This window comes from Arachis ipaensis, chromosome B10 (assembly GCF_059453495.1).
Source record: "Arachis ipaensis isolate K30076 ecotype BB chromosome B10, ASM5945349v1, whole genome shotgun sequence".
Taxonomy (NCBI): Eukaryota; Viridiplantae; Streptophyta; class Magnoliopsida; order Fabales; family Fabaceae; genus Arachis; species Arachis ipaensis.
Window position 1 is genome coordinate 135,124,835 of NC_142435.1, and position 72,089 is coordinate 135,196,923.

General features: G+C 30.8%; 3 protein-coding genes and 1 non-coding gene across 8 annotated transcripts; 2 read left to right on the forward strand and 2 right to left on the reverse strand.

Annotated features, from left to right (window-relative positions):
- The first annotated feature begins 28,270 nt into the window (after positions 1–28,270).
- On the forward strand, positions 28,271–33,169 carry LOC107622954 (protein LONGIFOLIA 1). Of its 2 annotated transcripts, none has more exons than XM_088483578.1 (5): positions 28,271–29,303; positions 29,494–29,564; positions 29,766–31,865; positions 31,964–32,078; positions 32,153–33,169. In XM_088483578.1, the coding sequence occupies exons 1-5, from the start codon at positions 29,168–29,170 to the stop codon at positions 32,944–32,946; spliced, it is 3,216 nt and encodes a 1,071-aa protein (XP_088339704.1). In that variant the 5' UTR covers positions 28,271–29,167; the 3' UTR covers positions 32,947–33,169. The 2 variants fall into 2 exon arrangements, with proteins under 2 accessions (XP_088339704.1, XP_088339708.1); XM_088483582.1 differs by having other exon boundaries at positions 32,156–33,169.
- Positions 33,170–33,545: 376 nt separating this feature from the next.
- On the forward strand, positions 33,546–33,617 carry TRNAT-CGU (transfer RNA threonine (anticodon CGU)). The gene has a single exon. It is a non-coding gene; the product is annotated as a tRNA-Thr (tRNA).
- A 10,934-nt stretch (positions 33,618–44,551) lies between these two features.
- On the reverse strand, positions 44,552–51,744 carry LOC107621125 (uncharacterized). 4 transcript variants are annotated; one of them, XR_015892419.1, is made up of 3 exons: positions 51,574–51,743; positions 49,899–51,423; positions 44,552–44,818 (listed from the first exon to the last, which is right to left on the reverse strand). XR_015892419.1 is itself a non-coding variant. In XM_021114672.2 (2 exons), exon 2 carries the CDS (start codon positions 51,368–51,370, stop codon positions 50,027–50,029), a length of 1,344 nt encoding a protein of 447 aa, XP_020970331.2. In that variant the 5' UTR covers positions 51,371–51,395; positions 51,574–51,744; the 3' UTR covers positions 49,755–50,026. The 4 variants fall into 4 exon arrangements, 2 of the variants coding, with proteins under 2 accessions (XP_020970331.2, XP_088350700.1); XR_015892418.1 differs by lacking the exon at positions 44,552–44,818 and adding an exon at positions 49,342–49,463; XM_021114672.2 differs by lacking the exon at positions 44,552–44,818 and having other exon boundaries at positions 49,755–51,395; positions 51,574–51,744.
- Positions 51,745–70,032: 18,288 nt separating this feature from the next.
- LOC107624188 (wiskott-aldrich syndrome family protein, putative (DUF1118)) lies at positions 70,033–71,769 on the reverse strand. Its single transcript, XM_016326668.3, has 2 exons — positions 71,474–71,769; positions 70,033–70,532 (listed from the first exon to the last, which is right to left on the reverse strand). Exons 1-2 carry the CDS (start codon positions 71,741–71,743, stop codon positions 70,110–70,112), a joined length of 693 nt encoding a protein of 230 aa, XP_016182154.1. The 5' UTR covers positions 71,744–71,769; the 3' UTR covers positions 70,033–70,109.
- Between the last annotated feature and the right edge of the window lie 320 nt (positions 71,770–72,089).

Consider the following 72,089-nt stretch of genomic DNA (forward strand, 5'->3'; position numbering starts at 1 on the left):
TGAATCACTCCATCTTCCATGACTCGGAGGTGGAAGCTTTTGCCTTTCCTTTCCTCTTTCTAGAGGTTTCTCCGGCCTTAGGTGCCATTAATGGTTATGGAAAAATAAAAATTAATGCTTTTACCACACCAAACTTAAAAGGTTTGCTCGTCCTCGAGCAAAAGAAGAAAGAAAGTAGTAGAAGAAGAAGAAGAAGAAAATGGAGGAGATGGAGGGAGATATGTGGTTCGACCAAGGGGTAGAAGTAGTTGTTGTAATGTGTGAAAATGAAGGAGTGGTGAGGGGTTTATATAGGGGTGGGGGGAGGGTTAGGTTTCGTGTATTAGGGTTGGGTTTGGGAGGGAAAGGATTTTGAATTTGGAGGTAGTGGGGTTTTTGGAAAAGAGTGGATGGATGTGATTGGTGAAGAGGTGATGGGTAAGGGTGATGGAGGTGATTGGTGAAGGGTATTTGGGAAAGAGTGTTATAAAAAGGTGGAAGAGAGAGAGAGAGAGGTGGGGTATGTGGAGATCTTGTGGGGTCCACAGATCCTGAGGGGTCAAGGACTTATCATCCCTGCTCAATTTAGGCGTGTAAATGCCCTTAGAGTGCAATCCTGGCGTTTAATGCCAGACTGCTGCTTGTTTCTGGCGTTAAACTCCAAGCTGTAGCCTGTTTCTGGCGTTAAACGCCAGTAAGCTTATCCTCCAGGGTGTGCTGTTTTTAATGCTGTTTTTCATTCTGTTTTTGATTTTTCAGTTGTTTTTGTGACTTCACATGATCATCAACCTACAGAAAACATAAAATAACAATGGAAAATAAATAGATATAATTAAATAACATTGGGTTGCCTCCCAATAAGCGCTTCTTTAATGTCAATAGCTTGACAGTGAGCTCTCATGGAGCCTCACAGATAATCAGAGCAGGGTTGGGGCCTCTCAATACCAAACTTAGAGTTTGGTTGTGGCCTCCCAACACCAAACTTAGAGTTTGAATGTGGGGGTTTTGTTTGAATCTGTATTGAGAGAAGCTTTTCATGCTTCCTCTCCATGGTTACAGAAGGAGAACCTTGAGTCGTCTTGAATACAAGGTAGTCCTCATTCAACTGAAGGACCAACTCTCCTCTGTCAACATCAATCACAGCTTTTGCTGTGGCTAGGAAGGGTCTGCCAAGGATGATGGATTCATCTTCATTCTTCCCAGTGTCTAGGATTATAAAATCAGCAGGGATGTAAAGGCCTTCAACCTTTACTAGGACGTCCTCTACTAGTCCATAAGCCTATTTCATTGATTTGTCTGCCATCTCTAGTGAGATTCTTGCAGCTTGTACCTCAAAGATTCCCAGTTTCACCATTGCAAAGAGTGACATGAGGTTTATCCCTGATCCCAGGTCACATAGAGCCTTCTCAAAGGTCATGGTGCCTATGGTACAAGGTATGAAGAATTTTTTGGGATCCAGTTTCTTCTGAGGTAATGTCTGCCTCATTAATGCATTCAGTTCATTGGTGAACAAGGGGTTCATCCTCCCAAGTCTTATTACCAAATAACTTGGCATTTAGCTTCATGATTGCTCCAAGATACTTAGCAACTTGCTCTTCAGTGATGTCTTCATCCTCTTCAGAGGAAGAATATTCATCAGAGCTCATGAATGGCAGAAGGAAGTTCAATGTGATCTCTATGGTCTCTGTATGAGCCTTAGATTCCTTTGGTTCCTCAAAGGGAAACTCCTTTCTGTTCAGAGGACGTCCCATGAGGCTTTTCTCACTGGGACTCACATCCTCCTCACTCTCTCCATGTTCGGCCATGTTGGTCATGGTTATGGCCTTGCACTCTCTCTTGGGATTTTCTTCTATATTGCTTGGGAGAGTACTGGGAGGAGTTTCAGTAATCTTCTTACTCAGCTGACCCACCCGTTCCTCCAAATTTCTAATGGAGGACCTTGTTTTATTCATGAAACTTAGTGTGGTCTTGGATAGATCAGAGACTATGGTTGCCAGGCCAAAATGGCTCTGTTCAGAATTCTCTGTCTGTTGCTGAGAAGATGATGGAAAAGACTTGCTATTGCTAAACCTATTTCTTCCACCATTATTATTGAAGCCTTGTTGAGGCTTCTGTTGGTCCTTCCATGAGAAATTTGGATGATTTCTCCATGAAGGATTATAGGTGTTTTCATAGGGTTCTCCCATGTAATTCACCTCTGCCATTGCAGGGTTCTCAGGATCATAAGCTTCTTCTTTAGAAGATGTTTCTTTAGTACTGTTGGATGCAGCTTGCAATCCATTCAGACTCTGAGAAATCATATTGACTTGCTGAGTCAATATTTTATTCTGAGCCAATATGGCATTCAGAGTATCAATTTCAAGAACTCCCTTTTTCTGAGGCGTCCCATTGTTCACAGGATTCCTCTCAGAGGTGTACATGAACTGGTTATTTGCAACCATTTCAATGAGTTTTTAAGCTTCTGCAGGGGTTTTCAGATGAAAAGATCCTCCTGCAGAATGGTCCAATGACATTTTTGACAACTTAGACAGACCATCATAGAATATACATATGATGCTCCATTCTGGAAGCATGTCACCTTTTGATCAATTGCTTATATCTTTCCCAAGCTTCATAGAGGGACTCACCTTCCTTCTGTCTGAAGGTTTGGATTTCCACTCTAAGCTTGCTCATTTTTTGAGGTGGAAAGAATTTGACCAAGAAAGCACTGACCAGCTTTTCCCAAGAGTTCAGGCTTTTCTTAGGTTGTGAATTTAACCATGTTCTAGCTCTGTCTCTTACAGCAAAAGGGAAAAGCATAAGCATGTAGACCTCGGGATCAACTCCATTGGTCTTAATAGTGTCACAGATTTGCAAGAATTCAGCTAAGAACTGATGAGGATCTTCCAATGGAAGTCCATGAAACTTGCAATTCTGTTGCATTAGAGAAACTAATTGAGGCTTAAGCTCAAAGTTGTTTGCTCCAATGGCAGGAATTGAGATGCTTCTTCCATAGAAATTGGAAGTTGGTGTAGTGAAATCACCAAGCACCTTCTTTGCATTGTTGTTGTTGGGTTCGGCCATAGCTGTTTTCTCTGTTTCGAAAATTTCAGTTAGGTCCTCTTCAGAGTATTGTGCTTTAGCTTCTCTTAGCTTTCTCTTCAGAGTCCTTTCAGGTTCAGGATCAGCTTCAACAAGAATGCCTTTATCCTTGTTCCTGCTCATATGAAAGAGAAGATTACAAAGAAAATATGGAATCCTCTATGTCACAGTATAGAGATTCCTTTATGTGAGTAGAAGAAGAGAAGAATAGAAGAAGGAGAAGAGAAAAATTCAAACACAGAGAAGAAGAGGGGGTTCGAATTATGAGTAGAAGAGAATTGTTAGTAGATAAATAAATAAACAGAAAGAGATGAGAGGGGGAAGAATTCAAAAATTAAATAAAATTAAATAAAAATATTTTTATTTTTATTTTAAAATTAGTTATAATTCGGAATTTAAAAAGAGAAATAAAATTAAATTAAATTAAAATTTAAAACAATTAGTTAATTTGAAAGGAATTTTGAAAAAGTGGTAAGAGATTTTCAAAGTTAGAGAGAGAAAAGTAGTTAGGTGGTTTTGAAAAAGATATGATTGAAATAGAAAACTTTTTAAAATCAAACAAAAAAGTCAAGTAGTTAATTGAAAAAGATTTGAAAATCAATTTTGAAAAGATAAGAAGTTAGAAAAGATTTTGAAAATTGATTTTTGAAAAAGATATGATTGAAAATCATTTTGAAAAAGATTTGAGAAAGAAATTTAAAAAGATTTTATTTTTAAAATTAAAGTTAATTACTTGACTAACAAGAAACAAAAAGATATGTTTTTAAAATTTAAAGATTGAAACTTTTCTTAATAGGCAAGTAACAACTTGAAATTTTTGAATCTAAAAATTGAATGCTAGCAATAAATCCGAAAATATGAAACAAAAATAAGAAAAAGATTTTGAAAATCAATTTTTTTAAAATTTTCGAAAAATATGAAAGAAAAATGAAAAAGATTTGATTTTTGAAAAAGATTTGAAAAAGATAGAATTTTTAAATTGAAAATTTGACTTGACTAATAAGAAACAACTGAATTTTAAAAAAAAATTTGACTAAGTCAATCCAAATTTTCAAAATTTATGAGAAGAATAAGGGAAAGATATTTTTTATTTTTGAATTTTCAATGAAGAAAGAGAAAAACAACAAAATGACTCAAAACATGAAAATTATGAATCACAACAAGAAAAATATGCAAGAACACTTTGAATGTCAAAATGAACACCAAGAACACCTTGAATGTCAAAATGAACATCAAGAACATGTTTTTGAAAATTTTTAAGAAAAGAAACACATGCAAGACACCAAACTTAGAAATTTTCAAACTTTAGATACTAATAATTCAAAAATGCATATGGAAAACAAGAAAAGACGCAAAACATGAAAATGCAAAGATCAAACAAAGAAGATCATCAAGAACAATTTGAAGATCATGAAGAACACCATGCATGAGTTTTCGAAAATTTTTAGGAAATTAAAAAGATGCAATTGACACCAAACTTACAATTTGACACTAGACTCAAACAAGAAACACAAAATTATTTTTGGTTTTATGATTTTATTTAAAAAAATTTGGATTTTTCGAAATTTATTTGGAAAAAGAGAAATAAGGATTTCAAAATTTTTAATAAGAATTCTAGAAATCATGCAATGTTAGTCTAAAGTTTCGGTCCAGGAATTAGACATGGCTTACTAGCCAGCCAAGCTTTCAGTGAAAGCTTCGGTCCAAAACACTAGACATGGCCAATGGCCAGCCAAGCTTCAGTTGAACATTACATACAACAACTAAATTGATGAGAAAGACAAAGAAGCTCTTCTAAGGATAAGTGAAACCTCGGTCCAAAAGATTAGACATGGCTTAACAGCCAGCCAGGATTCAACATATCTCATGAAACTCTAGAATTCATTCTTAAAAATTCTGAAGAACAAAATAAAATTATAAATTATTTTTTTGAAAATTTTTCGAAAATGAAAAGAATAAAAACAAAAACTTAAAATTAAAATAAAATTACCTAATCTGAGCAACAAGATGAAACGTCAGTTGTCCAAACTCGAACAATCCCCAGCAACGGCGCCAAAAACTTGGTGCACGAAATTGTGATCTCAAATGCGCCAACAACTTGGTACGCACGATCATAATCTCAATTCTTTTTCACAACTCCGCACAACTAACCAGTAAGTGCACTGGGTCGTCCAAGTAATAAACCTTACGTGAGTAAGGGTCGATCCCACGGAGATTGTCGGCTTAAAGCAAGCTATGGTCATCTTGTAAATCTCAGTCAGGCAGATTCAAATGGTTATGAGGTTTTGATAATTAAAATATAATATAAAATAAAGATAGAAATACTTATGAAATTCATTGGTGGGATTTCAGATAAGCGTATGGAGATGCTTGTTGTTTCTGAATCTCTGATTTCTTACTGTCTTCATTCAATCATTCATACTCCTTTCTATGGCAAGCTGTATGTTGGGGGATCACCGTTGTCAATGGCTACCGTCCATCCTCTCAGTGAAAATGGTCCAAATGCGCTGTCACCGCACGGCTAATCATCTGTCGGTTCTCACTCATCTTGGAATAGGATCCATTGATCCTTTTGCATCTGTCACTACACCCAACACTCGCGAGTTTGAAGCTCATCACAGTCATCCCATTCCAGATCCTACTCGGAATACCACAGACAAGGTTTAGACTTTCCGAATCTCAAGAATGCTGCCAATTGATTCTAGCTTATACCACGAAGACTCTGATCTCACGATCAGGAGGCTAAGAGATACACATTCAAGCTCTTTTTCATGTAGAACGGAAGTGGTTGTCAGGCACGCGTTCATAGGTGAGAATGGTGATGAATGTCACATAATCATCACATTCATCATGTTCTTGGGTGCGAATGAATATCTTAGAATAAGAATAAGCTTGAATTGAATAGAAAAACAATAGTACTTTGCATTAATTCATGAGAAACAATAGAGCTCCACACCTTAATCTATGAGGTGTAGAAACTCCACCGTTGAAAATACATAAGTGATGAAGGTCCAGGCATGGCCGTGAGGCCAGCTTCCAAATGTGTACAATATGATCTAAAGATGATCAAAAGATATAAAATAAATCACTAAAAGTAGTTTTATACTAAACTAGTAGCTAGGGTTACAGAAAATAAGTAACTAAGTGCAGATAGTGCAGAAATCCGCTTCCGGAGCCCACTTGGTGTGTGCTTGGACTGAGCATTGAAGCTTTCACGTATAGAGACTCTTTTTGGAGTTAAACGCCAGCTTTGGTGCCAGCTTTGGTGCAAGTTTGGGCGTTTAACTCCAGCTTGTAACTCAATTCTGGCGTTTAACGCCAGAATAGGGCAGGAAGTTGGCGTTTAAACGCCAGTTTGCATCGTCAAAAATCAGGCAAAGTATGAACTATTATATATTGCTAGAAAGCCCAGGATGTCTACTTTCCAACGCAATTGAGAGCGCATTAATTGGGTTTCTGTAGCTCCAGAAAATCTATTTCGAGTGCAGGGAGGTCAGAATCCAACAGCATCTGCAGTTCTTTTTCAGCCTCTGAATCAGATTTTTACTCAGGTCCCTCAATTTCAGCCAGAAAATACCTGAAATTACAGAAAAATACACAAACTCATAGTAAAGTCCAGAAATGTAAATTTTGCTTAAAAACTAATAAAAACATAGTAAAAACTAACTAAATCATACTAAAAACTACCTAAAAACAATGCCAAAAAGCGTATAAATTATCCGCTCATCACATGTCTATTTCCAACTGGTCCAACTTTAAAACTTTATTGAGATCAAACACAATACAAATATTTCAAAATGAAAATTTCACATAACATGAAATACACCATCAACTTAATTCTGCAGAAAAATAATTCAATATCTGTCATAGAACATATAGCATAAAATAAACTCCCACTAAACCAAGGCATCACAAATATTGACACCCATCAGAGCAGTGTGCTAATGAAAAAACTTTAGGAATCAATTCCTTGGTTATTGAGTCTGCTAGCATATACTCTGTTCCTATATGTCCTATGGAAATTTGTTTTTCTTAACCTTTCTCCTTGACAACTAAGAACTTGATGTCTATATGTTTCGATTTTGTCAAACTCTTATTGTTGTTGGAGTATAATACTGTTGACATATTGTCACAAAGTATCTTTAATGGCCTTTCAATGTCATTTACTATATGAATCTCAATGACAAAGTTTCGCAACCATATGCCATTAAATTGGAATCAGAGTACCTAATGATCTCCAAATTTTCTGATCTCCGATAAATAAGCATATAATCCTTTGTTCTCTTTAAATAACGCATTACGCATTTAACAGCTATCAAATTATCCATGTCCGGATTGCTCAAGTATCTACCCAATACTCCCACTATAAATGATATATCAGAATGTGTGCAGACTTGAGCATACATTAAATTCCCTAGTGCTGATGCATAAGGTTTCTCATGCATTGCTGTCTTCTCAAGATCATTTTGGGGAATTGCTTGAGACTAAACTTGTCTCCTTTAACTACGGGTGTATCCATTGGTCTGCAACTTTCCATGACATATCTACTTAAACTCTTTTCGATATATAGTTCTTTTGTGATAATCCAAGAATACCTTGAGAGCGATCTCTTAGTATCTCGATTCCTAATACAAAAGAGGCATCACCTAGATCTTTCATTTCGAATTTATTCGATAGAAATTTCTTAGTTTCATGCGACAAGCCTATATCGTTACTGTCAAGTAGAATGTCATCAACATATAAGACCAAAATATGTATTTACTCCCACTAAACTTGCGGTATACATATTTATCTATAATATTTACCTCAAAACCATAAGGTAATAACTTGATGAACTTGTGATACCATTGATGGGAAGCTTGTTTGAGACCATAGATGAATTTTCTCTTTTCTCTATTGGATCTCCTTAATGACACTTCTTGAGGTTGTTGAACTTGTTGTATGGGTTGGGATTGAGGAGGATTCTCATTATGCTCTTATACTATAACTGTATTTTGAACAATAATAGGCACAAAGACCTGATCATTGTCAGTTGTAGAATCTTCATCAAAAGCAACATTCCTAATATTTCCTCCCCCCCTCCCCCCCAAACTCAACATCCTCAAGAAATCTCGCATTTCCCGTTTCAAAATAGACCTTGATGCAGGATTGTAAAACTTGTACCCCCGTGAATGCTCAGCATAACCAACAAAGTAGCAACTAATTGTCCTTGAGTCCAATTTTCTTTCATGCGGCCTATAAGGTCGCGCCTCAGTTGGACATCCCCAAATATGCAAATGCTTTACACTGGGCCCTTTTCCAGTCCAAATTTCATATGGGATTTTGTTAACTGCTTTGCTTGGCACCCTATTTAAGGATGTACACTGCGGTCTTTAAGGCTTCTCCCTAAAGTGATTCAGGCAAGGAAGAATGACTAATCATACTTCTCACCATATCCCTAAGAGTTCGGTTCCTTCGCTCTGCAACACCATTCATGCTAGGTTTGCCTGGCATGGTGTATTGTGGAACAATACCACACTCCTCTAGGAAAAGAGCAAAAGGCCTGGGACGTTGCTCACCTGAACCGTCATATCTTCTGTAGTATTCACCACCACAATCAGATTTGACAGCTTTAATTTTCTTTCCAAGTTGAAGTTCACGTGAACCGTCATATCTTCTGTAGTATTCACCACCACAATCAGATTTGACAGCTTTAATTTTCTTTCCAAGTTGAAGTTCAACTTCAGCTTTGAAAGACTTGAAAACATCCAAGGCTTGGGACTTTTCATGAATTAAATATAGATACCCGTAACAAGAGTAATCATCTATGGACGTAATAAAGTACCGTTGTCCATTCCAAGAGACAGTAGGGAATGGGCCACATATATCGGTATGTATCAATTCTAAGACATCTTTAGCTCTCTCGGCACCTAATTTCCTTTTGTTTGTCCTTTTCCCCTTTATGCACTCAATGCAGACTTCAAAGTCCGCCAAATTTAGGGGTCCAAGAATTCCATCCGACACGAGCCTCTGAATTCTCTGTTTAGAGATGTGACCTAGGAGCTTGTGCCATAATGATGCCGAATTCTTATTTAGTTTTCGTTTTGTACCTATTTGCAGTATTTCATTATTATAGGAATTTAATTCAAGTCTATATAGATTATCCACCAAATGACCAGAGCAAATATTATTTGAATTATAGAAGAGACTGACTTCATTGTCTCCGAACGAACAAAAATAACCTGATTTGTCCAAACGAAAAACAGAAACCAAATTTCGTCTAAATGACGGTACATAAAATATCTCTAATAAATCCAAGTAAAATCCACTCGTGGAACATAATCTAAAGGTTCCTATAGATTTGACTGCAACTATATTGCCGTTTACCACATAGATGTATCTTTCAGCATCACTTGGCGGTCGGCTCCACAGGCAACCCTGCATAGTAACACTTACATGAGTAGTAGCAGTAGAATCTACCCACCAAGTATCAACAGGTGCATAACTTAAACTAGCCTCAGAATAAATGAAAGTAAGAATTATACCCTTCTTCACACGCCAAGTGGCATATTTGGTACAATCCTTCTTCATGTGTCCCACCTTCTTACAGAAGAAACAGGTTGAAACTTGATCCTGTTTCTTAGCCTTTTTCTGCTGAGAAGGCACATCCGCAGTGGTATTACGCTTTCTTTTATACTGAGAAGATGAAGCCATGTGAGTACTTTCAGTCTTATCTTGCTGTAGCCTCTCTTCTTCTTGCGCACAGTGAGATATAAGCTCATTTAAGGACCAAGTGTCCTTCAGAGTGTTATAACTCACTTTGAATTGCCCAAAGTGTGCAGGAAGGGAAATCAAAATAAAATGCACGAGTAAATCTTCAGACAACTCTAACTTTAATGCTTTCAATTTTGAAGCAAGATGAGACATTTCCATAATGTACTCCCTTATGTTCCCTTTACCTTTATACCTCATGGAGACAAGTTTGCTCAAAAGACTACTTGCCTCTGTCTTTTCATTCTTAGTAAATAATTTTTTAACATCTTTTAGAAACTGTTTGGCATCTTTATCTTTAGTAATTGAGCCTCGAAACGCCTCAAGAATTGAGCGTTTCATGATCATAATGCTCATTCGATTGGATCTCTCTCACTTCTCTATTTTAATCTCATTGAGGTTTTCCAGAGTGGAAGTGGGTTTCTCCTCTCGAAGAGCTATATCTAGATCCATACAACCGAGGACAATTTCCACGGTATCCTTCCAAACTTTAAAGTTTGAACCATTCAGCATAGGAATACTGCTAATTTATGCAGAAATATTGGTAGCTAAAGTCATAGTTTTTTTTTTTGTTGAATTAGAACAAAAAACATGCAGTAAATATTAGTTAATTAATGAAAAAAAATTCATGTTGAGATATCTAGCACAACATTAATTTTCAATCTTTGGATAGAAAAATTAACTGTAAGTGATCCTCTCATTGCAGTAATTAAATATTGTCACAATTCATGTCACACATTAAGCCTTTTTTTGGACCGACTTAATGTGCACATGGAAACTTAAACTTCGCAACCTATTTATTACCGCATATATTTTCTATTAATTGGCCAAACAATAACCTTCCTTTGGGCCGATTATTGACCGCATAATTAATAGAAAATAAATAAAAGTGTGCAATGCTTATTATTTGGCCAAATAATAAACTTCCTTTGGGCCGATTATTATTCGCATAAATAATAAGTATTACTTTATTCTTAATCAGTTACCCAAATATTTATTTACCATTAATATGTGTATGTAATTCGGCCAAATATAGGCATTCTTTTGGCCGACCAATATTCACATGAATTACATATCATCATATTCCTAATGTTTTAAATAAATCAATTTTCACAAAAGAGGCTACTTTGACAACATAATGTTCAATCAATTTATTCCAAAACTAAATCTTTATAAAATAGATGGGTATACTAATCCAAATTGTTACTAGTTTTCTTTATGTAACAATAAAAAATTCTTTAAATTGCATAAGAAATTAAATTTTAATAGTGTCTTTTTAAACCTTAAAAAAAATAACTATAACAGTGAAATAAAATTCATGTACCAAAAATTTTTGATCCGTTAAGATTAAAATTAATTATTATAATTCAATAATACTCTATTAATGTTTTAAAATAAACATTCATTTATTATATAAATTAAATGCCAATTCGGTTTCATATATATATATACCTTAAACAATGATAATATATATATAAACAATCATACATGATAAGACACGTTCATATACAAGGAATTGCAATATCACCGCACTAGCATTAACAAAAGAAAATTAATCTGTGTGTTTGTCTAAGAGTACCAGTATATAACGCACACACATCATACACGTTTCTTTATACGTAATACCGTCAAGTAAGGAACACAAAATATATATCAATCTAAATATTGATTCACCGAAATAAAATTGAATATTTTCGATGATTAAATTATGGATGGCTCTGATATTACTTGTTGGAATAAATTAATTTCAATAATTCAGATTATCCATATTGAATCACAAAAAATATAACATAATGCGGAAACGTACCTTTACTCGTAAAAGTCAAAAATTGATGGAAAAATTTGGATCTTGTGGTTCTTTCGATTTTCCTCAACCAAAGCCTTCTGTATTTCTAGGAGGCTGAATCGTAACTCTTTTGACGGGGAAAGAGTAACAAAGGCGGCTTTGGTATATTAGGGACCAAGACCCTGAAGGCCTATTTATATTTGAGCATGGCACCCATTAAACCCTAAAACCCAAATAAAATAGTATCTAAAGTCCAAAAGATAATATATCTAAAATCCAAAAGATAATTATCTAAAGAACAAAAGATAATATCTGATTTTATTCTCATTTAATTACAAATCAAAAGTAATAATGACTTATTCAATTTAGTATTTATAACAATAAATGAGATCATCATTATATAAGTAATTTAATTTGAAATAACATAATTTGTGATTATAATTAATACATGTATTACCCACAAACAAATTAGGAATTAAAATAATTTTCTAACACTTGGAACATTAAAGAAATGTTTGAGAGTTAGATTGGCATGCACAATAGACAACAAGGACACAAGATATAGATGACAGCATTTTTTGCAGTGATTTGAAACATCTTGTTGGAATGGAATGCACGAATCTTCAATAATAAAAGAGCAATTATGGAGGTAATTCACATAAGGACGGTGTTGAGCTACACAAAATAGCGTGGATATAATCTTGCGGGTGACTAATGGCAGTACTGAAGATAATAGATGATTGATTTATTTTGTTTGTAGTTCCTTTATGTTTTTTCTTTTTTTTTTTTTGTATGCTCCACTTTAGTGTGTTGAGCTTTTTTTGTTTCAAAAAAAAATTAAATATGATATTAAAATATAATAATTTAATTTTATATATTTTATATTAAATATAATACAAAAATTTAATTTAATTTTATTTCTCATCTCTTAGTATTTATTTTTTAGTCTCAATCTAATTTTTAAATACAGTCTTAAAATTTGTTTGAACTTTTACGAAATATTTGATCAAAAGGTCAAATTTTATGTGTATGTATATCTCTCCCGTATCGAGTAAAAAATTAAACAAATATTTTTTTAAATAAAAAATGTACCATCTTAACAAGTAATTACCTACTCGTGTTACATGATTTTAGAGCATCATTGATTTTAGTTTAATTTTATTTTGATTTTTATAAAATGTCATAAATATTTATATAGAACTATATATCTCATTAAAATTAATTTAAAATTTCATATAAAATTTATTATTCTAATATTTAATTTTAATTTAATTTAAATTTAATATTATTCTGATATTTAATTTTAATTCAATTTAAATTATATATTATTTTTAATTATTTCATTTAATGAGTTATACAAATAATAATATTTAATTAGTCTTTTTTTTAAATAATATGATATTTTTTATTGATATCGGTCTCATTTTAAATATTATCTCAATACATATTTTAATTTTAAAATAATTTAGTTATTATAAATATCAGAATTGATATCCAAAAAATATTTTATTGAAATTAGTCTTAGACACCCAACTATATATAATTTTTTGCTTAATTATATTTTTAATCCAAATAAATATGGGAAGAAAGAGGGACCAAAAATTAAAATAAAATATATTGGAGACACTAGAACCCAAAAAATGACAATCTATCTTAAAGTTCTTAATTGAAAAATCATTATTGCTGACGTGACCTTAAATTTATTTAAACCCTCTAAATGGTAAAATAATTGTCTTGCGCCTTTTACATTTCTTTCTTTAATATTTCCACATTTTGATGTAGTTAAACTAAATTGAAGAATACATCATTATAAAAAAAATTGTGAAGTGAAACATACAATTTTCATTTTATAAAAGATACTCAATTACAACGTTGGAAAAAATCAATAAAAGAATTTTGTTAAATGCACACTAAAATTAATTATTAAAATTAGTTATCACAATAAAATATATATTAAAAATAAATTAAATTATATATATATTTATATATAAATATATAGTACCTAATTTTAATTTTGACGTATAAATAGTATTTTTGATAAAAAAAAATTATTATTAATTACTAGCAGCTGACTCGTGTGATAAATTAAAAATAAAAATTAAATAATTTTGTAAAGAAGATAGATAAACGGGCGAAATAAAATAACTCAAGAAGTGATGTGCAGATAACTCTGCCAAGCATTATATGTTGCGTTGATTAGTGAAAAAATCATATATACACATAATTTTCTTCAAATCTAAGCATGCACATGTAACTAAAATAATATGCCAATTTAATTAATTTTTTCGTCATCACATGAACGCATTTGATTTTAAGAAAAGGATAAGATAAAATAATAAAATATAACAAAAAAATATAAAAATTAGTATTTTTATATAAAATGTAATTATAAAAAACTAATAGTGACAACAAAAAAAAATTATATTTTCGTCCAATATTTTTAAAAAAATATAAAATATATTAATTTAATATTTTAAAAATATTTTAATTCATATTTTATTTATCAAATATAATTTTATATCTCTATATCCATATATTATAATATCCTATATTTATAAACAAACACAAAGTCATGCGTATCCTTAAAATAAAAGAGAGGATAAAGTAAGTTGCATCTTGCGTTAAGACAAGCATGCACACCTGAATAGGTCTTCAAGAATATTATGGAATTTGCTTTTTGGAAAACTATTGGTGTCATGATGACAAATTTTCACACTCTAAATTGGTTATATATATAAACTAATTAGTAATTATTATTCATATACAGGGGATTAGATCTCCACCTTATATTTGATTGAGGTGAATCTATTAATCTCAACAGATGATATGATTATGATGAGTGAACGGAATGCTCTCTTCCAAAAAGGTGGGGCATATAATAATCATGTTCCAATAATCAAAAGGGGTTTATGACTTGTGAGAGTAATGTTTTAATATATGTATGAGTATAAAAGTTGAGTTAGGTTAGGTACTTAGGTTAGTTGGTGCTGCCCAAAAGAAGAGGGCACAATCCATGTGACTTTCATTTTGCTCTGTGGCCTGTGGGGTAACACAATAATTTATAGTTATTTAATTTTATATTTTCATTTATTATTATTAGTTATGTAAATAAATTTTAAAATAGTACAAACTTTTATATTTTCTTGTTTATTTGTGTTATTATTATAGACTAGTTTCTCGTCAATTAGATCTAATACAGCTCACTGACCTAATAACATCGATCAAGATTTAAAAAAAAAAATTAAGAATTTGTATATAAATTTAAATAAAATATAAGTAGTTATATAATGAAACAAAAATTAACACTTTATTATTTTTTTCTACTAAAAATAAATATTTTCTAATATTTCTCTCATATAATTTTTCGTATTAAATGTATTGCTAGCTAGGCCTAAACAATCTGTGTCCCCATATATCGCTATCACTTTCAGTTTGTAGCAGATAACTAGATAAGAGTGTGTGACATTAATCATACACAATTACACATACATACATACATATATACATAACATGAAATAGTCCAAATTAAACTATCTTATTTAATATTTATTAATTCTAACAATAATTAATAAATATTAAATAAATCAAATTCTGTCTTCTTTTTTTTTTTATGGCTCTAACCTTTTTGTTTTTATCTTTATTACAATTCTTTAAAGGGAGGAAAAGAAAGCTAGAGTACTTGTCCTTAACATTAATATCAACGACCTTTAGGAACATTGATTACAGGGTTGTTGAATGAACTTTATTCCTAATTTCCTACAATATTCATTATATTGTGTGTGGCACATCACTATATCAGAAGACGAATTAGATTAAGAAAATAATTCAGGAATAAAAATCAAATACTACAATATTCATTTTTGAGGTAAATTTTATTGAACAATCTTACATGACCAAATGACCAACATTTAGTCAGAATTGTTTGTATTTATATTTATAGAAATTTTGTACATAAAAAATATATAGTTTATACTTATATATATATATATATATATATATATATATATTAAAATTTATATACATAAATAAATATAATTTAATATTTATAATGATTAAATAATTACTAAACATACTAAAAATTACTAGTATCCAAGAGTTTCTTAATTTCATTTCTTGTACAATGCTGCCACGTATTAAGCATTTTTAAAACCACCAGACGCTCGTATTTGGAAAAACATGAGTCATTTATTTTTTCATGTATATCATCATCATTCACCATGTTAAAATTGAAAATGTTGCTCAAAGCTACAAACATGTTAAATATTTGAATTTTTCTTTTTCAAAAGGCATTGGACCCATCATGCATGGGAGCGTCTATTCATTGATAATTCTTTAATGCACTTAAACTTGAGTTCAATTCTTAAATTTTTTTTTTTTTTTTGCCCTTTTAATCCGTTGGTACTTTATTTACTTATGCACAAAAGTTTAGATAATTTTGAGACATCTCAGTTAGCGTATTAATATTATTAGAGCATATGTTTAGATTGTTCAACATACATTTAATTTACAAATAAAGACATTTACAGAATGTATGTGTAAATTTAATTAATTATTATTAGTACTATTATAAAATACATTCCTATATATTTACTTTACCGTAAAAAACACAATTTTAATTAATTAAATAAAAAGAAAAAGCAATAGTGGGATGAAAAAGAAACATGCATATAGATAGAGACATAGCTAGTATATAGGGAGAATTTTTTATACAATAGGGCGAAGCCATGTGCCAAAGCTAAGGCTAAGGGACTCTTTTCATTATTTTATTCCTTTTATTTTGGGATACCCTCAAATAATAATTCAATAATCATCTTAGATTGATATTGATATTGATATTAACATGTAGTAGCTAGTGTGGCCTTATTGGAACATGTATTTTTGTAAATAATTCGTGTGTATATATATTTGTACATAAAAATTTCAGTATATATATAGTAGATGCATGTACCATTCACATTAAATTAACATGAGGCTATATAGTATCAACTATCAACATATATATCATTGTCAAATTAAATTCATGGTTTTATAATGTAGCTGAAGACCCTTTTTATGTAGACTTTCTATGGTATTTATTTCTAGAAATAATGGCCTCCATTTATGGTGATGTGTTTTCATCAATAATAATAATGAATATGACCTAACCTAATGTAGTGATCATGTGACATTGGCATGATTTACTATAAGATAGTAAGAAATTTTTTTGGATAATTGAAGAATGTGAGAATAAAATAAATTAAACCATTTTTTTATAATTTGTATTATTACATGTATGATATGAAAGATAGAGTGAATGTGAATATTTGTACAATAAATAACTATTGTATGACGTGAGTAATACTTCTTATATGTCTTGCTGAGTATTTCCTATGTTATGTTAAATCTATGGATCTTGTCCAAACATAAATTCCCTAATATTTCAGTTTTAATAATGGAGGGTTTGTGTTCCATAATTCCCCCTTTATTTCCGCTTTTAGTTTTGGCCAAGTAACAAAAAAAAAAATTATTATTATTATTATTATTATTATTATTATTATTATTATTATTATTATACAGCAGAAGTAGTTATGGTTTAGTTGAAACTTTACAACTTAAACCAAAACCATTCACTTTACAATAATATGTTAATTTTAAATCTTATTATAAACGGCAAAAAGACAGACACAAAAATAAATAAAATTAAACTTTGGTGCAAACACAAGAAACACCCGTTTTAGAAAGACAAACAATAAATAAAAAAATATATAATTAATAATGGTCAAAATATTAATATTAAATATTATATATGTAAAGCAATTATTCTATATTCTAATTGAGCCACGATTTATATATGAAAGCACGAAATTTATTTGACAAATCTTAATTGTGCACATTATTAAAAGGAAAAGAAAATATTTTTGGTCATTGTCGTGTGGGTGATATGAAACTTTTTGAGGGTTAAGTAGGATCCGAAAGGAATAAATAAATAAATAAATAAATAAACAAATAAATAAATTAAAGAGCATAACAATAACATAACATGATTCGCTACCTGACAACTGTTTGAAAAGGAAAGGATGGAACTTTTCACTTTGCAGCTGGTACTACCTACGCTTGGAATGATAATAAAGTGAGTATATGGTTAAATTAATCCCAAAAATTATGCGATTTTTATTTTTGTTTGTGAAAATTTTTTTTAATTAATTTTATTTTTGAAATATTTTAAATTAGTTACATTAGTCCTTTGATCACCAATACTGTTAACGAAAACTGACATAGCACGTTAAATCAGACATCACCATATAAAACGATATTGTTTTAACCTAAGGAGAGCTAATTTATGAAACAACATTATATGGACTAGTAACAAAAACAAAGGGTCAATTCCTCACTCTTCAATCATACCTCTCTGCCCTCTAAGTAAAAAAAAAAAAAACCTATTCTTTGTTCTATTTTAAAGTCTGAACTTAGCAACGACGGTCACCAGAAGACAAACGACATTGATTTCGACGAGCAATTAAACGGCGAGTGTAACATGCGTTTTCTCCGACGAGGGTTGGCTATTGTTGCAATCACACGGCAGAAATGGTTCGAGCTCTTCGCTGCGACGATAAATTTGATTATGACGACGACAACGATGAAGACTTTGAGGACGACAATATCGTTTTGGGCGACGTTAATAAATACTACGACGACAACGATGAAGAAGATGAAGAAGGTGGGGATGAAAAGAGAATGGTGTCGTTTGAGAAGATGAGGAAGTGGTTGAAGCACAAACCCAAAGGGTTTGGTGAAGGGAAAGTGTGACACTTCCGTTGAAGACAAATTGCTCGACGAAATGCATCAGAGCAAAAAAGTACAAGCTGCTAATTTGAAAAAGCTCAAGAGTGGTGTTGTTAACCCCAATAACAATGAAAAAAAAGAAGAAATATTTAGTTACATTTGAACATTGGTGGAATTTTATTCCACATAGTGATTGCTTTTGTGCTATTATTCACTTGTTTGTGTTTCATTTTATTATGTTTGGTGAAATAATACATGTATTTTAACTTTTATGCAAATTTTGATGTTTTCTTAATTTTTTTTATTCTGAATTCTTTAATTTTTGTTGATTTAGAAGTGCAGATTTTATGGAGCCTAAAAAGAATATGGTCAAAGAAAATGCTAGGGTCTAGTGTTGTTTATATTTTGTTGATGTTGTTGTTGTTGTTGTTGTTTGTTTGTGCTTGGCCTTTGGATAAAACATGACATTGTTTTTTGCCACTGTTTATTTCCAGTATCTGCGGTACGGTGTCTACAATTTGGCATTTGACTATTACTATTACCATGAAATTTGAAGACATTTTAGTTGTTCTTATTGGTGGTCGGGTGCGCTTGGTGAACCTGCCAAAAAAAGAACATTCATAGGGATCTGAAATCTGCATTCAAATGGATTCCGGGCATAGTGAATATAGTCTCAGCAGTTAGGTAAAAAACAATGATGTCGTCGGACTGTACTATAGGTCGCTGTTCAACACTTTTTCTTCTTTGTGGAGAAACAAGGAGAGATTTTACTCCGAGAGAATGAAGAATGGAATGGAATGAATGAGTGTGAGGAACTGAAGAGGTGCAGTGAGTAACAAATGCACTTTGGGAGAGAACGACACCGTTTACTGACATGTCAAGCTAACGTATCACGTCAGCAAAACTTAACGTCGTTAATGACAAAATAGACGAAAAGACTAATGTGATCAATTTTAAATCTTTTGAGGATAATTTTAATTAATTTAATTTTTAGAGGATCAATTTAGAGATCGTGTAATCTTTTAGGGACTAATTTGACTATTTACTGATAATAAATTAATAAAATTGTTGATATTAAATTAATAACTAATTAAAATTGAGTTGTTTACTTATGTACCTTCATTCGAACTAAACACAAAATTATTTATTATTTATTATAAAAATCATTTTTAAATATTTGTTACTGTTATATTTTTTAATTAAATAAATTTTTATTCTCAATTTATCATATTTTATATTAATAATTTAAATTAAAAATTTAAAATATTTTAATTTATATTTATTTTTATTTTTAATAGTAAGTTAATTTTCAAGAAGTGTTAGATTCTTCATTTTTTCATAACGTATTAGCATATAAGTTTAATTTTGATATACTAACAGTATAAAATATTTTATACAATCATTTAATCATATTCGTTTTTTAATATCTATTTATACGAATTAATATAAAAACTAGAGTAAAAGTTCATTCTGGTCCTTAACCATTTAGACGAGGGACTAATCGCCTCCCAACGACTGAAAATTACTCAAGCGGTCCTCATCTACCCAAGAAAATGGTCTTCGCGCCCCTTGCAACCGGTTGGAAAACGGTGGAGTGTTAACGTGTTAGTGGATCTTCCAAGTGAAATTTTGTTCCCCTAAAATTGGGACAAATTGACCCCTTGCAGAGAACCCAAAATCCCAGCAGAATACATAGATCCTGGCCATGTACTTCAAATCCTGCTTGTTCGACACCAAATGCAGTAATAACGTATCGGGCTAGGGGCTCTCGTAGATGATTGTGGAGTGCTCCTTATCCCTTTTTGGTGTCTCAGATTGTGCAGGTGGTGTCGATGCTTGAGGTTCCGATGTGTTTGGGATCGATGTTGTTCCAATTGAGGCAAAACTCGCTGGTCTTGCTAAGTGGAACAAAAATCAATCTCATTAAAAGAGCCTATAACATGCACCTGAAACCCCAAACAAATGTTACTTCGCGCTCTAATATGAAAAACCGTTCATATTTCCTACTCAAAACTGCAACAAAGAAATTTGAAATCTCTCTCAAAATCTCTAAAAAATCTTTCAAATTCTTTGCAAAAACTACAGAAAAATCTGGTGCTACGTTTGAGATCATTAACAAAAAACACAGAAAAAGAACAACAAAGATTCCTCAAGGTACTGACAAAACTACTTGTTCATTATGTTCATCTTTTTCATTTCTTGCATTTCTACTAGTTTGGTCTCGTAGGCTGGTCCGTACGGTCCTTCTCGGAGAAAGGGACTTTAGAGTTGATCCCATACACGGAACTCGATGAGACCCAAATGACAGCGGGTTAAGGGTTCACTGTCTTGCGTGCTTCTAGAAGGTTCACGAACTGGTGACGAGGACGGAGAGACTGGAAGGGGAGGCACGGCGCGCCAACCTGCTCACACGCTTCTCCCAGTCAAAGTCGCCCCAGGAGGTGCTGGAGGAATTGAAAGAGTTGCCGACGATTTCTCTGTTTAATGTATGACGATTTCTCTGGTTTTTGCTTTCTCGGCGTGGATGGCTCGTGATCCATCAAATTTAGTTGAGACATTTTTACAAAAACCTCAATTGCACACTTTCACTAGTCTTGCTGTTGTTAAAGAGGGAGAGGGCCTTGGTGGAGGATTTGCAAACCTCCCAGAGGCGAAGGTAGTCGCCGGAGGAGGCGAAGAAGGGAGGAAAGGGTGGAGGGGTGGACCATGAACTTTGCTCTTATTTAAGGCTCTCAGAGGTTGATTTGTTCCAATTTTAGAGGAACAAAATTCTTCTATTGACATGTCAACACTCTACCGTTTTCCAACCGATTACAAGGAGCGTAAAGACCATTTTCTTAGGTGGATGATGATCGCTTGAGTAATTTTCAATTGATGAGAGGCGCTTAGTCCTTCGTCCAAATGGTTAGGGACCGGAATGGATATTTACTCTAAAAACCAAAAAGTATGTTGACGTGACGTTACATAGTTGGATGTACTTTTAAAATTACTTTAACTTAATCAAAATTAAATTCTTAGATACACACTTAAGTTTAAATTTTTAAAAATTTTATTTTGACCCTTGAAAAAAATGTTATTTCTTCTTTGCTACAATACGCGGTGATGATGATACCTACCATGGACGTGTGGCATTCGAAGCACCAACATCATCATTGGCAGTAATAATGCATTGGGATCAGAACTGAGAGGTGGCTATTTCCACAGGAATGACAACTTCCATCTCCTTTGTGTGTGGCCACCATCGGCGAAGTTGAAGGAGTGGTCGGAGGAAGAAGGTCTTGCGAAGGAGTGGTCGGAGGAAGAAAGTCTTGCTGTGGAGAATCCCACACTGTAACTCTAAGGTAGTGTTTGGAAGGAAATTTGATATTAAGAGACGGAGATTAAATTAAGTCTGTATATTGTATTTAGTGTAAAGTGTATAGGTCTGAATTATGTCTTAAATAAAAAATATCCTTGTTAATTAAAAAAATAAATAAAAACTTAAATCCTAATCCCTCTACTTCTTAATCATCGTCATTAGAATCATCATCAGAAAATTTCAAACTAGCTCCAATAAACTCAACTAAAGTAACAATCATGTACAAACTCTATTTTTCTTTTCTTTTCTTTTTTTTTTTGTCCTAGAAATTCAATTCATGTTAATGAATCAAATATCTGCAACCTTGCCCGGAGAATTCAAAAGAACTTGTCTTCAACCAAGGAGGATTGCCAAGCAAACTGGTTATTCACCATGACAAAGCAGAGCTCAAAGACCCTCAACCCCTTTGGAATGGTGAAAAGTTTGAATCTTTCGAGGGTTTGGGTATGGTGGATGGTGATGAGGAATTTAGCAATGGTTGGTCCGGCGAGAAAGATGGTCAAAACGGTGTTGCAAAAGACGTAGGATCAGGCTTGGATGAGAGGCGGCAGAAGTCGTCATGGTGGGTCTTTTCGATGGAAAGTATGGCAGTGCGAACAGTGATCGCGTTAGGAGGGTCAGAGAGTGGTGGATGGTGGTAATGAATGAGTTGGAGAGGGGACGTCGTCGGTGAGGGAAGGAGGAGCCGTGTTCGCTGCCGTCGCCGGAAAAAATGATAGATAAGGCTATGACAGAAGAGATGGAAGGAGTGCAGGATGAGGTGAGGGAAGGTTGGAGAGGTGAAGATAGATCGAGAAGGGTAGAATGAAAATTTAAAAAGTTAAATGAAAATATTTTTGAAAAGAAATGTTATTAAAGTTGTTGTCCATATCTCTAAAAATTTCAGTTTTTTGTATATCCCCACTTTCTGAGGTACTGAAAGAACTGAAATTTTGTGTTCCTGTACTGAAATTTAAGTTCCAATATTTAGCAACAAAATACAATAATGAGTCCTATCCAAAACAAACACTATTTAATGGAATATTTTTGGAGTATTTCAAGAAATAAATTGATTTAAAATTAAAATTTGTATTAAAATTAATAGATGAAATGAGACGGACCTTACATTAAAAAAATAATATCATCTTAATAAAGAACTAACAAAATTTTATTATTATATAACTATCTTAATAAAATAATTAAAAATATTAAAAAATAAAATTAAACTGAGATAAACTTTAAAATAATAAATCTCATTTTTAATTTTAAATTATTATTTATAATATATAATTTTATAAATATTGATGTGTTATTTTGTGAAATCTAAAAATTAAAGATACTCTTAAGGCATGGCGGTCAAGGCTTCCATGTTGATCAGTTCCCGCGAGATGTTAGCAAAAAAAGAGGGCCAATATAACAAATTAGAAAGCTGTGTTTGCAAATATAAATAACAAAAGGAATATTTTGCCAAATTACTCTCTTTCTTTTTTCTTTTTGGTAGATTAACCTTTATATATTAGCAATTAATAAAACAAAACAACACAAAAATATAATGAATTCACTTCACAGTTCACAGTCCACCGTTCACATTGTTTTGTCATGATCTTAAAAAAGTGATTAAAGACACCTAAGCTGCATATATATATAAAACATTATATAAATTTGTTTAGATTTATAAAAAAGTTAATATTATTAAAATAGAAATAAACTCATAATATATTAATATATATAATACGCACATAAAAAAAACTAAATATTAAATTAATTATTATGTATTTATATATAAATAATTAAATACATATACTATTTAATTTATTTTTAATATATATTGAACATATAGTACATACAAATAATCGATTTAGTAATTAATTTTTTAAATGTAATGTTAAAAATCAACACTATAGTAATTAATTTTAACCAGTATTATAATAAATTGTCAAACAAATCTAATATAAAATATACTAATATTAAATTTTTATTATATTTGCATTTCAAATATTAAATTAATAACTAATTAAAATTGAGTTGTTTACTTATGTACCTTCATTCGAACTAAACACAAAATTATTTATTATTTATTATAAAAATCATTTTTAAATATTTGTTACTGTTATATTTTTTAATTAAATAAATTTTTATTCTCAATTTATCATATTTTATATTAATAATTTAAATTAAAAATTTAAAATAAAAAATTTAAAAAATTTTAATTTATATTTATTTTTATTTTTAATAGTAAGTTAATTTTCAAGAAGTGTTAGATTCTTCATTTTTTTATAACGCATTAGCATATAAGTTTAATTTTGATATACTAACAGTATAAAATATTTTAGACAATCATTTAATCATATTCGTTTTTTTAATATCTATTTATACGATTAATATAAAAACTAGAGTAAATGTTCATTCTGATCCTTAACCATTTAGACGAGGGACTAATCGCCTCCCAACGATTGAAAATTACTCAAGCGGTCCTCATCTACCCAAGAAAATGGTCTTCGCGCCCCTTGCAACCGGTTGGAAAACGGTGGAGTGTTAACGTATTAGTGGATCTTCCAAGTGAAATTTTGTTCCCCTAAAATTGGGACAAATTGACCCCTTGCAGAGAACCCAAAATCCCAGCAGAATAGATAGATCCTGGCCATGTACTTCAAATCCTACTTGTTCGACACCAAACGCAGTAATAACGTATCGGGATAGGGGCTCTCGTAGATGATTGTGGAGTGCTCTTTATCCCTTTTCGGTGTCTCAGATTGTGCATGTGGTGTCGATGCTTGAGGTTCCGATGTGTTTGGGATCGATGTTGTTCCAATTGACGCAAAACTCGCTGGTCTTGCTAAGTAGAACAAAAATCACTCTCATTAAAAGAGCCTATAACATGCACCTGAAACCCCAAACAAATGTTACTTCTCGCTTCGCGCTCTAATATGAAAAACCGTTTATATCTCCTACTCAAAACTGCAACAAAAAAATTTGAAATCTCTCTCAAAATCTCTAAAAAATCTTTCAAATTCTTTGCAAAAACTACAGAAAAATCTGGTGCTACGTTTGAGATCATCAACAAAAAATACAGAAAAAGAACAACAAAGATTCCTCAAGGTACTGGCAAAACTACTTGTTCATTATGTTCAGTTTTTTCATTTCTCGCATTTCTACTACTTTGGTCTCGTGGGCTGGTCCGTACGGTCCTTCTCGGAGAAAGGGACTTTAGAGTTGATCCCATACACGGAACTCGATGAGACCCAAATGACAGCGGGTTAAGGGTTCACTGTCTTGCGTGCTTGTAGAAGGTTCACGAACCGGTGACGAGGACGGAGAGACTGGAAGGGGAGGCACGGCGCGCCAACCTGCTCACGCGCTTCTCCCAGTCAAAGTTGCCCCAGGAGGTGCTGGAGGAATTGAAAGAGTTGCTGACGATTTCTCTGTTTAATGTATGACGATTTCTCTGGTTTTTGCTTTCTCGGCGTGGATGGCTCGTGATCCATCAAATTTAGTTGAAACATTTTTACAAATACCTCAATTGCACACTTTCACTAGTCTTGCTGTTGTTAAAGAGGGAGAGGGCCTTGATGGAGGATTTGCACCTCCCAGAGGCGAAGGTAGTCGCCGGAGGAGGCGAAGAAGGGAGGAAAAGGTGGAGGGGTGGACCATGAACTTTGATCTTGTTTAAGGTTCTCAGAGGTTGATTTGTTCCAATTTTAGAGGAACAAAATTCTTCTACTGAAATGTCAACACTCTACCATTTTCCAACCGATTACAAGGAGCGTAAAGACCATTTTTTTAGGTGGATGATGATCGCTTGAGTAATTTTCAATTGATGGGAGGCGCTTAGTCCCTCGTCCAAATGGTTAGGAACTGGAATAGATATTTACTCTAAAAACCAAAAAGTATGTTGACGTAACGTTACATAATTGGATGTACTTTTAAAATTACTTTAAGTTAATCAAAATTAAATTCTTAGATACACACTTAAGTTTAAATTTTTAAAAATTTTATTTTGACCCTTGAAAAAGATGTTATTTCTTCTTTGCTACAATACGCGGTGATGATGATACCTGCCATGAACATGTGGCATTCGAAGCACCAACATCATCATTGGCAGTAATAATGTATTGGGATCAGAACTGGGAGGTGGCTATTTCCACATGAATGATAACTTCCATCTCCTTTGTGTGTGGCCACCATCGGCGAAGTTGAAGGAGTGGTTGGAGGAAGAAGGTCTTGCTGTGGAGATTCCCACACTGTAACTCTAAGGTAGCGTTTGGAAGGAATCTGAGATTGAGAGACGGAGATTAAATTAAGTCTCTATATTGTGTTTGGTGTAAAGTGTATAAGTCTGAATTATGTCTTAAATAAAAAATATCCTTGTTAATTAAAAAAATAAATAAAAACTTAAATCCTAATCCATCTTCTTCTTCGTTATCATCATTAGAATTATCATCAGAAACTAGAAATTCAATTCATGTAAATGAATCAAATATCTGCAACCTTGCCCGGAAAATTCAAAAGAACTTGTCTTCAATCAAGGAGGATTGCCAAGCATACTGGTTACTCACCATGACAAAGCAGAGCTCAAAGACTCTCAACCCCTCTGGAATGGTGAAAAGTTTGAATCTTTCGGGGGTTTGGGTATGGTGGATGGTGATGAGGAATTTAGCAACGGTTGGTCCGGCGAAAGAGATGGTCAAAACGGTGTTGCGAAAGACGTGGGGTCAGGCTTGGAGAAGAGGCGGCAGAAGTCGTCATGGTGGGTCTTTCCTATGGGAAGTATGGCAGTGCGGACAGTGATAGCGTCAGGAGGGTCAGAGAGTGGTGGATGGTGGTAATGAATGAGTTGGAGAGGGGATGTCGTCGGTGAGGGAAGGAGGAGCCGTGTTCGCTGCCGTCGCCGAGAAGAATGACGGATAAGGCTATGACAAAAGAGATGGAAGGAGTGTAGGATGAGGTGAGGGAAGGTTGGAGAGGTGAAGATAGATCAGAAAAAGGTAGAATGGAAATTTAAAAAGTTAAATGAAAATATTTTTGAAAAGAAATGTTATTAAAGTTGTTGTTCGCATCTCTAAAAATTTCAATTTTTTGTATATTCCCACTTTCTGAAGGTACTAAAAGAACTGAAATTTTGTATTCCTGTACTGAAATTTAAGTTCCAATATTTAGCCACAAAATACAATAATGAGTCTCTATACTCTAAAACAAACACTATTTAATGAAATATTTTTGGAGTATTTTAAGAAATAAATTGATTTAAAATTAAAATTTGTATTAAAATTATAGATAAAATGAGACCGACCTTACATTAAAAGAATAATATCATCTTAATAAAGAACTAACAAAATTTTATTATTATATAATTATCTTAATAAAATAATTAAAAATATTAAAAAATAAAATTAAACTGAGATAAACTTTGAAATAATAAATCTCATTTTTTATTTTAAATTATTATTTATAATATATAATTTTATAAATATTGATGTGTTATTTTGTGAAATCTAAAAATTAAAGATACTCTTAAGGCATGGCGGTCAAGGCTTCCATGTTGATCAGTTCCCGCGAGATGTTAGCAAAAAAAGAGGGCCAATATAACAAATTAGAAAGCTGTGTTTGCAAATATAAATAACAAAAGGAATATTTGGCCAAATTACTCTCTCTTTCTTTTTTCTTTTTGGTAGATTAACCTTTATATATATTAGCAATTAATAAAACAAAACAACACAAAAATATAATGAATTCACTTCACAGTTCACAGTCCACCATTCACATTGTTTTGTCATGATCTTAAAAAAGTGATTAAAGACACCTAAGCTGCATATATATATATATATATATATATATATATATATATATATATATATATATATATATATATATATATATATATATATAACATTATATATATTTGTTTAGATTTATAAAAAAGTTAATATTATTAAAATAGAAATAAACTCATAATATATTAATATATATAATGTGCACATAAAAAAAACTAAGTATTAAATTAATTATTATGTATTTATATATAAATAATTAAATGCATATACTATTTAATTTATTTTTAATATATATTGAGCATACAGTACATACAAATAATCGATTTAGTAATTAATTTTTTAAATGTAATGCTAAAAATCAACACTATAGTAATTAATTTTAACCAGTATTATAATAAATTGTCAAACAAATCTAATATAAAATATACTAATATTAAATTTTTATTATATTTGCATTTCAAATATTTTTATAATTAAATTTTAAATATTTTATTTTAAAAATATTAGTATTACTATAATATTGACCAGAAAATATTGACTAAAGTAAAAAAAAATTAAGATTTTACATAAAGTCAAAAAGATAAATTAAATACATAATATATAAAATCGTAATAAAATTTAAATGATAAAATTATTAGACTCAGTAAAAATTTTATAAAATTAATTAAAGTTATAATGTTAAAAAAAATTAAAAATGAAATGGAAATTTGACTGGGAACGCTTTCTGGAATTTTAATATGCAAGTAAGATAATAGTGAAGATGCATATTTGGTATTTTAAAGCGGTGAGTGGTGACAAAATCACATGCAGATGCAGAGACAGCTCCACACACACACACCCCACTCATCCCTCATCCCACATGATTCTTTCACTTCTCCCCCAATCCCCCTTCTTCTGTTTTTTCTTACTTACTAAGCAAATAATTAACATGTTAATTAAATAATTAATTACAAGAAGAATAAAACCTTTTCTGCCAGCTCTAACCAGATAGCATTACACAATTTTATGACACACCACCCTTTCTTTTTGTTCCCTTCTGTCTTTATCCTTCCATTTTCATTTTGCATTCGTTTGTTTCTTTTTTGGTGTTCTCAGAAGAGGCTTGTTGTTCTTGTTAAGTGCTCCTACATCTTCATTTGCCTTGTTTTGTGTCTCATTGTTCTGTGGAACACAAGAAGATTTTTCTTTCAAGCACTGATTCCAGTTTATTATTATTGTCATTATTATTTTTTTTTTTTTGCCTTGCAGTTTTTCTTGAGTGGGGAAAAAAAAGCTGTGACCAAAAAGGGGGAAAAAAAAAGATGAAGTGTTAGTCGGTTAGTCTTAACTGGAAATCTTGGGATTGGAGTTTCAGTAGAATGATAAAGTTTTGAACTTTCATGTTTTTAAGAAGCCAAATCTGAAGGATTTGATGAAACTGGCTGAAGGGTATTTAGTTCCTGTTTCATTTCATCATGAAATGTTGAATTGTAGCCAGCAGCACTAGGTAAAGAAGAAGAAGAAGAGTGGTGCATTTACTTATCTTGATGATGAATTGAGTGTGGGGTTCATATAGAATGATGATGATACTTTTCTAGACGGGGTTTTAATTCTGAAGTGTTGTGGTGTGAGTAGATTTGAGAGTGTTGAAATGATAAGTTATTTAGTGATTGGTTAATTGTGGGGTTGTAATTACCAATTATAGGGTTGCAATAGATTGATATGGCTGCAAAGCTTCTGCATTCTTTGGCAGATGATAACCCAGATCTGCAGAAGCAGATTGGATGTATGACTGGGATTTTCCAGCTCTTCGATCGCCACCATGTTCTTGCGCCTCGCCATAAGAGGATTTCTGCTGGTATATCAATATTGAAACATGGAACTTGCTCAATTTTTACTCTCTGATTTTGTCTAATTGTGTTTATTGGTCTCTGAAATGATTTATTGCTTGACAATTGAAGTATCTGCAGCTAGTTGAATTTTCTGTACAATTTTGTGAATGTTTACATCACATCATGATGCATCTAATGCTTCTGCTTTTCGTATAGGCAATCCTCACTTCGGTGATGGCAGCTTGGAAACAGATTCGAATAACATGCTCCATCAACAAACAACAATGGTAGCAAATTTCTTTTACCTGTCCTCTTCCCATGAATTGTTTTTGCTGTTTTTGCTGTCTTATCAATTATGCATATGCTGATTATGTGATAGTGTTCACTTGTTCATGTCTTATGAATGAAGTAAAATAAGATATATTGGAGTCAAACATGTCAATATTTGCATGAAACTGGATTTGAGAAGCATGGTGAATTCATTGCAGGATATGAACCTCAACAAGGGTGTGAATGAAAAACAGAGAACTTCGACTGAATCGTCAAGACCATCCTTCTCTTCTTGTTCATCATCACTATCCTCTTTGGATTGTAAGGCCGAAGCTGAAGCTACTTTCGACGGGATTGTTTTTCCCGAAACTCTTTCAAGGGATGTAGTTATGAACGAAATAGCTATCTCTTCCCATTTAGCACGTCACACACTTGACCTTAGGGATGTAGTGAAGGATTCAATGTATAGGGAGCCCCGAGGGCTGTCGGTTAAGACTACTGCCAAAGAGGAAGCTGTCTTTCATACTATGAAGCACAAGGATTCTCCGCGACCTTTTCATCCGTTGAAAGCTGTTGATGGGTCTTATGGAGTTGGAATAGATGGGAAACAAAGTGTGCCTGTTGATCTAAATGATTCCATGCGAGTGCTTGCTAAACTTAGAGAGGCACCTTGGTATTATGGAGAAACCAGAGAACATCTGAGACTGTCGCATGAAGTGAAAGACGGAAAATGGTATTCAATCTCAAAGGATTCCCCTCGGTTTGCTTATGACAGAAGGGAAACTAGCCGTTTTTCTTTTGAATCCCACGACACTATCAAATCGACACCAAAGATAAGAGAATTTCCGAGACATTCACTAGATAGTAGGGAAGGCACGTGGCGCGGTCACAATGCCGAATCAAAACCAAGTCACCACTCAAGCAAAGCTTACAGCAGCACCTCCACCTCAAATAACAAAGTTTCTAGCCCGCAACAGTCTTCGACTATCCAGAGCCGGCCTCCGAGTGTTGTAGCAAAGTTAATGGGCTTGGAAGCATTGCCGGATTCTGCTTTGGCCAGTTATACTCAATCAAGTCCAGGTGAGACTTACACAGCTCAAGATAATGGTCAGTTTCCAATATCATCAAGAGATGGATTCACCCGGCCACTCCGAGTTTCTAGTTCCCCGAAAATCTCATTGAAAGACCCAACATCCCCTCGGCGGAAGAATGCTGATCTGGTTATGAAACCCATCTCAAGTGCTAGAGTTCCCATTGAGCCTGCACCATGGAAGCAGCAGGATGGAAATAGAAGCTCTCAGAAAACAAGTTCAACAGCAACAAAAGCTCCCGCAAGAACACCGGATTCATTTACCTCGGTTTATAGTGACATTGAGAAGAGATTGAAGGATCTTGAGTTCAAACAATCTGGAAGGGATCTCAGAGCATTAAAACAGATACTAGAAGCAATGCAAGAAAAGGGACTATTAGACAACAAAAAAGAAGAGCAAGCTCCAAATGTTGCTCGAAATCAAAGAGACTATGAACCAAAAGTTATCAATTTAATCGAGAATTCTACATCGACAAGGCATCAAAATCCCCAAGGAAACAATGCTCTGTCGTCTACAATCAAGGGATATGACTCGGCAAGAGCGTTTGAATCCCCGATAGTGATCATGAAACCTGCGAAACTTGTTGAGAAAACCAGGATTTCTGCTTCTTCAGTCACACCAATTGGTTCCCAGAAACTCCAGAGCAGTGGTGCATATGTAAATAAAAATGCTGTGTCTTCAACCGGGGAAGTGAAAGATCAGCCTCCTAACACTAGTCACTGCGACCGTGATGCTTCTACGAGTGCCATCGATAAGAAAGCAAGAAATGGGAAGGCTACGAAACAAGCACAAACACAAACAAGGTCTCAACAATTTCCAAGAGAGAATAGCCCGAGTTCGGTAAAGCACTCCAGATCTGTAAGCCCAAGAATGCAACAGAAGAAGTTGGAGTTAGATAAAAGAGCTCGTCCGCCTGCGCCACCAGTGGACTCAAACAAACCAAGAAGGCTAACTGGTAAGAAGACAGCAGAATTAGGTCCCCCGTCTGGAAAAATAAGGCCAAAAGGCCGCAACTCACGGCCTGGTGACGAGCAAATGAGCGAGGCAAGCACTGAATCAAGAAGCTTAAGTTGCCAAGGGGACGATGTTTCTCTGAAGTCCGATGGTATCACCGTCGATTCAAAGACGGATATTGAATTCACCAGCAGTCTAAGATCTGCTGAAATTGAAGATGGCCAGAGCCCATCCTTGAAGGCTATGAAGCAATTGGTTTCACAAACAGTGCAAGTATAAATCATTATCATCTCCTTTAATTCAAGTTTTAATCATAGCATAAACATATTCTTAATTAGCTGATTATGATAATTATATTTTGCTTGTTCTAGAAATCATCTGAGAGGTTGGATCAGGATGAGACAATTGCTGAACTTGCAACCGTTGCCCCGGAGAATCCAAGTCCTATGTCATCTCCAGGAAAGAAGATACCGGAAGAGCGAAAAGGTATAATTACAAACATAACCCTTAATCTGTTTAGATGTTCCCTCAAGAGGTTAAAATTCACCAATCTTGTTCAGCAGATAATGAGAATCAAGATCAGTGGAACGCTGCGGATAGCCTTTCTTTTAACAGCTCCGGCGAGATGAATCGCAAGAAACTGCAGAGCATAGATCATCTTGTTCAGAAGCTCAGACGGCTAAACTCTAGTCACGACGAAGCTAGAATCGATTACATTGCTTCGCTATGCGAAAACACAAATCCGGACCACAGATACGTATCTGAAATACTGTTGGCCTCAGGTCTCCTACTCAGAGATCTGAGTTCTGAATTGTTGACATTTCAACTGCACACGTCTGGTCATCCGATTAACCCGGAACTTTTCCTTGTACTGGAGCAGACGAAAGCGAGTAGTTTGCTTGCGAAAGAAGAAAGCACTGGAAAAGTTGCCTACCCGAAGCTAAACGCCGAGAAGTTTCACCGGAAACTCATCTTCGATGCTGTGAACGAGATCCTCGGTGTGAAACTAGGCTCCTCTACTGAGCTATGGTTTCAGCCCAGCACAGTCAAGCTCGCGAAGAAAACCGTTGGCGCGCAAAAGCTTCTCAAAGAACTATGCTTCGAGATAGAGAAAATGCAAGCCAAGAATCATGATTGCAGTTTAGAAGAGGAGGATAGTCTGAAAAGCATGCTAATGGAAGATGTCATGCATGGTTCTGAGAGCTGGACCGAATTCAACCGCGATTTACCCGGGGTTGTGTTGGATGTTGAGAGACTGATATTCAAGGACTTGGTCGACGAGGTTGTGATCGGCGAATCGGTTGGCTTGCGAGTCAAGTCATCGGCGCGGCGGCGGAGGCAGTTTAGGAAGTAGTTTTGTTGCATTCCTCCCTTTCTCAGTGATACTAAGTTCACTTTGTTCCGATCATTTGCATATAATTCTTTCTTTATATTGCATACAAGTTTGCTTGTTAGATCTTTGATTATAATTATTATTATTATTTTTTTGGCTAAGATGTAAAGAAAATAATATGACTTATCATGGATTTATTGTCATAGATATATATACATAAAAGCTAAAAACTAGTTATGTGAAACTCTTCCTCATTTTTTACCAATGATGATTTGCATTTGATTTAAGATTGAAATATTTGGTGAAACTATGTTGAAAATGTTCAGAAAGAACTAAAGTTTCAAATAAATAAATAAAACTTAAATCTGAATATTGATGATACAGCTTGTGTGTATAATTTCAATTCTTATAAATAATGTTACAAAAGTATAAAATTCTAACTAAAAAGTAGTCTATAAAAAGACAAGAATAAATAAAGATGCATAATACTAAAATGTAAAGCAAGAAATTCAATTAATCTAATATTATTACATATATATTTTGTCAATTAAACACTAAGAAAATTACTAGTAAGAACCATTATATAACAAATAATTTTAAAACAGCAATTTAACGCAGTTGCCTCCGTAGCATAGTGGTAGTGCGTTCGCTTCGTAAGCGAAAGGTCGCGAGTTCGATCCTCGCCGGGGGCTCCTTTCTTTTTTCATTTTCATTTTTTCGTTAATTTGGGCTTCTGATATGCCTCATGGATCTTATAGTAAGGGCCAAAGTTTGGGCTGGGCCTTAGTACTAATTTCATGCGATTAAAATGGTAGAACCCATTCTTCTATTCTCATTTCTCAAAGTAATTAAAATATGTAAACCGAAAAAAAAAACGTTATTAAAATATGAATGCCTCTGACCAAAAAAAAAAAAAAAAGGTTACTTGTTTTTCTTTGTAGCTACTATCAAAGATCAATGATTAAAAATGGAAACAACACACGTGATACATGTTAATTTGTTTCTGTCAAAGAATGCTGCACCTAAACCTAAACCAATACACCGACCAAATAAATAAATAAACTAAAAGCTCTCTCTATATATACATACATAGCTTTTAGTTAGAACTTAGAACCACCCATGTTTTCTCAATCACTTAGTCAGTACCATTGTTTTCCAATCTCAGTTAGTCAGTTCTTCGCTGTGTACACTTTATTTTCAGGTATGGTGCATTTTTAGTTTTTCACATATAGTATAAATTTTATATATGTTTATTGACAATTTAAGTATGTTTAGGACGACATATATAATTAAGTTTACATAAAATGAATTATTATAGAAAGGATACGGGATATTTATTTTGACAAAATCATAATTATTATTATTAGATATTATGTGTCTATTAATCCATATGCATAAACCATTTTTTTTATAAATTATGTGTAATAATAATAATATATGTGAAGATAGTTAAGATAATATATATTCTATTTTAAGTCTTATAAATAATATTTTTTTTTATAGTAGATATTACCATTGACTTAAGTGTTTGTGTTTCACGAGCATATAATATTTTTTCGTTCGTGACCACATTTTTTTTATTATCATGTTTAGTTGTCAGTTGTCACATAATGCTATGCCTGCAAAGGTGAAAATTCTAACCATTTTGATACCTTATGACATTTAATTTTGAGTTTTTACATAGTTATTTCCTGTCTCTTTTGCTAGTAGTGCATTGGGGACCAATTATATTTTACAACAAATACGTACATCAAAATTAATTAGCATGGGTAACTCTGACTGCCATTTTTGTTATAGATTTTTTTCTTTTAGCAAGACTAGAAAATATTTTTAATCATCGTTGAATTTATAATTTTTATTATATGTGAATTTTATTCATTAATTTACTGGTGATTAAATGTTTATTTTTTATTTTAGAGAAATTTAATTAAAAATGGGATATATATGGTAGATACTAACATGAAGATTTTATAATTGTCTTTATATAAAGATGTTTTTTTTTTATACCATTAGATGATGAATTGTAAAGTTTGATTTTGATGTTTTACAAAAGTGTTATTTTTTTTAAAATGTGGCTAAATAAACAAAATACACTTTTAACACAAGAATCTTTGTAAGAAGATGTTTTTAGCATCTTCATTTGAACAGGTACACACACATATATATATATATCAAGAACTAATTTACTGCGATACTGAATTCTATTTATGAGTTATTGCATATACAAAGCGATATTACTTAAGCGAATTAGTAAGCTATCACTAAAGCAACCCAACTTAGTTAAAAAAAATTGGGATATATTTATGTACCTCTAAATTAACCAACTTGATATTAATAAATGTTTAATTTTATACATTGATGGCTTAAGATTTCATGTATATTATTAATCTTCTTCACTACTAAACTAATCATAGTTTGTATATTATCAATAAAAGCAGTGTTAAGTCTCGTGTATTTTTTTTTAAAAAATAAGTATAAAAAATTAATTTTTAATTAATCAACGTTGGTCAATTTTTTTATTGGAAAATTATTTTCTAATTCTTATTTTTTTGGAGGATTTAAGGTTTAAAATTTAAAATTTAAAATTTATAATTTAGAATTTAAAATTTAAAATAAAAAATAATTTCAAAATATTAACTGATATTAAAAGAATTCTTTCATTAAAATCTTTAAAGAAATAGATAAATAAAAGATGTATTTATGTTTGAATATATAATATAAATTTAATTTTAATATACTGATAATATAAATAATTTTACATAATTATTTAATCATATTTATTTTTTTAAATAATTATTTATATATTAATATAAAAATAATTATTTTTATTAATATGACTTTATAATTAAATATACATATACAATTATTTTACATTAATCATGTATCAAAATTAAATTCATATACTATTGCCTCAACTTGTTAGCATCATTCTTACCCCAACAAGCATAGATGTGGAGTGTGGAGAGTGGAAGATTCTTAGTAACCACCCATTCATTATCATCTTTACTCTCTCATCACTTCACCACATAGTCAACACAAACCAGTAGCAACTACATAATAATTCATCTATCTTATTAAAAAAATGTTAAATCAATTCATGATAGATTGCATTATCGCTCTTGAATTTACCTTATTAGAAATATCTTGCTCTTCTATTATTCACCTTTTTGGAACTCATAAACATTCAAATTAAAGTCTATCGTTCTTTTCCATTATTATTGGCTATTTTATAAAATTGTTAATATATATGGTTCATTTTTGCCCTAATTGTTCCATCTTGATGAGAAACCCTAAACCTATTATACCTATTATTCTTAAGAGTTTAATTGTTCAGTTCACTTTGGCTTCAAAGAATAAATTTAATATTATATATTACAATATATCTATCTTATTTAAGAATATTAAGTACATCTATATACAAGTTAAATCTCGTTTTAATCTTTAAAATTTGGCTTAATACTTAATTTAATCTTTACAATTTTGCTAACCTCAATTAGAACCACCTCCTCCCAATTTGTAACAGTGGCTCTCAATTATCCCTGCAATCATTTTTGTAACTGAAATACTGATCTGGAACATTTACTTAACACACATGACACATCTAAGACGACGTCGTGTTGGTTTCGCGCCAAAATCCTATAAAAGCGATGTCATTTAAGTATAGATGGGTGTTAAAACTCTCCTTCCAAATCGCACCACACAGCAAAAACTCTTAACCATCCCACCATTACAACCACCATTGTTTTCCTCTCCATGTACAAGCGTCACTATAACTCCCTTCATCATCAACAACAACAATAAAAACATTCAAATTTTTTTCAAAAAAAGGGTAAAAGCATAGAGAGAGACAGATAGAGAGAGAAGCTGACGAGGAGGCAAAGTTGTTATACCATGACGTACCGACAATTTGAGCAATGTTAATGTTGTTGCAGTTGCGGCAGGCCTTTGTGTTGAAGGGGAGGGGATTGACGCCATTTCGAGGCGACATCGTAAGTAAAGGTTTTCAAACATCAGTGGAGGAGCAGAGAAATAAGGATTTGAATATCACTCTTGTGAGGCCTACGACCCTGACCAAGTTGGGAAAAAGAGTGGTGCAAGGCACTGCGAGATCCGAAGGCCACTCCTGCCTCCCCTTTCTGTTGTTGCTGCTATCATGAGCCACCACGAATTGCATGTGTTTAGGGAAGAGAAGGGAGTCAGTGATTTGGATAGGAATGCGGTGGAGGTGGTGAGTGTGGTTGCTATGGTGAGATAGATGGGAATGGTTGGTTCCATGTGAATGTGATCTAGCAAAGTTCTGGGAAGACGACAATGGATGATCAATTTAGAAATTTTGGGACTTTATCTAGGGATTCATTTTAATTGCAAGGGCCTCATTGAGTCATCTAATACCTTCTCTAGGTCATATAATCATTATCAAGAATACTCAGCATTAAACAGGTCACGTGGAGAACACTGTGTTAAGTAAATGTGTCATATTAGTATTTTGGTAACGAAGATGATCGCAGGGACAACCGGGAGCCATTGTTGCAAATTTGGGGGGTTTTAATTGGGGCTAACGAAATTGTAAAGGTTAAATTGAGTATCGAACCAAATTTCAGGGGAAAAATTGAGATTTAACTCTACATACTATGTTCACAGATTTGGTTTATAACGAACAATTAGAGAGAGGGACTTTCAAAACACAACAAATAAAAAAACGTTGAATACCGTCGGATTGAACGTCGCACATTAGCGGTAGCTTTATCATCGAATTTATTGACGATTGAAGCAATAAATTCGTCAACACAAAGTATTACTGGTGAATTTCTGTTTCTAAGGATAAATTCAATGGTAATAATTTGAGTGAAAAAAAAAGAAGCGCGAAAATTAGGGTCAAATTTATAATTCACTGGTAACCCTAATTAGTGGAACGCTGTGTTTTGGTAACCACTACTACACTACTAATTCATTACTATCGAATTTATCCGCCAATAAATTTGATGGTAATGTTGCTCCAAATTCAAAATGCGCAGCCCTCTCCCCTCACTTTCGAAGTCCCTTCTCTCTACACTACTCATCTCCCCCCTCTCTCCCCTGTAATATCACTTCCGACAACCCTGCTAGCCAACCTCCGCCCACGCCGGCCACCTTTAATTTCTTCAAAATACTGCACTGAATTTTAATAGGTCTGAGAATCAATCAAGGAGGGTTAAGGTGGTTAGAGAAGTGAATATGAAAGAGGTGAATTGAGAGGATAACAAAGAGAGATATAATGAGATGGTATTTAATGCAATCAGTGTTAATGGTATGGAAAATATTAAAGAAGAGCCTGAAGGCAAAAAGATTTTATGATCTATTAAAATTTGTCGTACAACCGTTGTTTGAGGGTTGAATTCACTCAAAATTGTCTGTCTGTATTAAAATGATGAGTATTAAGTTTGAGTCAAATCACACCTAAGAATCTTTTGATAAGTGGACCATCTTTTGTAATGAATTAGTACCAGTCAAGACAAATGGCATCCTCTGGAGCCATTATGAGACAAAAAAATGGTTATCTTCAAACTTAGGTTTAAATTCGATAAAAATTGATTGTTTTTTGAATGGTTGTATGCTGTATTATGCAAGGAGATGTAGACATTACTACTTGTAAATCTTGTGATGCATTAAGGTATCAAGTAGAGAGAGAACATATTAGTAAACAGAGGTTAAAGAGAGCTCTAAAGAAAATGATGCACTACTTTTTCCTAATTCCTAGGTTAAAAATTAAAGATTGTATGCCCCGATGAGTTCGGCCCCTCACATAACATGGCATAGTAACAACAAGAGAGACGATGGTTTTATGACACACCCATCACACTTAGAGGCTTAGAAGCACTTTGATCGGGTCCATTCTATATTTGTGAACGAGCCTAGAAATGTTAGATTAGTTTTGTGCTCTGACGGGTTTGCACCGAACTCTAATTTTAGTAAGGAAAAGTCTAGGGGGCCAGCAACTTTGTTAAATTCTGGCCAGCATGTACCAGCAAAGAAAAGTGAACCATTGAATGAAATCTCACACCAATCTCACACCATTAAAACCATCATTGATGGCTATTTGATGGCTACAAATCACAAAAGTTGCTGGCCCCTAGTATTCCTCTTTTAGTAATGCGTACTCTTGTTGGCATGTTGTAGTGACTCCTTATAACCTACCTTCTGAAATATGCATAAAAAAACATACATATTCTTAACTTGTATCATACTCTATCCAAGCAACCAAAGGTTAAAACTGATGTGTTCTTGCAACTCCTGGTGGATGAGTTGAGTGAGTTGTGAATTGATGGTGTAGAGACGTATAATATTTCAACTAAAAGAAACTTTCAAATACATGATGTATCGATGTGGACCATCAACGACTTTTCTGCATACAGGATGTTGTCCAATTGGTCCACTCAGGCAGAATGTCGTGTCACCTTTATATGAAGGATATAAAGTCATTTTGATTGAGTAATGAGATAAGAATTCGTGGTTCAATTGTCATTGAAGACTTCTCGAGTTTGATCATCATTTTCAGTGTAATAAGAACTCGTTTAGGAAGAATAAAAGTGAACAAGAAAAAACACCCATAAAGATGAATAGTTTAAAAGTGTGGCATCAGGTCAGTAGTATTCCTAGTATCGTCGATAGCGGGGCTAGGTTGAGACCTTAGAAATATGGCAAGAGTATAATTGGACGAAACAAAGTATATTTTGGGAGTTGTCTTACTGAAAAGACAACTTAATTCGTTATTGTCTTAACGTGATGCATATTAAAAAAAATATGTTTGATGATATCATGCATACGGTAATAGACGACGAGCGAACCAAGGATAATAATAAAGTTAGGTTAGACTTGTTGACATTTGCAAGCGGCCAGAACTGAACCTAAAAAAACTTAACAATGGACGATGGTCTAAATCAAATGTTGTGTTCGCTCTAACGAATTATCAAAGACAAAATGTTTGTAGGTGGATTATAGGATTAAGGTTTCTCGATGGTTACGCCTCTAACTTGGGTAGTAGATATGCAAACATCTTATAGAGTAAGCTTGCGAGTTGAAGAGTCATACATTTATGGAGTTGTTGCTTCCTGTTGCGTTTAGAGAACTTTTCAATAACATCTGAAAACCCCTCACAGAAATAAGTGAGTTCTTTAGGAAATTATGTACGACGAAACTTAAGATTAATTATCAGGACCCGTAGTGATGATTAGAATTTTGTTTTAATTTGTGTGATAGTATTTCATCTCTTTGACTGTTTTCTGTATACTTGCCATTTAATATTATAGTTGACTGTTTTTATTAAAAATACTATTTGATTTTCACTAATTAGGATTTAACTATTAATTGTTGACATATTAATATGGAAAGTTAGGTTCTAACCAGTTCAAAAAATAAAATAAAATAAAATAAAATTTAAGATTACTGTGAGATTTATTGTCGGTGAATTTTTTGATAAATTTTATTTTAATTAATATAAAATAATATGTTACCGTCAAATTTATTAGTGAATAAATTCGACGATAAAAAAGCACAAAATCAAAATATATGGCGCCAAAATTACTGTCGAAAAATTTTCGACAATAACCACCTCCATAATTTCACCAATCAATTATTCAAATTCGTCACTAATTTTATAAAATATTACCATTAGATTTTATAATTTTGCAGTAATAAATTTACCAGCAATTTTTTTAAGTAATTCTGTTGATAAATTCAATGGTACTTGACAATTTTTTTAGTGAAATTTAGAACTTATTCTTGAGTTTTATTTATTCTTGGGTTGGGGTGGTGTTGTGATATGAATTGAAGTGGTTGGTTTGATAAAAGTATAAAAGGGAGAGGATGTAAATTTAATTTCCATCTACTCATTATATATGAATAAAATTTTTAACTATGCATATATAGGATGAGTAGTAGTATTGCAAGCTCTGCTCTTTTCTTCTTCTTTTTTTTTTTTTGGTGACTAATTATATAAAAATATCTTCATACAAAAATAATAAATAAAAATTGTTAGATAATCTGACATATTTAATTAAATTATTTAATATAATATATTTTAATATTTTATTTATTATTTTTATATAAAAAAATTTTTATACGAATAGTCAATTCTTTTTTTTTCTTTCGTATTGACTATTTATATAAAAATATTTTTATATAAAAATAATAAATAAAAATAATTAAATAATTTAATATATTTAATTAAACTATTTAATATGATATGTGTTAATATCTTATTTATTATTTTTATATAAATAATTATTGTGTGCACATAAAAAATTAATAATCAAATAAATTATTTTATATATATATATATATATATATATGTTATTTAATTTATTTTTAATATATTTTTTATATTTTAATATATATTTTATATTAATAATTAATTTAATAACTTATTTCTAGCATGCATTTAGCATAATTATTTGTATATAAAGATATTTTTATTTAAATACTCATTTTTTTTTCTCATCTAAGCAGGCTGTACTATAAGGGCATTTAATTTACCTCGGGTAATTGTCGCAGCCTCTGGTCTCTCTGATATATATGGTATGTATGCTTTTAGTTACTAATTAAATAAAAAAATGTAATAACTAATAAACACCTAACTCTAAAAAGAATAGACAAAAGTTTTGAATAATTATATTCCTTTTTCAACTTACAACAAACTCAACTTTAAAGCTTACAACTTCAAAAAAAAAAAAAAAAAAAAAAAAAACTAGGGTTAATAATTCATAGCATCTAAGTCTTCTTATTATTATTTTTAAGTCTTCTTCTTCTTATTATTTTTAGTTTACTGTATTATTGAATAGAATAAAGTATTATTTTAATTTTCAATATTTAAATTAAATTTTAATTTAGTCTTTGACATTTTAAATATTCTATTTCAATTCTATAAAATTTTAAACGCTGTTATTTCATAGTTAAATTTAATACAAATAATTAATATATTTAAAAAATAATATAACATTTAATTTTAGTATGTAAATAAATAAATACACCAATAATTATTAATATATAAAAAATTTTATTAATTATTCGAGTTAAATTTAATAGTAAAATAATAATATTGAATTTATTTAAAATTTTTTAAAATATCTAAAACGTTAAGAACCAAATTAAAATTTAATTCAAATATTAAAGACCAAATAATATTTTACTCTATTCAACATAATAACTAATCTCTTACTAGCTTATCTTTATTATAATCAAAATAAAAATCAAACTATAAACGCATCATTAAAATAAAAAATTATTTGGCTCAATCATATATACTGAACACACTTTTCGACTATATCCAAGATTATTAACTATGGTTACAAGAACTAGACCGAATTAACTGATTTGACTTGGTTATTAATTGAGAATCAGTTATTAAGTAAGTGCGATTTAAGATAAAAATTGTTTGAAATTGATTCAATTAAAAACCGAAAAAATCAGTAAAAAATCTGTTAACAAATATAATTTTTTAATGATTAATTAATTTAAAATAATAAATTATAAAAAATCATATATTTTATTATATCTAATTCAATTTCAATTAAATCTAAATTAAACTTTTAAATTTTTAATTTTCTAATTTCATGGGGTTAATAGCTGGTTTAATTTTTAAAACGTTGGCTTTAACTACTGTCTATTGTAATGAAATATACATAAGAAAAAGTATATGAAACCAACTTTAAATAGGGGTGGCAATATATACTCTACTCGCAGGTATCCAATCTAACCCCAGCCGATTGGGTAGGGTTGCCAACCTGATCCGCAGCGGATAGAATAGGGTGCGGGTAGGGTTCTCGTGCGGATCGAGTAGGGTGCGGGTTGAGCCTTAACCCTACCCGACCAACCCGCACTTTATATATGTTTATGTTATATACTTATGTAAAAATATGTTTTAAGTGGATGTTGAATCAAATACCTCTCACTAAATACAAAAGATCATTAACCACTAAAAGAAAATCATTAATTGATAATTTAATATTTTTTATATAAAAATCAGTTCTATTTTAAATTATCATAAAGTTATATAATAATGTTGTATATTTTTTGTAACCTGCAGGTAGGGTCGGGTACCCGCGTGTTAAGAGCGGGTAGGGTTAGGGTTGGGATATTCTCAACCCACAGATAGGATAGGGTTGAGTTTATATAAAAATGTCAACCCGCAGGTAGAGTTAGGGTTGGATCCAAACCTACCTTACCCTACCCATTGCCACCCCTAATTCCAAATCAGTCAAGAATGAAATAACTTAATTAATTATAAATATAGTAATTAGTTTTATTTATTTATGATTTAAAATATTGGTTATTAAATGTTTCACTACATTTAAATTAGGAGGAGATACGTTCAGTATCATTACAACATAAATTACGAAAACTGATTCAATTAGCTTCCGTCTCTTCATCTTCATTCCTTCTCCAAATGCCTAAAACATGATAAATCAAACATGATAAATCAGAAAATAGATTCAGAACCATCCAATTTACAAAGAAAAAAAACATCCTAATACCTAACATAAACATCATTTACATAAAGATTTTAGATTCATACAAAGATATTTGGCTGATTTTTGGATGAAACCATCTTAGTTTCTAGCATTATTGTATACATAATGAAGTCTGATATATATTGTTTGTGTATTTGAATTTGCATGTATGTGTTTTAAATACTTTGTTATATATAGAAGAATAGGACCACCGGCAAATAAAACTTTTGGTCATTATCTTTGTTGCCTTTGGAAGTCCAAGTTGCGGAAACAACTGTGACTCATATATCAATTTTAATTTAATTTATCTTGGATCCTGTGTTTCATGCAGACACTGCTTTCAAATTCAGTCTCATTTTATGTATCTTCCTTTTCATCGTCAGAACGAACTGCAGATTCGAATACCCATTTTTTTCTTTTTCTTTTTTTCTTTTTTTTGTCTTTTCTTTTAAATCTTTGTGTTTGTATGGTTTGCTTTGAATTACATGGATGGTTCTATAATAATAACAATAATTCATGGCCTTCATAATCAAGATGCTGTGAAAGAGGATACAAAGATGAAGATAGACAATGAAACTTGTTTTCTCATTCACACACATCTATGCATTTTCCGAGACACACTTCTTTGGGTACTATATCAACCAATTTCACATGCTATTACCTTCTTTTTCTTCTTTCCATCATTATTTTCAAGATTTATATGTTGTAATCTTTTTTTTTTCTTACGTAAATGTTTGAGTAAGTTGTTACACATCAATTAGTCTGCTTAAATTTAGCTATATACACTCCAATAATTTAAGGAACCCTTAGATTAGATTAGATATGTTTGTATCAACTAATTATAACAATGAACATGACAACCAATTATTTTATGATATACTGTATTAATCTACTATGTCGTTATGTAATGTAATACTTAATGTGACATCATTATTTGACGAATATATAAAAGGATCAATTTGACTTATACTTATATCTTCAAGAGAATAATATAACTAACAAAATATTTTAGGAACTAATTTAAAAAATAAGTTATCTTTTATGAGGGTTGATACACATACAACTCTTATAAATTGGCACAAGTCCAACAAAACACACACATTACACTCTCACATTCAAGAGTAAATAAACGCACGTTATTCAACCACTTCCTGTTTCTAAAGCGCACTACTCACCATGCATTATGAACGACTCTTCTTCTTCTTCCTCCATGAAAACGAGTTTCTTACCAAATTTAAAGATAATGAAACTTCAAAAATATACCCAAAGGATTACAGAAATACACACAAAGGATTACAAAACTACACCCAAAGGATTTAACAAATACACCCAAAATTTGTTGAAGTACACCTTATGCATAATTCAGAACTTTTTCTCTTTCTCCTCCTCATCTTCTGCTGCTTCTTCTTCTTCAAAAACGATTTCAGAGCTTGATGTCAAAAAATAATGGAAATCGAGAATAACGAAGAAAGAAAATAGAGAGAAAAGCACATAAATGAAAAAGGAGAAAGAGAAGGCAAGAAACGAAAGAAAAGAAGAAGAAGAGGAAGAGGAAGAAGAACGTGCAGCAAGGAGAAGAAGAAGGTGTAGTGAAAACGTGCAGTACGGTGCGAAGTGCGTTATGACTTATAAAGACTTGTATAAAAAATAACTTGTATGTGGAGAATTATTCATCTTTTATATTCAAATTTAAATATTAACCCATTAATTTTTTTTCTTGTGATGTCTTATTTAATTTTCTGCTTTGATTTTTAGTCATACGTACCTAATTAGTTCAATTCTAATAGGAAGATAAAAAAAAACAATAAAAAAGATGCACATCCAAGAGAATTTATTAAAATTACACGTTTAAAATTACCTATATTTTATCAGTAATATTACAAAAATAATATATAAAATTATTGTATATATTTAACACAATATTCATAATTTTATATATATAACATTCATAATTATATATTTATTATACCTCAAATTACAAAAATATTTTATCAATAATTAATAATATTAAATAAAATAATTTTAAATTGATTAAACTGATCTTTTATTAATTATATCTCAAATATGATGATATTTTGTTATTTCTCTAAATTTATCCTATATATAATTAACTTCTTTCTTTGTCTTATCCTTCTTGCTATATATAGAATAGCTATAACTGGTTAATAATTAGTTGCATATTGCCCAGAGCTTTGTCCATTATATGTACTTCTCTCAACTTATATATACACAGTGCGAATCATTTATCAACATTTCTGATAGATATTTTATTTAATTTAAATTACAAAAAAAAACAAAAGCAGGTTATTAATGAACCGATTTTTAATGATTAATCAGTTAAAATAATAAAACACACCCAAAAAAATATTTTTTTAAAAAGATAATAAATTTTATATATATTATATTCAATTCAATATCAGCTCTTAAATTTTTAACCCTATTATTCTAGCTATTCAATTACTAGTTTGGTTTTTACAATTTTGATGTTTTTTTAAAAGAGGTTTCCTGAAGAATGATTAAATAATAGAAAATAAAATAGAATGGTAAATTATTAGGAGAAAGAAGAATGTAAGAGTGAAATTGTGAGTTGTATAATCTGTAGTTGTATATAGGTAGGTTTGTGGCAGGGATTCACATGCAGCACTTCCTAGGCGTCGGCATGCATGTGATCTGAGGGAAAGATCAGATTCTCCTGCACCAACACATTAATTACCTAATTAAGCTCTCCAAACCTTCTTTTTAATTAATTTCTTTCCATCATTATTCATCTTCTTCATCATCATCATCATATATATAATTTTATTTCCAAAGATACACATACACGATACATGTGTTTAATTAATGTTTTAAAATCACATGTCAATTATGAGTTTACATTATTGCCAAATGATATGAAACCACATAATTGGATAACAAAAATGTTTGGTAACAAAAAAAATTTAGTTAAAATCAGTCAAAATTTATCTTATTTAGCTTTTATTAATTGTTGCCGTAATTAATGAATGCTAAATAAGGTAAGTTTTGACTGTTTTTTTTATTTCTCTAACATTACTGTTATCATGAAATTATTCATCCTAAAAGTTTAAACTTTATCCCCTCAAACAATACAGAAATGTTTGGTAACCAAAGAAAATCAGCCAAAAACAGCCATAACTTGCCTTATTTAGCATTATTTAGCATTCATTAATGTTGCGACAATTAATTAATGCTAAATAAGACAAGTTCTGCCTGTTTTTTTTGTCTACCTAGCATTAATAATATAATCATTTGTTTGATTTTTTGTATCGGAAATGTTTGGTCCAAAGAAAATCAGCCAAAAACAGCCATAATTTGTCTTATTTAGCATTTATTAATTGTTGCGACAATTAATGAATGCTAAATAAGGCAAGTTCTGGCTGTTTTTTTGTCTTCCTACCATTACCCTTTTTGTATAGACATTTTTCTTTTCACTAAGGATCGAATTCTGAATTTTTTGGACATAGAGCTCTGATATTATATCATGAAACTACTTATCCCAAAAACTCAAGCTTTAAGTTAATGAGAGAATGTAATATTAATGGTTATATCTCTAACAGTAATTATAAAAATTTTATTTACACACTAAAATTAACTACTAAAATTAAAATTAGTCACTATATATTTATATATAAATATATGTATAATTTAACTTATTTTTAATATATATTTTATATTTTAATATATATTATATTCTGATGATTGATTTAATGTACATCTAACGTAATTATAAAAATTATAATAATTAAAAATCGTTAAATAATTTCAAACATTGTAACACTGCATCTTAAAAATTACATTATTTGTAGTTTCACTTCTGCAAAAGCAACAATAATAATCTCTCAACCTTGCCTCGAACAGAATTGCAATTTAAAACCTTTGCAAGTGCGTAATTAGAAAAACATATATGCGAAATTAAACATGGTTTTAATAGGTTGAATATACAATAATAATGGGTACGCCAACATAAGGAACAAATTAGTTGACCTAGTTATTGAATTTCCTACATTATATATACCAAATGGGTAATGTTAGGTAGACAAAAAAAAAACAGCCAAAACTTGCCTTATTTAGCATTAATAATTGTCGCAACAATTAATGAATGCTAAATAAGGCAAGTTATGACTATTTTTGACTAATTTTTTTTTGTTATCAAATATTTCTGATACCAAATATCTTGGAGTGCCTTTCACACTCTTATATATATATAATGTATAGTGACATTTAGATAGCAAACAAAAATACAGAAGAATCTGTGACAACATTATTCAGCACACCAGACATATTCATCATGAAACCATAACAACAATTCATGCATCATGCTAGCTTTATAAAATCAAATAACATAAGCAGTGGTCTCCCACTTTCTCTTTCAGAAAAATCTAAATAAAAAATGATCTTTGTTACATTCAAAATAGAATTTTCTAATATATATGATTAATTAAATACTTTCCTAATATATAAATCTCTTCTTTTTATTTTTTTACGATATTCCTTAACTTAACAAGTCAAAAGACTAATCCATCGTGAATTTAAATTTCATTTAAAAATTTATCGCTGGTAAAAAAATTATTGCATCCACAAAACAGAATTCAAATTCCTAAAATTTGGGTTAAGCTTGCGAAACAATATTTCAACCCTGCAAAACCTGTTAAAGCACCAGGCATTTAAGAGTAGAATGGAAACTGTAGCAATGACTTGATGAGTGATGATAACATTGTACGAGGTTATAACGTATTTTTTGTATTAAAACCCCCTACTTACTCATAATATTATAGCCTCTTCAGTCAGGTATCATATACCTAGCTCATAGCTTAATTAGTATCAAGCTTGAACAAACCCATGCCAAAACTTAACCAATGCCCAATAAAACTTCTTATTATAGAAAAAATCTAGATAGTCTTATCAAGAGGTTTAGCACATTCAGTAGTAGTTGGATTTCTTAAATATTAAGATAGAGATTCAAACCCTAACATACACTCTATGCATAGAGAGGATTTCATTTTTTGGCCAATACCTATGCCATTTGAAAAAGTTTTGGTGCGAGATAACTATATAAGTCCTTAATGTTGAAGGGGGATATATAGTATTCTAGATAACACATGTGTTATCAAATAAACTCTCACGAAATTTAATTAAACGTTTTTCCACTATGAATTAAATTTTCGGGTTAAATTGATCTACTCCATTATAATATGTGAGATTTAAGCATAGCATGTGATTGTTAATAATTAAATCAGCCACATATCTGTAAGAGGATGTATTAATACATGAGAAATATTGCATATTAATACTTTTTATTAATATTTTAAATTACTATTTTATTTTTATACTATATTAAAATTTATAATTTATAATTTAGTATAAAAAACGTTAGTTAGTCAAATATAAAGAAAATATTGAACAAAAATAATAAATTTTATTCATTATATAATATTACTCTTAATATAAATTCTGTGTTTCTAAGAAAAAACTGAATAACTTTTATAAATTTATTTGTACATTCTTCTTTTTCTCTTTCAAAAAAATAAATTAAAAAAATGTTAAAGCTAAGAATGGATAATTGTTTATGAAACCATTAATTAAAATAAATTTATTTGTACATTCTGCTTTTTCTCTTTCAAAAAAATACATTAAAAAAATGTTAAAGCTAAGAATGGATAATTGTTTATGAAATCATTAATTAAAATAAATTTATTTGTACATTCTTCTTTTTCTCTTTCAAAAAAATAAATTAAAAAAATGTTAAAGCTAAGTGGATAATTGTTTATGAAACCATTAATTAGAATAATATATATCAAATATGTTAGATGTACACTAAAATTTAATCACTCATATAAAATATATATTAAAATTTATTTAACCAATACATATATTTATAATAGTTAATTTGATGACTGATTTTTCATATATATATATATATACGGCAAAGAAGAAGGTCAATCTGATACTTGAATCTTTAAGTAGCAAAATTAATTCTGAAATTTGATAATAACCGCTGCTTAGCTCTGAGGGTGCTAATTAATTAGCACATAAGAACTGCAGAGAAGAGCAACAAAAGCATCAATTATGAAGTTCATTATTGTTTATATAGAAAATGTTTGATAACAAAATTAGTCAAAAATAGTGAAAACTTTTTTTATTTAATATTTATTCATTGTTCTTAGAATTAATAAATACTAAATACGATAGATTTTGATTTTTTTTTTCTTCCTAGTGTTTATATTTAGATTCAGTTTTGTAATTTGGACAAACAACAATGTGTGTTCCTTCTGTAATTTTTAACACATATATAAACATATAATATATGCCTAGAGGAGGAAAATAATATAATGAGGAAGAATAATTATATATTTTAATTAATTACTTGTACACACATTGTGAAGAAATTGAAGTAGATTGTATAATAATTAAGTAAAAGCAGAAATAATTAAGATTGAAAGAGAAATATATGTATATATAGCGTTGCCATACCTACAAAGGTGCGGTGCATGTGTTCATCATCTCTTAGGTTTCTCAGAATATAAATTTGCTCTACATTCATTCTTGAATTATAGTAGTAGTAGTAGCAGCAATTGAAGATGAGAATCCCGAGTCTGAAATCAAGAACGAGCTGAAGTAGTAGTAGTAGTAGTAGTAGTAGCCTTATTATTATGATCTGGTTGGTGGCTTCCATTACGATCTGACGAGGAAGAATCTAGAAGCTTGGAACTGAAGGGTGTAGGGAAGAAGGGTCTGACAGGTGATGATGAACTGAATAATGAATGATGATGGTGATGGAGAAGAAGGCTTGTTGATGATGATGATGATGTGGATGAGGACGATGAGTTCAAGAACTGATGAATGTGACTATTGATGAATTGATGCTGTTGTTTTATTGAATCACCACCGCCATTATTATTATTATTATTATTATGACTACTACCTTCCAGAAGAGATGATGGGGTTGTTACAAATGGTGCATAAGGTGTGAAAATCTGCGGTGTAGCAGCAGCAACAGCAGTAGCAGAAGATAAAGGACCAAACAATAATTGTGAGGAACCAGATGGGCCTACTTGCAAAGAAGATAAATGGTTCAATTGCATCAAACCCCCGTTATTCATCATTGGATAACTGCCATAGTAATCTCCCACTTGATGATGGTGATGATAAAGACTTGTAGAAGAAGAAGAACAAGAACTAGAAGGAAACAACAATCCATGGCTTCCCAAATTAGAAGCCTCAGGAGTAGAGTTGTTGTTGTTGTTGTTGTTGCTGAAGAACAAACTCTGAAAAGGATTATTATTAGTAGTAGTCTGAGTCTCCATTGGGAAAAGTCTCTGAGTAGTGTAACCGCCTCCAAATTCTTGATTCTCATGATCTGCATTGTTTGATTTGAAGATCCACTTGGCTTTATTGTTATTATTATCGGAAGGCATGGTGGTCATCAAGTCCTTCCCTTTGAGAAACCTGGAAGAAGAAGAGGAGGAAGCGGAAGAGTCCAATTCCCAGAACCTGGGTTTCCAGAAAGAGGAAGGGTCATGGAGAAGATGAGGGAATAGGGTTTGCGGCGGTTGGAAGCAGGGCTGAGGGAAGTGAAGAGGGGGAAGCTTATCGATATCAAGCTTTGTAGCATCAAGAAGCCAATCGATGACTTTGCTTGGTTGAGAGAGTCCCAACTTGTCTTGCAAGTCGTACAATTGAATGGCGGTGGGGACTGAGAGCCTGATCCGACGGTCACGAAGCCCTCTTATGGTGCAAACCTTGCTGTGCCTGTCTTTTCCCCCAAATGACCTTGATACCCTCACGATTCTTGGATTCCGAAACGCCGACCATTGCCTTGTTGATGACGACGCCGCCGCCGATCCTTTCAGGGTAAACTTGTCATTTTCATTGCTCTTCTTCTTGTTCTCTTCTATTATCATGCCTTCTTCCTTTGTTTCCATCATCATCGTCGTTAGATTCATCTTGCTGCTTCTTCATTCATCATCACTGAATACAGCTTTCTCAAATTCTTCTTCTATTTGAAATCATACAGAAATTAAAATAATAAACTGTGTTATGTGCAAGTGAACTAAGTTACTAACATGCATTTAGATTGAGAAGCACATAGAGCATGGGTTAGTTTAATTAATTTAATTTGCTGAGATCTCGAGAACTAGAGACTTACGTTACGCGCGTGTGAAGGGAAATTCGATCTTGTTTTCCAACTTGATATCTGATTATTCTGCTGCTCTATGCTTTAGTTTTTCGTTCACCATACCCTTCAAAGAAGAAACAAATGAAAAAGGAGAAGAGAAGTTTCAGCACAGAAACAGTAATACCCTAAAATTATAGTCTTCACAAAATGGCCACATAAATCTTATTTATTTTAGCTCATGACCCAAAACCTTAGACTTTCAAACTATTTTATGCCTGGGAAAAACATATTCACAAATCACTTTTAAATATTTACTATCTCAATATTTGTTTAAAAAATAACCCTATTATGTTTACATTAAAATTAGTTATCAAACTATATTATTAATATAAAATATATACTAAAAATTAGTTAAATAATATATATATATATATATAATAATTAATTTTAATGACTGATTTTAATATATAAATAATATTTTATTTTAAAAAATATAGATATAATTAAATAATTATTAAAATTTTAAATAAAAAATATATTAAAATTAATTTATATATTAAAAGTATAAAAAGTTATGCTAATACTTAGTTATATATTCTTTAAATAGCAAATAATTGAATCAAAATGTTTTTATTAATTTAATAATATATTATTAAAAGCTCTGCTAAAAGAATTGCATGTATTGTATTGCATTGTATACAAATTAAGCATTTTAATTTTTTGGTAAAAGCCGTATATGTATATACTTTTGAGGCAATGCAACTACACTTGATTATTTATAATAAAAAATATTATTTATATATTGAAATTTAATTATCATAAATTTATGTGTATTATATGTGTTATTTTATATATTTTTAATATATAAATATTTAATTAATGATTAATTTTTTATGTAGATATATATATATATAATTCAGAATTCCTATAGAAGAAATGATTCTTCCATAATGGATTTTTTGTATCGTATACTCAAATCTAAATTAAAATTACTTATTAAAATAGAAAAAGAAATCTTCATATCCGTATGATCATGTGCTTGTAGAATTTTAAAAGGTAAATAAATGAAAAGAAAAATAAGAAATATAGTATGCATGGTTTTAACTGCAATTATGTGGCTCCTTATGGGATGACACGTCAAACAAACTGGAGTAATGAATTACTCGATTTGTTCATACCACATACTGAACAATCACTGACTTAATGATTAACTGTTTACAATATCAATATAAATATAAAATAATTATTCATTATCAATTGAGTGTATATATATGGATTATAAAAAATTGTTATGTTTATATAAAAAAAATTATTAAAGTATTTTTTATATATTTATGTATATTTATATTTATTGTTTTATATATTTTTAAACATAAATTTCATATAAATAGTTAATTTAGTCATTATTTTATATATGTATATATATAACATGTTTGATGCATTTATTATATGGGTAAGACTCAGTACTAGACATTGTGAATTTCATACTGGACTTGCCTGCCCAAAGAGAGAAAGATTAAAAGAAAAGAAGGGGAAAAGGGAAGACCTTTAATCCATTTATATCTTTATTTTTAATATTAAAAGAAATTCCAAAATAAATAAGAGAAAGAAGGGCATGCTCTTTCCAAGCAACCACAAATATCTTTATCAAGAAATTCCCCACTGAAGGAAAAAGGAAAGAAAGAAAATTCCACAGAACGTTAATAATTCACATGCATGGTATGGAAGAAGAAGAAGCAGCAGCAAGCATACATGAACCCTACCTAAGAATTATTAAGTGCTTTAATAATATCTAAAAATGAAGTATTAGAGGGTAATTAAGTAAATAATAAAGTAGGATATATATGGTGGAAGAAATTTGATTGATCAAGTTGATATATAAGTCATAGTCAGATTCAAAAGTTGTGGTGTATGCAATTGGAGTGTGTGATGAGTTGGGATTAGATCATATAGATATGTAGCTGCTGCAATATATAGATGAGGGACCAACGTAGGTTCTTAAAAGCATCCACTCAACTTATAGAAAATTAGGGACCACATACATTGCAATAAACACAGATAAATGGCAGTGAGATTTGCACGGCATAATATATATATACATCACACTATATTACATTCTCTACCATTTAATCAATTTTGGTTAGTCACTAAACATGTTTTAACTTTAAACTTCATTTATATTAGAATTTACAGTAAATGTACGGACAGTGTAAAATATTTTATACAGTCGTATAATCATATCTGTTTTTTTATGATTATTCACGCTATTAATGTGAAATGTAATTATTTTTACTAATGTAGCGTTACGTAATTGGATGCATATATAAAATTACTTTATACTAACATATATCAAAATTAAATTCTAGAATTTATTATAAAATTATTATGTGTATATAAAAATTTAGTCATTAAATTAATCATTATTTAATGTATTAATGTTAAATAAGCAACTCAAATTTTAAATTTAAATTTAGATGATAACAAATTTATTATATATCTTTTAACAATTATTACATGTGTGTGTAAGTATAATAGTTATAATATTTCATATGTATATTTATATGCTAATTGATTAATAAAGCACCAAGTTAAGACTTTTCTATGACTATATATACATACTCTATGACTTGAATAATTTGTACTAGCTAGGCTAGTTTCTTGCCTAATTGCCTACTAAGTAAACTGTTGTATGTCTTGCATAGATAGATGATAGATATTTAAATATGTAGTACTTTATGGCTTGCCAAACAAGTAACCCTAAGAGACAATTATTGCTAGGCACTGAAATATATATCTAACACATAATAATAAAATAAAAATAGGTGAAAATGGGTGTGTGCCAGATTAATGTTTCAAGCTTCAACAGTATAGTATGTGTCTAGTGAATTAGGTTATTGCTGAACAAGAAACCCTAGCTAGTTCCTCACTAACACCAATACCACCTTATCTAAGTTTGTTAACTAAATTAAATCCGTTAATTAACTAACTTAGATTGATCCAGTGATTAATTCATTTGTTTGCTTAAGCAAGTATCGGTATTCGAATTTTGTCTTGTACATGTTGCGATTCATTAACAAGCATAAACCCTTAAATAGAATTTTGATCTACGATAAATTAGTCTGATTTTTAATCTGTCGAATTGGATAATACTATAAAATATTTAAAAAAAATCGTTTAAGAAAACTAAAAAAATTAAGTTAATTATGTTGATTGATGAAAATTGAGTATAAATAGAAAGTAGGTTTGTGAGAGTGAGAGTGAAATAAAGGGGATATATAGATAGCATTGTAGTAGAAGATTTTTCCTTCAAAACTAAGCAATACCTAGAAAACAGGAATCTTCTTCACCCCAAAAATAATTGACAACTTCATCATCCGGACACTGCACAAACTGCAGTTATACATTGTCTAAAGCTGCACCCTACTTTATAACATTTTTTTTTTCTTTTTTTCTTTATTTTGTTTTTTAACCTAAAAAGAAAAAGAAGTTAAAAAACTGAATGAATTAAAACCATATGAACCCCAGAAACCTACCAACAATAAGTACTCAATTCAAGGGTGAAAACTCATTACTGATCCCAAGGCTCACCCTAGATCTCCCCCCACAAAAAATAAAAAGCTAAAAGAAAGAAAGAACTGAACTTTGTCCTCCAAAAAAGGAAAAAAAGATTTAATTAATTAAATGGATATATTTCTTATTTTTTATTTTTTATTTTTCAGAAGCAAAATGATTATGAGTTTTGGCGTATTTGAAGTACTGCAGTCTTTTACTCAAGAAAGAGTGGAGAATAATTTTTAAAAGGGCATCACAGTTTCTAATTTTGAACGTGATTCTGATTCAATCTATATATCAATATATGTATCTGTGAGTTTGTTGATTATTATTATTATTATTATTATTATTAGAAAACTTGAAATATAAATTAAAGGATGGATGTAGTAGTAGATACTATTACTGGTCTCTGATCAGTATTGAAGATGAATAAATTCAGAAAATCTACTGTACGGATGTAGTAGGTATAGTATTATTATGCATCTCTCTTTATAATTATAACAATTTATATGTATGTTGGTAGTTGATGAGTAATAAGGTATCCAGAATTGTATTTAGAAAAATCTAATTAATGAGTTAAGATTTTAATTGTATTATGATCAGCAAAAATTTATAAGTATAGCTAAGGCATCATTTTATTAGCAAAAGTTCCAATATCTCAAAGTTACTCTTGTTTATGTAGAAATGATTGTATTATTATAAGTGTCTCACATTTTTCATGGAATAGTTTATAAATGAGAGATAACTAACCTTCACCTTAGGAGCTAGTTTCTAGAGTTGATAAGTTAATTCCACTCAATTTTAACATTTCATTATTATAAAATAGAGTATAAAAAAGACAAATTATAGAGTTTATGTTAAAGATAGATGGTTAGCAACTGCAAGATCGAAGAATAGCAATAGAATTTTTTAGTTTGATTATTAGAGGGGTCTGATTTTCATAGGCTATGATGATATTAAGAGTGGCTGAAAATTGCTCGGCCATGCAAGTGTGCTGCAGATGCTATTAAAAAATGCTTCAATTATAACATAGTATCATATATTATGAGTTGTTAGTATTTTTGTATGGAGTAGTATTTGCGTACCTTGGATGTTGAGGTAGTAAGATGTAATTTTTATGACTTAAGTAATTTTTCCGTGAGAGTTTCGTACAAGAGTAATGTTATATTTTTTGTTAGTATTTGATCAACAATCATTATTTTTAGTTAAGAGTGAGATTTAAATTTGTGACCTCTAATGAGTATAAAGAGATTATGCCATTTAAACTATAATTCGTTGATGATCAGCAATAATTTATATTTATAAAAATTTTGTACATAAAAAATATATAATTTATACTTATATTTATCAAAATTTTATACATATAAATAATACAATTTACACTCATATTTTTTAAAATTTATACATATAAATTAATAAAATTTATTTATTAAAAATAATTTAATTTCTGTACTAACCAAATAATGTCTAAAACTACTAAAAGTTACTACCCACATTTCACTTCATATAAAAGGTTCTTTCTCTCCTGTTTATAAATTGAACTTGTACAAAGAATTTAAAAAAATAGAATATAATTTTTATTTTAAATAAAAGTCATTCTCGATGTTTAATAATAATAATAACAACAATAATAATATAGAATTTAATTATTTTTTGTGTTAATAATATATTTTAAGAATATAATAAAAAAATTTAATAATTTTTAATAAAATATTTTTTTATAATATTATTAAAATATTAAAAAATATAAATATATTTTTATCATAAAATCATTATTCTCAATATATATATATATATATAACCATTTTAATACGCAGTTAGATGATAGTTTTGATTAACATTTTCTATGCAGATTGAAAGGTACTAGACTTTAGAGGAGAAGTTCAGAGAGAAAGGAATAGAGAGAGAAACTGAAAAAGTGTGAAATTGCATTCAACTAAGCAACTGAGTTACAGCATGTGAGGAATTGCAATTTATATGTACATAGCTAGCTAACTAACACTGACTTGACTCATACACTAAGCTAACTAACTGCAATAAACTATAGAAGTGACTAGAAACTGCTGCTGAGTCAGCTAGAGCCCACACTAACCAACTTTAACAGAAAAACAGAATTAACAGAATTAACTACAAGGAGGGAAAGCTATTGAAACAGAACTGAGAGACTGAGTTAACTTGCTGCCTTATAACTCCTAATATCATCTTTAGTTTTTCCTTTCTTGAGCACTTGCAATTGCTTGTTGATCACAAATGTTCAGCCTGATTCAAAAGTGTAGAAAAGTCTCAGAGAGTATTGCTTTTTTGAAGATATCGGCCACTTGCACTGAGCCTGGGATATGACTCACTTGAACTTCCTTGTTGTTGACATGATCTCTAACGAAATGGAGGTCTATTTCGAAATGTTTTGACTTGGAATGTAGGATTGGATTTACTGCCAACAATACAACACTCAAATTGTCACAATACATCATTGGTGCTTCAGAGATAGCTAGCTTTAATTCAGCCATTAGGTTCCTTATCCATACTAACTCTGCCACTATCTTTGTCATACTCCTGTACTCGGCCTCAGTACTGGACCTGGCTACAGCTGTTTGCTTCTTCGAAGCCCAGGACACCAGATTTCAGCCAAAAAACACACAATATCCAGTGGTTGTCTCTCTATCATCGGGGTCACCAGCCCAGTCAGAATCACTGTAAGCAGTGATCTTCATAGCAGTGTTCATTTCAGAGTCCTTCTTGAGGTGCAAGCCATGATATGCAGTACTATTTAGGTACCTCAGCACATGTTTCACCATTTTCCAGTGTGAATCCAGAGGAGATTAAACAAACTGAGCAAGTTTATTGACATAGAAGCTGATTTCAGGCCTGATAATGGTTAGGTATTGCAAGCTCCCAATGACAGAATGATATAGACTTGGATCATGGAAGTTTGACCCTCCAAGAGTAGAGATTTTTGTTGTAGAGGGAAGAGGAGTATGACAAGCTGTGCCGCTGTGCATCCCACCATACCAACCTTCTTCATTACCTCTTCAATGTATTTCTGCTGAGTAAACACTAAGCCTCCACTCTTAGTCTTTGTAGCTTGAATGCCAAGAAAGTAGTGCAGATCACCTAGGTCTTTTAGAGCAAACTTACTATTCAACTGTTTGATTACTTCCTTAATAGAGTTATCACATTCACCTGTTACAATGATATCATCTACATATACCAGGACATATGTTTTTAAGTGATTTGTATCACGAGTGAACACTACTATGTCAGATTTTGTAGCTGCAAATCCTAGTTCCTTTAACCCATTTGCAAGCTTATAGTACCACTCCCTGGGCGCTTGTTTCAAGCCGTACAAAGCTTTGTTAAGTTTGCATACTAATGAAGGATCTCCTTGCTCATATCCTTGGGGCTGCCTCATATATACTTCCTCAACTAAATCACCATGCAGGAAGGCATTGTTTACATCTAATTGTCTTATTGTCCAGGACTTTGATAGTGCGACTGAAAGCAGCAGTCTAATAGAGGTGGGCTTAACAACTGGACTGTAGGTTTCTATGAAGTCAAAACCTGGTTTTTGAGCAAAGCCTTGAGCAACCAACCTGGCTTTGTGCTTCTGAAGTGAACCATCTGCATTATACTTAATCCTAAACACCCATTTACTTCCAATTGCCTCTCTATCGGGTGGGAGCTTAACCAGCTTCCATGTATTGTTCCTGAGTAGGGCCTCATACTCCAGATCTATTGCTGCCTTCCACTCAGGGAATTTGAGTGCTTGTTTAACATTCCTTGGCTCTACACTTGCTAAGAACAGCTTTGGCTTGACAATTACTGCTTTGCCTCTAGTCATCATTGGATGAGTGTTTTGGGTGAGTTCAATATTTCTAGGTTCAGGGTTAATTAGGGGGAGAACAATTTCAATGTCATTGATAGGAATAGGAGTTGGGACTGAAGAAGTTGCTACTGGTACTGTGATTTCTTGCAGGCTGCTAGAAGAGTGTAGTGACTATAGGGAAGCAGGGTTGATAGTTGTTGAAGGTTGTTGTTGGTTGCTTAACTGATGTAAAGGCACTTGTGCTGAAGTGTTCAGGGAACTATTATGAGGTGGGGTGGACTGAAAGAGATTGTTTGAGGTATTATGTTGGGACAAGGTAGATTGGGGTTGGTGGTTAGCAGGAAGAGCTTGAGTAGACGCTGAGAGTCTTGGAATTGTTGGAATTGAGTGTTGAGGAGCTGAGGCTATTGCTGTCTTGAGACTTTGACTAGCTTGTTGAAATAGAAATTGATCTTCAAACAACACCACATTTGGTGTGATGATGACCTTTTCCTGTTGAGTAAGGCATTTATAGCCTTTCTGATTAGTTCCATACCCAAAGAATGTGCAAGGAGAGGACCTAAAGTCCAGTTTATGCTTGTTATATGGTCTCTGATGTGAAAAGCATAGGCATCCAAACACTCTGAGTTGGTCATATGAGGGTTGCTTGCCAAGCAGTTTCTCAGCTGGAGATACACTATTTAGAACTGGTGTTTGAAGGATGTTGATTAGTTTTGCTGCTGAGCAAAAGGCTTCTCCCCAGAACCTTATAGGCACTGAAGCTCCTGCCAATAAGGTGAGTCCCATTTCTACCACATGCCTGTGTTTTCTTTCAGTAGAGCCATTTTGTTGGTGAACGTGAGGGCAAGCAAACCTGTGCTGAACTCCTTTAACCTGCAGAATCTTTGACAGACTTTTATACTCGACTGCATTATCACTTTGCAACATTTTAAACTTAGTGTTTAACTGCAATTCAACTTTTTGTTGGAAATTTTCAAAGACTATTTTTAATTGAGCTCTGGACTTAATTAGATAAAGCCAAGTGTATTTTGAAAAAGCATCAATAAAATTAACATAATACCAGTTTTCATTGCTATTTGTCACTGGGGCAGGGCCCCAAATGTCTAAGTATACAAGGTCTAAGGGGTGTGTGTACTCAGTTTGTGAGGAAGGGAAAGGGAGCTGATGAGACTTGCCAATACAACAGGCTGAGCAATTTATTTTGATTGGTATAGTTGAGAGCTTACAGACTTTTAGTACTTTTGACAATACAGCATGGTTAGGGTGTCCTAGCCTAGCATGCCAAATAAGGGAATCATTTTTATTGTTATTACTTACTGCAATAGCATATGCAGCAGCATAACTAACTGGTGCTTGCAGCTTGTTAATACTAGGAAATCTATAGAGGCCTTTTTCCACAGTGCCTTGAAGCACAATCTTCTCATTGTCTTTACTCTTTACATAGCACCTATCATCATGAAATTTAAAAAAAATTTGATTATCACAGCACAATTGATGCACACTCATTAGATTCTTTGTAATTTCAGGCACACACAACAAGTTTCTCATGTGCAGTAGCTTAGAGCACAAGTCAGTCTGGAAATAAGAATTTCCAACAAAAGAGATATGCAAACTTGTTCCATTGCCAACTACTACTTGCTCATTTCCACAGTATTCTTCCTTCTCCATCAGATTCTTCTCATCATGTGTCATGTGATGTGTAGCTCCTGAGTCAGGATACCAATTGGAGTCCTGAATTGTTGCTGATGTTGCTATTAGATTGCAGAGATTTGCTTGCGGTTGAGTGTCCTAACTGTGGCTAACATTGTTGTAACCTTCTCCACCATAACCTTCTTCTTCATATTGATTCTCATTGTATCTGTACCAGCAAGTCCTTGCAGTGTGGCCGAATTTATTGCACAGCTGACACTGTGGCCTGTCATATTCATAGCTTCTTGAATTGTACATTCTGCCTCCTCTGTTGGATTGTCTTCTTCCATTCACGAACTGACCATCACTTGTGAACTGTTTGTTCATATCAGATTCTTGCATCATTCTTCTTTCATTGGAGAAATTTCTACCGTCTCTGTGCATTCTTCCTCCTCTTCCTCTGAATCCTCATCTTCTTCCTTGCATTTGTTGATAGTATCCTCCGAATTGAGCTATGTTTGCTTGCACGAACGCCTCTGGTTTTCTGAATTTTGCCAGCATGCTTTCATGAGCTAGCAACAATGCTTCCAGTTCAGCAACAGTTATGCTCTCCGATCTTGCAAGCACATACATATATATTGAAGAATATTCTTCAGGTAATCCATGTAAGATTGCGTTTACATGATCACTTTCCTTTACTAACTCTCCTACGGATGCCAAAGCATCAATTCTGCCTTTAATCATCAAAACGTACTCAGTCACAGATCCTCCAATTTGGAACGTGCTGAGCTTGTTCTTCAATTACATCACCTTAGCCTTGATTTGAGAGGAGAAATGATCCTCTAACCTTTTTCACACTTGATGTGTAAACACACACCCTACCATCCTTGTAGTGAACGGCTTACTCATCGAAGCCAGTAACCAAGATTTGAGAAGTGCATGCATCCTGCCTCTTCCATTGTTGATAATCTGGATTCACTACAGTATCTGTTCCATCATTCGATTGCACAAACTATGGAGAAATTCCTCTTCCTGTGACGTGGCTCAGCATATCGTTCCCTTCTATTGTTGAGATTGCTTGATCCTTCCATTGCAGGAAATTGTCCTCATCCAGTTTCATCGATATAGGAGTTGCTATGAATCTTTGCACCATTGTTGAATAAGCAGCGAAGCTTGGAGGCTCTGATACCATGAAAGGTACCGGGCCTCAGAGGAGAAGTTCAGAGAGAAAGGAGTAAAGAGAAGAAACTGAGAAAGTGTGAAATTGCATTCAACTAAGCAATTGAGTTACAACATGTGAGGAATTACAATTTATATGTACATAGCTAGCCAACTAACACTGACTTGACTCATATACTAAGCTAACTAACTATAACAAACTATAGAAGTGACTAGAAGCTGCTGCTAAGTCAGTTAAGACCCACACTAACCAACTTTAACAGAAAAATAGAATTAACAAAATTAACTACAAAAAAAAAAAAAAAACTACTAAAATAGAATTGAAAGACTGAGTTAACTTGTTGCCTTATAACTCCTAACACAGATAATACAAATTACCATTCAAAAAGAAATTTAGATTATATTAAATTTTAGATTACCAATAATATAATTCGACCAAACAAAGTAATATTATGAAAATCCATCAACAACTGGATATGTTACCCATATTAAATGCCTTTGAAGTTGCATTATTTATCGTATCTATTAGATATATAATTCTTCATATGTTTTTATGGAATAATTTGAACTTTTAGAATAATGAGTTAGTTTCATAATAATATCATTAAATTTTTAAAAGAATACAATATGGTCATTTGTAAAATTTTTTTTCCCAAATACAGCTAGATTAAATATTAATAATAGTTCCAAGTACTTTAATTTAATTAATCATTATTCCACCATAATTCATATTGCATTGCACTTTTTAAATTAGTTTAACTATGGAGCTAACCTTTTTTAAAATAATATCAGCCAAATTTTTGAAATTACTTTTTTATCCTAAATTCTAAATCCTTCAACAATTTAGAATTAAAAAATAATTTTATAGAAGATAAAAAATTAATAAATATTAATTAATTGAATAAAATATACTTTTGTCTCTAATATTTATAATTTTTTAAAATATTAATTAATTAAAAGTGGATTCCCTATATATTCATGTTCTTTTGTAATATATGAAGCACCAAGCTAATTATTGTGGTCTGTTAATTTCTACTCCTTTTTCAATTATTTTTGAACAACTAATGAACTAAATATTTTTCATTCAATATTAATTAATTCTTTTTAATTTTTTTTAATTTTATCTTAAATTCTAAATACTAAATCTTAAACTCTAAATTATAAATTTTAAATTCTAATTCTAAATCATAAAATTCCTAGAAATAAGGATTTACTGTAAAAAAATAGTTAATATTATGTAATTAAAAATTGATTCCTTATATATATATTATTATTGTTATGAAATATTTAAGCTTAAATATGTTAGCAATCCAAATCCAAAATATAATTGAAAAGTGCTGCTTGTAACATCTTTATTTTGGCATTCTTGAACGGGCTAGTTTGGTCTCTTTTTAATATATAGCTCATAATCTCTGCTCATTGTACAAAGTGCAAAGTGCAAACATAACTACTAGATCATTCATTCCTAATTTTGTCAAAATTCTGATTTCATATTTATATAATTGTTTAAATGGCGTTATTTTTAATAAATAAAATTTCTTTAATCATAATAGCAATAATGTATGTGTTTAGAAAAAATGCAAGGTTAAATTTATTTTAATTTAATAAGTAATCATTAATTTGTATAGTATTTAATTTAATTTATTATTTAATATAATCATCAATTATTTATGTTAATTGGAATATTTTATTAGGTGAAAACATGATAATATCATTTATTTTGAATTGTATAAAACAAGTAACCTCTGTATGAACAAAAAATTACTAAAAAAGCAGGGATGTAGAACGTACAATTATTTATATTATTATACAGTAATAATGTATGTTAGAATATAATTAGGATCAATTAGAATGTAGTAAAAGCATAACACCATGTGTATGTCCTATCATCTATCATGGGGGGAAAAAAGAAAAATATTTTTCAAATAATAATGCTCAAATTTGGGTTTGATTAAAAGTTCAAAATAAAACAGATTAAACTTTACTTTTAATTAATGTTTATAGTAATCTAGATGTATGTACAAATTAATTAAAATTATGCAAGCATATCCAAAAAACACAATCCTATTTTTCAATTTAATTACCGTGGTAATTAAATTTCATAAAATTAAAGAAAATGGTAATTAAATAAATGTGAATATGTGAAAAATGAAAAAAGAATATTGATGGTGGGTTTCAATGGTACTAGGGAGTTGATAAAAATGATGAGTAGAATCAATCTCAACATATCCAAATTAATGCTTGCTATACATAAATGTTGAGCAGAGGGGGAAAAAAGTAGAGACGAATTTTCCTTTCATGTACTACGAATTTTATTACTTTTTTCATGAAAGATGCAAAATGAAAACGCCATATCATTACTATAGCACTGATGGTTGTGAAGAAGCTAGTAGTGTGATGAATGAGTAGTTATTTATACCTTGTCTAAATTGAATGAATTGTTTATTTATATGTATGTTATTATTCATATACACCATCACCATCACTCACTGTAATAACTAAAACACATGTGACCCAGTTATTTAATGTGATCCGCATTAGTTGTCAAAAGAGATAGAAGGATTCATCATTTTCATTTTCATTTTGAGTGTAACAAATAAATTCCCATTGTCGGTTGGGGAGTTGAGCATATTATATCTTCTTAATTATCCCTGGTGAAAATCATTCAATCCAATTTAATTAAATCAACGTTGCTGCATGCATGCCTAGCTATAATCAATTATTCTCGGCTAAGTTTAATCACAATTAAATTACATTCATCTTCTCTCCTAAAATTTGGCCACATTATTTATAAAAAATATTTGATAACAAAAAAAAAAAAAATAGTCATAATTTATCTTATTTAATATTTATTAATTGTTATGACAATTAATGAATACTAAATAAGACAAATTCTGACTTTTTTTTTTTTTTATGTCTTTCTAATATTATTGATTTAATATATACAATACAACCTCATCATCCGTCTCCGATCCTCTAGTTTTGAAGAAAATTTATATACGAAATTAAAAGCTGAAAAAAAAAACTGAATCCACATAAATTAAAAGTTTGAAAGATTTAAAAAGTCAATCATAATTTAATTAGAATTGAATCGTATATAATATTTTAAAAAAAAATGTATTTTATTATATCTTAAATCGTTAACGTAAAAAATTAGAGCAGTTCAACCGATTAATTAATTTTTATCGATTTTTTTTTTTTTACTTATTCAGTGACAACTACTTTTTTTTTATTTTAAACCAAATTGATTTATTGGATATTTTTTGGTTAATATAGTCAAACCGGTATTTTTAGAGAAGCTTAAAGCACTTTTTAAAACTACACATTAGTAATTTTATTAGATGTACCATAAAATAATTTTCCAAAATTTTAAGCGATTAAGTAAAAGTACATAAATAACCATAAACTTAATACGACCTCTCGTACAAAAACAAGTTATATATATCATATGTTCAAAATTTATTATTCTAAAATTTTAGATTATTAAGTAAAAGTACATAAATGACTTTGTATCTAACAGGTTTAGGATATGTGTCATTATTGCATTTATTAAGAAATTTAAATTGATTAAATGCAATTAGCAAATTAATAAAAATTAAATACAAAATAAAATAAAAATTAATATATAGGATAAAATATATTTTTTATCCTTGAAGTTTATTAAAAATTTTAAAAATATCCCTGAGTTTTATTTTGTTTCAATTTTATCCCAAAAATCTTCGATTTGTATCAAATATATTCCTAACGACTAATTTTTCAAAAAATTTAGGATAATTTAACAACAATTTAACAAGAACAACCTTTAACACAAGTAAATTAGACACATGTATCATTATTATTACTAGATTGGTCCTAAGCTTTTTGAAAAATTTTCTGTCACAGGTATATTTGATTCAAATCGAAAATTTTAAAGATAAAATTAAAATAAAACAAAATTTAATGATATTTTTAAAATTTTTGATAAACTTCAAAGCTAAAAAAATATACTTTACCATAATATATATAGAATTTAATTTTAATGTATTGTCACTATAAAGTAATTTTACATATACATCAAATTATATAATGTCACCTAATAAAAATAGCTACCTTTTATATTGATTACATAAATACTCATCTTAAAAAACAGACATAATTATACAATTATATAAAATACTTTACATTGTAAGTACATCAAAATTAAACTCATATTTATATATATATATTGAAAGAGAAAAGATGATGAATCTATTTGTTAGTGAGCTAGTGTCTTTTTTTTTTTTTCTGTGTGTGTGAATAGATTGAAGATGTTTGATTTGCATTTTCTATCTTGATTTTATCCAGAGAATTTCTATATATACATATATGTCACATGCTGAAGAAGGAGTTATTGCACTGTGCAAAAAGGGTAAACTGAGCAAAAGAGACAGCAGCAGCAAACCCTAGAGAAGATGAACAGTGTGTCAGGGTGAAAAAACGTTGAGAAGTATAGTACATAGTCAAATATTACTATTACATTATTACTATAAGTTTAGCAGATAATTAAATGCTTATTACTGCCATCTTAATTACTTGTAAGACATTTGGAAGAAGGGTGCAGTTGGAATGGGACACTCTTCACTGGGACAAGCTGGAGAATAAAATTAAGGGGGTGGAGAATAAAATTTTCGAAAGTTTAGAAGTATGTTTTTCTGTCTTAAAAAATTTTAAAAGTTTTACAAAGTTCATTTTTTAATTTAATATTTTAAATATTTTTTTGTTATATTTCTTAGGATTAGCGATGTTGGGGTAATAAAAATACTGACTCACAATTTTAGATTTACAATTTTATGTAGTTATACAAATAATTATTTAAAATTATAATTTTAGCTTTTAACATTGTTTCACCCGCAAATAATTATTCTCTGTTATTTTGTGCTTCAGATCTTACATTATTGTAGACAACTTTTCTTTGGGAGGCAGAGCACTTCTTGGAGAATTTGAAATAAGTTTATTTGTATTAATTATGTTAAGTGTATATAAAAAATTAGTGGTGTTAAATGAGTTATTTATACATATTAAAATATAAAATATATATTAAAAATAAATTAAATAATATATATATTAACTTATATATAATTTTAAGTATAACATTATCAAAAAATAAATTTATTTAGAATTAAAGTAATGTGATTAAGTGTAATTTATTTAGATGTGATTAAAAAATAATTAAATATTATGTACAGTAAAAAATTGATATTATTGAATGATAAAATTAAAATTTATTTCTATGTATCGTTTTTGTTCCCAACGTTTTCGTCCTATTTAAGTCCCTAACGTTTTAAAATCGTCTCAATTTTGTCCTGTTAACGGATCCCTAATGGTAGGACAACATTGAGTTAATTTTAAAACATTAGGAACTTAAATAGGGCGATTAAAATGTTAGAGACAACTTTAAAACTTACCCCAAACGTTAGAGACAAAAACGATACTTTACTCGTGTTTTTATCAACGTCAAAATCATATGAATGCATTTTTAGTAGTTTATTCTTGATTTAATTCTTGCTTTTGTTGATTGGCCTTTAAATGGCTAATAATATTTAGGAGATAACAAAAATCAACCTAAATCAATTTAAAATTATTTGATTTTATATTCATTAATTATTTCTGAAATAAATATATAATATTAAATATAATAAATATGTAATTTTAGATACTATATATTTATTGTTTCCTTAGTATTACTATAAATAGCTTAGCTTTGCTGATCTTACCATCATTATTCTCTCAACCAAATATAACATATATTTCGATAATCAGTTTTAACATCTTGAAATAAGAGATGAACTTATATTTAATTTAGGTCTTTTTGTAAAAGTTGTTAATTTTTTATTATTTCATTGTTTATTTTCTTATCTAAGAATAGATTGAATTTGAGTTCTTTTAAGTTTATGAATAGACTAATTAATAACTTCATAAAAAATTTATATGTATACATAAAAAATTAACTATTAAATAAATTATTATAAATTTATTTATATTTTAAAATATATTCTATACGAGTAATTAATTTTAATGAACACACATAAGATAGATGATACATTTATATTTGCAATTTTGCATTATGCTTTTTTATTGAGGTCTTCTTCCAAAATGATGAATACGGTTTGTTAATGAATTTTGTCGAACACATTAGTTAATAATACAAAAATAATAGTTTCTTTTTTCAAAATTTTACTCTTTTCAACAAATTAAAGACTTAACCACTTTCAAGTTTCTAAGATAAACCCTTTGTTAATCAACTTTTTGTTAAAATAGTAAGCAAAAAAGGAGAGTGAAAATCAAACACAAAACTGCAAAGTAAAAAATACGTTAAAGATTTAATTGCTAATTATTTTCGTATCTCCCTTTTTCATAGTGCATGTTTAGTATAAGTATGGCTGAAAATGAGAAACTTGGAATGTACTCAAAATATTCTATTCATTATTGTTGAAGGCCCTCTCAGCTTCCATTGAACAGTACAAGGCCCGTTGGCCACAAAAATAACATTACAAGAATCTGATTGGCTGGGCCTCATTTAGGAATCCCTTAGTTTTCACTGAAAATTTGACTTTTTGACTTTTGACTTTTGACTTTTGACCAACCAATTTCTCAGAAATTTTGATGACCAAAGTCACTTTAGCTATATGCATGCGCAATCTAACAAACTTTATGCAACATTAAATACCAAAAAAAAAAAAAAAAAAAACTTTATGGAACATTTTGCTTCAAAACAATCTTTTCTTATTATGGTTGGTTGTAAATGTAAATTACTATGATATATGTATATTAAAATCAGCCACCAAAATTAATTATTAATATAAAATATTAATTAAAATACAATATATATATATATATATATATATATATATATTAAAAATAAATTAAATTATATATATTTATATATAAATATATAACAGCTAATTTTAATATATAAATAATATTTTTAAAATATTATTTTTTTGTAGACAAAAAGATGGAAAAATAACTATTTTTATTTAAAATTTTTTTTTTTCTATATAGAAAAAAAATTATACAATAGAACCTACTTAAGTTGGTCAAATAATTAATTTATTATCTATTTAAGTAAGTGTCAAAAATTTGAATTTCTTCTTATATATATAATAATCTATTGGTTAATAATAAATTTAAAAAAAAAAATGTGACGAATTAGATTTTATCCTTATAGATCGAAAGATAGTAGTAAGATACTATGAAAAATAAAAAAACTATATATAGCAATTTTCTGAAAAAAAATTAGGATGACATTATAAATATAAATAAATGATATAAAGGGAAAAGGAAGAAAAATAGAGTAATGTGGATGTATGTGGTCCAATTTATATGGCGTGCAAATGGAAAAAAAAAAAAAAGAAAAAAGAATAATGAAAGTTTTATGTTCAGTGTGGATGAAGCTACTACTATGGTCCAGGCTCCACACCTTTTAATTATTTCGTCACACTCTGAACCTTAGAAAACTTTGATTATCAATTTTACCACACCAGACGAGTTGCTTCTTTTGGTGCGAGAACTGAGAATGACACTACGCCCCAAAAGTTTTAAGAGTGTGTAATCGTAATGGTGTATGTATTTATTTACCTTCACCAAAAGTAATACTAGTTTGCACTTTTATATAGAGATAATGAATAGTTATGCTATCTTAAGAGCACCTTAATTCTTTTTTAGGGTTTTGCTGTCAATGTATGCCATATTCATTAGGTCTCAGTTTGAAATTTCATCATTAGTATTAAGGAGTTAAACTCCAAAATGTTTTTAAAATTCTAATTACACTAATTATATTTTTGAAATGACAGAAATTGATCACGTTAATCTCTAATGACATGATGAGCAATTGATGAAAAAAGGTTGAGAAATTAATATAATGTACTTTTGTCAAGAATATAATTAATGCAATTGAAATTTGAAGACTATTTTAGTGTACTCAATTAATTTTCGAAATTACTTTGTGACTTAACTCATGAATTAATTCATTCATGTGAGCATTTTTTTTTCTGATAGAAAAAGAACAACACTTGTATTCTATAGCTAGTATTAAATATATGGGTGTACACTCTTTTACAATTGGTAGTAATCATGAGTTTTGACGCAGAAAATGCTATGCACACACAAAAATAAAATGAACTCGTTAATATGGGCTCAATACAAGAGAATACACGTTAAATAAAGATGAAGATGATTCATTGATTCTTGCATTAAGAAGGCATTCATGGAAGTTGGAAGATAGGATCACTGCATGTGGTTGCAGATTGATTTGAAGCATGCTAATGGTAGTTTTAGACTAACTCAGCTATCAGAAAACTTGGCTTAAGATTATAAATAGAGTTAGCACATTGGAAGAGAAATCCAGTGTCAAAGGTTATCAAATTCATTTAGATTTTTGTAAATTGGATACAAAATTTGATGCAGCAAAAGCAGCAGAGCCACCTAGGACACATATGAGGGCGACTGCGAGCTGTGCGGCCACCTCGCCGAGGTTGTCTTCAGGCACAAGGTAAACAAAGAAAGGTCCCAAGAGAAGCAAACCAAGGCTGAGTGTTAAGAGTGTCCCTGGTGTTCCGGGATCAGTGGCAGCAGACAACACTCCAAACTCCTCTGCCTTTGAGAGGAGACCAAGCTGCTCGATTTTCGAGAGGGAGAACCCCAAATTCTCTGCTGCAGACAGAAGCCCTGCTTTCTCTGCTTTGCTTAGAAGCCTTAGCTGCTCCATTCTTGTTAGGAGCTTTACCGGAGGCGAGCTTGTCGCCGGGCTGCTCCGTGGTTGTTCACCAATTGGGAACACAGTTGAATTCTGTGCACAAGATAGATAAAATCTCCATTTAACTCGAATTTTTCAATATTATTATCTTAATAATTTCAATTGATTTTGATCATTTCTATTAAAATGGTTTTACTATTTAAATCTTCTCTATTTTAAATTGTGTGCGTGCATTTAGGTTGCGTTCGGAAAAGAAACTGAGACTAAGAGACAGGAGACACAGACTAAGTATTGTGTTTGATGTAAAATAGACTGAATTATGTCTCAATATCATATTTAGTTTAAAATAAATATAGAGATTGAGAGGTAAGTTTGAAATTTAAAAAGTTATATGATAGTATTTCTAGAAAGAAATATTATAAAAATTTCAGTCCTTATCTCTAAAAAAATTCAGTCTCTTATATTCTTACTTTCTAAAAATATTAAAGAACTAAAATTTTATGTGGAAACTGAGATTTTAGTTCTAACCTATAATCACTAAACACTATTTAATCTTAGTCTCCCGGTGTCAGTACTATTCTTAGTCCCAGAGAAAACAAATGCAGCTCTAAGGACATGTTCCAAATCATGTCTTATTTTAGGGGTTCTAAGTCCCATAGCGCAATTGGAATCGATGATTATTTTAGTACACATGATGAGTCTGTGGGACTATTTGGAGCTTAACTCACCTAAAAGGCTAAAACATTATCCAAAATAATCCTCATAAAAACTGAATTCCATGTCTCTGTGATATAGAATAGGTTTAAACAACATTAAAGAATGTTTTAAGACTTAATTATCACTGCAACGTTATCCAACTCTTTTTTTTTGTTGCCAACAGAAACTCCTAAGTTCACTTACTTATAACTAATTGTTCTGTTTCCATAGCTAAAATTTCATGACAATCAACTTAATTAGTTGATAGGGCAAAAAGAAATGAAGTTTAGACTATGATCCAATATTCAAAATGAAAAAATAAAATAAGGTAGACTAACCTTTCTAGAAGAAACAGTTTTAGAGACTAATGGAAGGGGCTTCTGAGTAGCCATGGATTTGACAATCAAAGGTGACAAATAGTTTCTTTCCGAAGAAGAAGAAGAAGAATGGCAGAAGAAGGGTATTCCTCTGCTGTTGCTGCAAATGGATGCTGTGGATTCCATAACCATTAACCTTTCCTTATCGCCTTGTCTCAAGATTTGGTGGCTATGGAAACAACAAACGAAACCACTTTGTGGATGATACTCATCCTCATCATCATGATGCATGAACAAGATTCATCGTCATTGGTGTTCCACATTTTACATCTCCACGTGTTTTGATATGGTTGGTGCTTTTCATCTAAGTGGCTTCACCATTACCACTATTTTTTTTATGGGTAAATGGGCCGAAGCCCACACAACTTTTTTATTGATTTTCTCTTTTTTGGAGAGGAAACTGAATTATATTTTAAAGAAAAATGGACGGACTGGCCCAGAATAAAGAAAATATAAGGAAAAAAATAAAGAGAAAACTCAAAGTAAAAAGTAAGGAAGAATTCTTCCCCATAGCAATTCAATCGTTATAAACTAATGGAGAAAAAAATCAATCATTAATTAATCATGTAAAACTATA

Bases quoted from the DNA above. Each gene is read 5' to 3' on its own strand.
- LOC107624188 (XM_016326668.3), bottom strand. From the start codon at position 71,743: ATGCATCATGATGATGAGGATGAGTATCATCCACAAAGTGGTTTCGTT. The intron at 70,533-71,473 runs GTTAGTCTACCT...TCTTGTGCACAG, and splicing joins AAACTGTTTCTTCTAGAAAG to AATTCAACTGTGTTCCCAAT.
- LOC107622954 (XM_088483578.1), top strand. From the start codon at position 29,168: ATGGCTGCAAAGCTTCTGCATTCTTTGGCAGATGATAACCCAGATCTG. The intron at 29,565-29,765 runs GTAGCAAATTTC...AATTCATTGCAG, and splicing joins TCCATCAACAAACAACAATG to GATATGAACCTCAACAAGGG. The intron at 32,079-32,152 runs GTATAATTACAA...AATCTTGTTCAG, and splicing joins GATACCGGAAGAGCGAAAAG to CAGATAATGAGAATCAAGAT.
- LOC107621125 (XM_021114672.2), bottom strand. From the start codon at position 51,370: ATGAATCTAACGACGATGATGATGGAAACAAAGGAAGAAGGCATGATA.